Source organism: Lissotriton vulgaris, chromosome 5 (genome assembly GCF_964263255.1).
Source record: "Lissotriton vulgaris chromosome 5, aLisVul1.2, whole genome shotgun sequence".
NCBI classification, from domain to species: domain Eukaryota; kingdom Metazoa; phylum Chordata; class Amphibia; order Caudata; family Salamandridae; genus Lissotriton; species Lissotriton vulgaris.
The window spans coordinates 898,710,070-898,782,158 of record NC_141693.1 but is presented as its reverse complement, the minus strand read 5'-3'; positions in this window follow the sequence as shown (position 1 = coordinate 898,782,158).

Here is a 72,089-nt window from a genome sequence, read left to right as displayed (position 1 = left end):
ATACACTGCATATGACCAGGAGGCTCAGCCTCTAGCCAATGTCAAGTAAATACTAACCAGCTTATGAAAGTAATATTAAACATACATATAGCCGCTTCCTTTTCTCATGAGCTCATCCATAGCCAGCAAAATGGACAGGGTAGTCTTGTGACATTAATTGTTCCCCATTAATTGTTTGAGGGACAGGTGACAAAGATAAGAGGCATATGAGCCCACTTAATGCCACATCTAGTACACATGTACACTAGCTTCTTTTTATTTCAATACGAGACATCAAACCTTTATAATGTGGCTCTTGCATCCAATGAGAAAGTACGTTTGACAGGCCTCTGAAAAAGATTCTTTTTCAGATATCTGTATTTTGAAATTATTGCAGTTTCCCCCTCAAAGTTTTGGAGAGAACTAAATATAAAACGAATACCATAGCAAAGGTGTGAACAAACTATGGATTGAGGGATCAGGCTGGAGGTCGAAAGAACATTATTTATTATATATATGATGTCATACAGTTGAATTAATATATTTGCACACAGATATAACTTGGGGATCCATTTTGTGGCTTCATCAACTTTAAAAACGTACATTTTTATTGTACGCGTTATGATGATTAGGTGGTTAAAAAGATTAGGGACTTTTAAACTAAACTCTTCAACACATACTTTTGTGGGTAGGGGGTATAACTGAAGAACTGCAACCAGAGGAATCTCTTCCACTTTAACTAAACAAGTAAAAAGACTGTCTAATTCGTCAAAGTGCGAGGTAGCCCTCACTAGTACCTGGGTACTGTTAGCATATGACAGAAATTGAGGATTACTGCTCATGAAGGTTATCACCACAGGTGTTTCCTCAGGAGTGGATTTGTGTGTGTGTGTGTGTGTGGATGTTCTCTCTGCAGGACTGCACAGCCAGAATGTCAGGTAGCACTGAAGTGCGCTTAAGGTTTTGCATGGTTTTGGGTTCAAGCCACAAACAACAAAAAAAGAGAGTGCCTATAAACAGATGTGATGAAATGGTGTGTTGAAAAGAGATCGGAGATGCGGTATAGCAGAGTATGCTGGGGCAATGAAAAGTTAAATTGGGTCAGAGTTGCAAGTGATCAGTTTTGTGAGAAGTTGGTGGTGTGCATTGGTGTTTACGGCTTTGCTGCCTCTATAAATATATTTTTTCCAGAAACCGGTTTCACAGTTCATGAGGCGAAGTAATGTTTGTACGCATGTAAGCCATGGGGAGTGGGAAGTTACATTACAGAGTGTTGTACATGGTATTTCTCAACAGAAGTTGGAGAAAGGCTTTTGGAAGTATATGTTTTGGGGCAGTTGGTCTAAGGCACAATCTTATAGGTAGCATAAGCAATGTTTTTGTGGAGTGGCTAGTTGTGTTTAGTCTGCTAGGATGGATAGGTCTGATGGCATCGGTGGTGTGTGATCCATGGTCAACCCGGTTTGGTCCTTTTATGGGATAGTGGACATGGTGAGGGTGTTTGCTCAAATAATGATAAGAGTAGCAGGGCTTCATATATTGCTATCTGATGTGAAGTATGTTGTAGCAAGTGGTTGGTAGTCTGCTGGGTTTCAGTAGTGCCTGTACTGTTATAGGTCAGTGGATAGGACATTCTGTATGGGGCAACATAGGCAAGCCCAAGCCTTTGCAAAGAAAAATGTCATACGAATAGCACCATACAAGTCTGACTCTCAGAGACTTTGGAGGGGAGTTGAAGAAAATCAAGTTGTTCTCAGCCGCTCCCTCCGGCCCCCCATTTTAGCCCCAGGGAGTGCTAGAAAAATAATGTAAAAAAGGGTCAAACTGTGTATTTTTCAATGTAATTAAAAATAAGATACACGTTTTAAGTTCAATTAAAAAGGGGGAGCAGTGGAATGTTCCTATACTACAGAAACGTCTACAGGACCCAGGAGACATGTTTGTCCACAGCAGGTTAACTTTTTCATAGTCACTTGTCCTCTTCTCCATCTTTCTCGCACTATCTGCCCTTCAAGAGTCTAATACCTTCTCTTACACCCTCGAAAAACTGGCCCACGATTTTACTTATTTTGCTTTCCTTAGAAACTCTACGCCACTTTTCATCTTCCCATCTCTCTTCTGGGGCTAGGTTATGTGAGAAACGTAGTAATAAAACAGCATAATCACCATCAGGTCGCCAGTCCCCATACACCAAGTGGGAAACTAATTAGCACAGACAATGTGCAACAGCATAGCACAAAATGATGCGACAGTAGTGACCTATGCTTTTAAGTTAATCGGTTCATTTCCCCGACTAAACGGTGGTACAAACTGTGTGATCTAAATATGTTCCGAAGGTATGTCTAAAATTGTGCTGAGTACGTTTCCAAGGTAGGTATATCTGTTTATCTGTCACTGAAAACCAGTGACTGGTTGATGCAAAGCTTGATATTACATTAAAAAAAGATGCAACCGTATTACAATAATGTAAGTGTGAAATAGAAGACAAGTACAGTTTTCCTACCAAGTATATGCTTTTTCCTAAATTAGTGTTCTGAAATGACCCGATTGCAAAAGCAGTAAACAAAAAAGAATAAAATAAATACCACAGGGAAAAGTGAAAATAACTTTATGCACTGTATTTCATATATATCTATGCATCAGATAAAGGGTATTTGAGCTTAGAGTTATTCTAAGTAGCATCTGTTACAGACAAGAAGGATTCCTCACTGGTACATAGAGTGGCGACTTCTTTTGATAAACATTACTTTTAAGAGGTAATGTTTTGTGCTAATGGAAGAGAGGAAAGAGATCGCTTTCCATTGTGGTTCTAAATGTACCTCAAGAAGCCCTTAGTTATATTAGTCATCAATTTTAACATGTTACAGGTTTGCTAAGGTATCAGGCACACCCGCAATAGTTCATCAAGCGAACTGCTGGAGATGAAAGGGTTTCCTTACTATTTCCACTTCAGCTGTACCATCAAACTCCTCTGCCCACAACGTAAGAAAGCAGCCTTCAAGTTTGCCATCCATGTAAGTATTGCCTGGTTGCTCAGTCTAGGGCATGGGTGAAGTAAGAGTTGGTGCTGTGTATATTGACGATTGGGATGTGTAGATATTAGAGATATAATGGTTGTGGTGGAGTTTAAAATGTGCTTGTGGAGTGTGGGCTGTTTGGTGGTGTGTGTCGAAGCTGTGTGAGAAGAGAACTTTATGAGATAGGTGTGTGGGGAAAGGGTGTGCAAGCTTTGATTGGAGTTTAGTGTTAGATTTAAAGTAGGTGAAGTTAGTCAGGCTCAATAGCTGAAGCAGTATGTGCTCGAATTACAAAAAATTCGCAGGTATCCCACATAGTGTCCCAGCAACGTACAGTGATGATGGGTGGCTGGGAGTGCTCATACGAACTAGACTTCGCGTCACTGTGCGCAGGGAAGGAAATACTTTCTTTTCTTTAAATAACCCTCCCAGATCTGTAAAACTGATGAGGCGATATATATTGCCATATCACCCTGATGAAAGCCCCGGACCTGTTTAAGCCTGTGAGAGTAGGGCTGAAACATGTTGGTCAATGAAGGATCATAGGACCACTGAATCCTAAACACCCCTAGTTTTTTTAGTTTTATCGTCCCGACAACTCCACGCATAAAGTATCCTTGATACCTAAAGGATTACTGGGGAAGTTTTTACTGCGTGTTGGTGCAAAACTTGTTTACGCTGCTTTGGAAGGACTTAACGTCTGGCATTAGTGTCACTTTGCTGAGTTTGAGGATTACAATGCCACTTTCATTCTTATTTTACTGGTGCATGGTATCTGCGAGTCTCAGGTCCTCAAATTCCAGTGAGAGCATCATCGTCAGGCACTCCTCCTTATTGCTGCGGTGGCAGTTTGAATTGGCAACGCATGGGGTCCAAGAAAGGCAAGACACTTTTTGTCTATCAATTGTTTTGTCAGCTGAGACTTCACGACAGTGGGCGTCAGTAAACCGCTGTGTTGCAGTTTGTAAAAACAAGGTACAAGCTGTACATAGCGAGCACACTCCACGTGTGCACATTCCTCAAGATTACACGTTTTATGGTCAGTGCGCAATTTTACCTCCATCGTTAATACGCGCTGTACGCTCAAGGCACCTTCTGTGACATTGTGCATTTAGGGCTCCGACGTCGTCGATTCCTCGCTGCCTTGTGCTGCCCAAGGACGCTCTGCTGCACAAACGTGCCTTAGCCATCCGGCGCGGTGTGATCAGCGTGCTGCCATCTTAGGGTTGGCTACCACTTCATTGTATTTCATGTGCACGTCTTGTGTTCGGTTTTCTCCGCCAACCATGTTGGTTTTTTTTACAAATAAGATCAAAGAAATAAGAACTAAACCAGGGAGGTCGCTGAATCCAATTGGACTGCGCATCGGTGCCTCCTTTTTAGGGCTCGCGCCCTGCGTTGCGCTGCGCAGCAAGAGTCCTTTTGTCCAGGTTTTGCAAATGGACCTGGAAATTCCACACGCTTGTGCGTGTGATTTTCCATTTGCGGCCTGCTATTGGCTTTTCACTGCTTGCTGTTTTGTAAAGTAGACAGCAATAGGCCAGAGGCGGGCGCATAGCTCCGCCCCTGGCCTATTGGTGTCTATTACGCGCATTTCTGCCATATGCTTTCAATTATCGTGCACACACACGGACGAGACAATTGAAAACATATGGCAGAAATGCGCACGCACCACTCGTGGCTTTGTTTGTGCAATCAATACCGGCTTGCAGAGCAGTCCTCAGAGGCACCAGAATTGCGTCAACTTCATTGTCATCCATTTCAGGCAAACATCTCAATACAACACACGGTAAAAAGTCACTGAAAAGCGCCAATTTCACCGGCGAACTACAGGATAGACACGCAAATGGGCTATTTAAAATACTCCAAGCCACGCAGGAATGTGTAATATTGTCTCCGGACGCAGGCATAAAACACAGTGAATATGGACGTGACTTTCAGGTTTACAACTGCCCCTCGTGCAAACACACATTTTGCTCAAGCGCACACACTCACCACTAGCAAGGGGCACACACACACACACACACACACACACACACACACACACACACGCACACACGCACACGCACACTAAAATGATAGTACTGGACTGGTAATAATATTAGCAATGATGTAGCCTTCGATATATACACCCAGCAAAACTTCTGAACAGAGATATATTTTTTAACAAGGGTACTCCTACTAAATGATACTAGAAGCAACACAGAGGGCAGCAATCATTCTGTAAACACTACAAACACTAATAATGACAATAAAAGCGCTCTGACCATCTCCACGACTACCAATAATCAGAGCCAAGGAAGTACTATAAGTTTTCGGCCTCCGAGAATGAGCTGTGGGTGTGCTCTGGAGAGAGCACCCTGGGTGGAATGGTTGAAAAAGTCTCAGCCACTGGCAGTAGCTCCAGCCACATTCCAATCCATCGTTTTTCGCCCACTAGGCCACTTCAGGCAGAGACAGGCCTCATGCATAAGAACCCTGGTTCTGCTCTAACAGGAAGAAAACAAGTTACATACCTGTAACTTTGGTTCCCCAGTATTGGTAACTTTCATAGATTCCCATGCTTTGTATCATTCCCCGTCGTCGGAGTGGGAGCCTCGGTAAAATAAAAAATACCATAGTAATAGGTACAAAAGAGAAAACTAGGCCTAGGCCTCATCTCATTTTGTAGCCTATCAATCTTTTTTGTAAAAGAGACCAAACTTTCTGCAACAACCAATCAGAAGAGCCTCACCCCTTGGAACCTTCCTGAGAGAGCCTCAGAGCCTCAGATTTTCGTAGCCGTTGTGTAACAGCAATCATAACATGAAAAGAGGCCAAGCTTTCCCAGGGGAGGAGGATGGGCGCATGGGTATCTATGAAAGTTACCAATAATGGGGAACCAAAGTTACAGGTAAGTAACTTGTTTTCTTACCCCAGTATTGGAATTTTCATAGATTCCCATGCTTTGTATCAGAATAGCTAGCAGTAAGCCATAAAAGCACATTTTGTACATGAATAGCATTACTTGGCACATAGTTAGCCTCACATGTAACAAACCATAAATGTTACCATAGCCAGGAATACAGCAAGAGATACAAAATGTGCAATACAGGAAGGAGGGATTGTAGGGAAAGCTCACCTCTCATTGAAAAGATTTCTCAGGACTGCCTGTCCAACAGCTGCATCATTCTTCATAGAAGAATCCAGGCAGTAGTGCTTCGTGAAGGTGTGGGTACAGCTCCACGTAGCTGCCCTGCAGATGTCCTTGATAGGGACTCCTGAAAATAGTGCCACTGATGATGCCATAGATCTTGTTGAATGAGCACAAACTCGTCTTTCCAGCGGCTTGCCCGCTTCTTGATGGCAAAATTGGATAGCATTGGAAATCCAACGAGAGATACTGTGCTTTGACAGCGGAAATCACTTCCGCGGAGCACTATAAGAGACAAATAGTTGAGGAGACTTCATGAAAGGTATTGTGCGTTCCAGATAAAATTTCAGACATCTCTGAACATCCAAAGAATGCAAAGACCTCTCAGCCGGTGTAGAAGGTCGTGGGAAAAAAGATTTTAAAATGACCGGCTCATTCAGACGGAACCTTCGGGATGGATTTTGGATTTGTCCTCAGAATCAGAATGTCCTTTTTAAACTGTAGCAAAGGTTCTCCAACTGTAAACGCTTGGAGCTCACTTATCCTTCGAGCTGATTGCAAAGACAAGAGAAGAGCCAGCTTCCATGATAGAAATTTAAGGTCCGCCCTATGAATAGGCTCAAAAGGGTTTCTCATCAGATGAGCCAATACCAAATTAAGCTGCCATACTGGTGGAGGAGGCCGGACCAGAGGAAAAACCCTGAAAAGGCCTTTCAGGAATTGTTTCACAATCCTCGCAGACCATAGCGAAGGACCTGAAGATGTCCGTCTATATCTAGAGATGGCTGCCAAATGTACTTTGACCGATGAATGAGCCAAACCCGATTTAGCCAGAGAAAGAATATATGGCAAAATCTGATGCAGAGCAGAAGTGTATGGGTGAAGACTCTGTCTCTGACACCAGAGACAGAACCTTTTCCACTTAGCCCGATAGGTCTTATTAGTACTTGGGGCTCTGGCCTGAGACAAAATATCTTTACACTCCTTGGTGAGGTTCAGATCCTGAAATTCTCCGTCCTCAGGAGCCACGCTGTCAAGTGGAGTGAGCTCGGATCTGGATGGAGCACCTGACCATGAGACATCAAGAGAGACGGAACCGGCTGCAGACGAATCGGCCAATCCAGAGAAAGTAGAAGGAGTTCTGTGTACCAGAACTGTCGGGGTCACGCTGGTGCAATGAAGATCATCCGGCAAGGTTCCGCTTTGATCTTCCGGATTATTCTCGGGATCAGGGGTATTGGTGGAAAGGCGTAGAGAAATGCGCCGCACCAGGCAATCGAAAGCGCATTCCCCAAGGATCCCCGATGGTGATCCCTGCTTGCGTAGAGTTGGCATTTGGCATTCTCTGGAGTCGCAAACAGGTCTATGGCCGGGGTTCCCCAGCAAGCGAAGACTTCGTCGAGAATGGCTTGGTTCAATTCCCATTCGTGACTGATCGATCTTTGGTGATTCAACAAATCCGCTGTTTTATTGAGCAGCCATGCGAGGTGCTCTGCTATAAGAGCAATGTTGTGGAGAATCGACAAGTCCCAAATCTCTTGAGCTTCTTTGGAAAGTGTTCGGGATCTCGTCCTGCCTTGTTTAGATAGTGCATGGCTGTTGTGTTGTCCGTGCGGACCAGCACTGCACGATTCTGAATCTGTGGCAGAAAGGCCTGTAAGGCCAAGCGAATAGCCTTGAGTTCCAGGTTGATGTGGAACCTGCGCTGATCTGGATCCCAATGACCACTCACATGTAGTTCCTGCAGAACAGCTCCCAAACCTTCCAATGAGGCGTCCGTGGTGAGAACCATGGGAGACGGAGGAAGTGTGAAGGTCAAACCTTTTGAAATGTTGTCCTTTACCAGCCACCAGCTGCATGCTTCTTTCATTGCTGGTGTCACCGTTATCCTGTCGTCGAACGAGCCCTCCGCTTTGTGCCGCTGCTTGTGTAGCTGTTCCTGCAGCGGACGCATTCGAAGTCTGCAGTGCAGAATCAATGGTATGCAGGATGATATCGATCCTAGGAGGGACTTGTAAAAGACGGACAGACAGCGATTTCTTCTTTTGCAAGAGACGAGCTGACAGTAGAAGTTTGTTCTGACGCTCTTCCGTCGGAAAAGCTTTGTATTGATCCGTGTCCAGGATAGATCCTAGAAACTTTGCCGACCTGGATGGGTAAAGGATCGATTTTTCCTTGTTGAGTTCGAGGCCCAGGTGGCTGAAGAGTTGGATGCAACTTGAGGCTGCCCTGGAAGCTGCTGGAAAGGTCGGAGCTTTTATAAGCCAATCCTCTAGATAGGGAAATACTTCTAGAGATTGCTTTCTGAGAAACGCTGCTACTGGAGCAAACGGAAGCACCTTGAATTGAAAATGGCTCTTGCCTACTGTGAAGCGTAGGTATTGTCTGTGAGCTGAATGGATCGGAACATGGAAGTATGCGTCCTCCAGATCCAGTGTCGCCATGTAGTCCCCTTGATTCAGAAGACACACAATATCTTGCAGGGTGACCATCCTGAAGGAAAGTTTTATGAGATAGGTGTTGAGCTCCCGTAGATCTAATATTGGAAGCCATTTCTCTTCCGTTTTGCGAACCAGGAAGAACCTGGAATAAAAACCTTTCCCTTTTTGTGAGAGAGGGACCGGTTCTATTGCACCCTTGATGAAGAGTTGGTGGGCTTCAAGACGTAAGAGCCACAGATGTTTCGACTCGCTGGCGCCCGGAGCTCTGGTTGGAGGAAGCTGTTGAAACTCCAAGGTGTGGCCACACCGAATGATATTCAAGACCCACTGGTCTGATGTAATCATTTTCCAGTGTCTCAGGCAATGAGAGATCCTGCCCCCTACTGGTGTTGACGGAGGGGTAGGAACAGTAGAAAGAGCCAGGAGGCCGCTATTGACACTTAGCATTGTCTCTGTCCTGGCGACCTTGACGGCTTTTGCCTTGCTGCCAAGAGAAAGATGCAGATTGCCCTTGCCTCTGAGTATACTGTGGTCTGTAGGACTGCGATGACTGAGAATATGAGGAGTAACGTTGTTGGTATCCTCCTCTGTTAAAAATTTTTCCCCTTGCTCCTCGGAATGGCACTTTACGATATTGAAGAGTGCCTAAGGACTTGGCTGTGTCTGTGTTCTTTTTGATATCCTGTAAGGCCTCATCAATATGCTTTCCAAAAATCATGTCACAGTCATAAGGTATATCCAATATTTTGTTCTGTACCTCAGGGCGAAACCAGGTCGCCTGAAGCCAGCCTTGTCTCCTAAGAAAAGTCAAACCTGCAAGGGCTCTGAAAGCCGTCATCGCTATGTTCAATTATTTCTGCCGAAGACCGCTCTCCTTCATCCAAGATTTTCCATGCATCCATCTTAATAGGCTCCGGTAACTGGTCTATCAACGGAGCCATATCGCACCACATCTGGCGATTGTAGCGGCCTAAGATCGCCAACACATTGGAGGCTCGAACTAGGAGACTTGACATAGAGGAAAACCTCTTCCCCACATTGTCCAGGCGTCTACCCACTTTGTCCGGTGGGGAGGTCAGAGGAGCCACCGGGTTCTTACACTTCCTTTGGGCCGCCTGGGAGATCATGGAGTCCGGCCTTGGCTGGTCAACCAGACACGCAGGACTACCATCAGGCGCTCTGTACTTCTTTTCTAGTCGTGGTAAGACCGGGATGACAGTTGCTGGTGATAGCATATCTTTCACTCCCTCCGACCACACGTGGTCTATGATGGGAATAGAGCGGACTGATCTTTTGTATGACTCTTTGAAATCATACAGAAAACAGTCTGTTTGGACCATAGTAATTGGCAAACCAAACCGTTTGGAAGCTCGCTCCATGAGGTTATGGAAACCACCTATGTCTGCAGGTGGTGAATCCACTGGATCAGGTGAAGGTGAAGACTGACCTGGTAGCATAAAGTCGTCCCATTCTCTATTTGGATCAGGGTCCTCCGTCACATCCCCTCCATTGTCAGAGGAATCATCATCATCCTGAACTGTATGCACCTGAATCGATGGTTGATGAACCTCCTCAGGTTCTGGATTCCGTGGCCGAACCTCCGTTGTAGTGGGAGGTGGCACAGGAGGAGGAGGAGGTGTATGAATGGCTTCCATAGATTGTGAAGGAAACCGTTTCCTGTAGTCCATGAGCATCATCTGCAGGTCTGATATAAGGGAAGAAGGCATCGCCACCATACCTTGCTGGGATTGTTCCTGCAGTCTCTCTCTGGGAGGCGGTTGACACACCTCTTCATAATAGCAATCAGAATCTGAGTCCTGATATTTCACATTGAGCTGTGAAGGACTATAAGCATCTCCATAAGGACCAGCATTGTCTTCATCCTCTTCCTCCTCTGAATTGTCCTCATCAAAAAGTAAAGCAGGAGGTAGGGGCGTCACCCTACGCGGGGACGTCATCTCAGGCGTAATTTCCCGTTGTCTTATCACAATCCATACTCCACAGTCAACGGAACCGTCGTCGACGAGAGCACCGTCGACGGAGAACTAGTCATCGTCGACGAAGGTGTAAGCGTCGACGGTACAGTCGACGAGCTCGTCTTCAAAATCAAGGCTGTTGTCGTCATAGCCATCGTCGACGTAATCGTCGACACCACCGTCGGGCGTCATCCTCGTCGAGGATACCAATCTCGTCGACGAGGAAGGTAGTCCAATCGTCTACGTTGAAGCTGCCGTCGTCGACGCCACCATCAACGGTGCAGAACTGGCAGTATGATGGATTTGTCGTCGTCGATGTACCCGATGGGGTCACCATCGACGAGCGAGTTTTCTTCACAGATTTCGTGTCCTGAGGTACAGAAGCAGGTTTTTTAAAACCTTTAGGTTTCTCTGAAGGCGGAGAGGCCACAGCAGTCTCCTAGGGACCTTTCGGAGTAGAAATCCCCTCAGCACTTAATCCCACTTTCTCCTTTACACCTCGGTGAGGAGATTTTAGCAGACCAGAACCACTAGACCTATCAGAGATCTTTTGAGTGGATTTAGAAGGAGGTTCAGTAGAGGTTGAAGGGGATGACCTACCCCTTTTTATTGATCTCCTTTAAGAGGAAGCCGAAGAAGAATCCTCATCATCACTAGAACGACCTCCTTCCTCGATTTCATTTTTTGGAGCCAGGTCAAAATACGTCCTTCCCTGTCCCTCAAAGTTTTTGTAGAGAAGGTCCTGCAGATTTTACACTCTGTAGCCTTGTGGTCTGGGTACAAGCAATAAATGCAATCTGTATGCTTGTCATCTACATACAGACTCTTTTTAGAGCGAGCAAGTAGCACAAGCCTTGAATAAAGCTTTTTTTTCCTTATTAGACATTCTTCCAAGAAAATAGGTTGTTTTAAAGTAGTAGAAGAAAAACTGAGCAAAGCCCAGTGGAGACTCCCTCAGCACAAAGTGTGGTAGAAAATATGAGGCTCTCTCAGGAAGGTTCCAAGGGGTGAGGCTCTTCTGATTGGTTGTTGCAGAAAGTTTGGTCTATTTTACAAAAAGAGATTGATAGGCTACAAAATGAGATGAGGCCTAGGCCTAGTTTTCTCTTTTGTACCTATTACTATGGTATTTTTTATTTTACCGAGGCTCCCACTCCGACGACGGGGAATGATACAAAGCATGGGAATCTATGAAAGTTCCAATACTGGGGTAAGCCTTCTTTGCTCCAGCGAAAGGCATTACCACGTGCAACAGCAGAACTTATTTTTTTTTGTCACATCTCTCCTTCCTCACAAGTACACACCATCCCTCCATCCCTATGCCCAAATTTTTGTCACAAAGCCTATGGAGCGTGTAATATTTACAACTGGTAGATTCCCTTTATTAACATCCTGGCAATGACCCACAACTGGGAAGGACTGACTCAAGAAACAAAAGAAACAGAAACGTACAATCAGGTAAGTGACGGGCCAGCAGGTTCCAGCTCTGTTGCCCTAAACACAGCTCTTCCGACACAGTCAGCGTCCTGGGGCCTTTTCGACATTCACTGGGCACTGGTGCACAACAAACAGCGCAAGTGCTCGTTTGCACAGTTGTCTTTTTGGTGAAATGCAGAAATTCTTAGCTCTTACTCTATTCCATATTGCACAAATGTGTTTTTCACTGTTGCAAAAATTAGGTAAATAGTTTGCGAAACATTTGCATAGTTTGATTGCAAATGATTTTATGATCAGACAATTGTATAACTACCTTTTCGGAAGTTCAACTTAAATTTAAACTCCCGTCTCATGATTATTTTAAATACTTACAGAATCATAGTTTTTTAAACTCACTCTCTTCTAATGATCGACAAGGTCTTAAAAAGATTTTGGTAATAGACAGTCTTTATGTCAAAAGAAAAATTGGCTATTTCAACAATTTATTTACGACCTATCTTCCAGATGATCTCTCTTTGATTCAGCATAGATGGGCTGTGAAATTAGGAGTAAGCGATCTTTTAATAAAAGAATCAATTAAAACAGCTAACTCCATATTATTTTCTGGGCGATCACGAACTCAACACTACATGGCTATGTTCGATCTCTACTATACACCTGCTAAAGTTATGAAATGGGGGGTCACTGTTGGTATAACCTGTAATCGCTGTACTCTGATAGGAGCAGATGCAAAACATATGTTCTTTTCTTGTATTAAATTAGCTGGTATAATCTCAGAAATCCAGACATTTATTGAGAGAATTTCAGGGAGAACAATAATTCTTTCTCCTGAACTGATTTTATTTGGATTAGCATCAGACTCCATCGAAAGAGAACAACGACTCTTGATTTTTATTATGATGTCCGAATTTCGTGCATGTATTACTCAGGAGTGGATCAGTCCGGAATCACCTTCTTTTGCTATGTGGAGGGCTCGCCTATTAGCCAAATTTAATTTTGAACTTGCTATATATGCAACAAAAGGAAGAAAAAGGAAACAACTAGGGATGAAAATCTGAGCTCCGATACAACAATGGATCCATGGGGAAACAAACTAATCAACTGTATGATTCTATCTATGTCAAAATGTATTGTTTCCCTTTACTTATTTCTTTTTTTTTTTAGTATTGACCTTTCTATTGGAGAATCTGATTTCGTCTGTTTGACTTTGTATTTAATACTACTTAATGAAATAATCTGTTTTGTTTGCAACAAAAATCAATAAAAAAAAGCAAATGATTTCATGTTAAATAATTTGGTTTTAACAAAGGAAACTATATCATTAGTGAATATTCACTAGTAAAGAAATTAAGAAAACTCATTTTGCAGTATTTATGAGGCTTGAAGAGATTATGCTTTAACGTAATTCCTAATCAACGTAGTTTCCTTTTTCATGTTTTAAAAATAAATAAACTATAAATTTTCTGTTATTTTTAATAGGAACACACAAAACATCGAATCTATTCATTCTCTCAATGTTCGCCCTTGTGCGTAACTATTTTATGTAATGTGTAGCAGTGCCAATCGTGTTAGCTTCATTCCGTAATAGAAAAGCAGCAAATCTGTTTTCGTACCTGTATGAAATGTATATAAGATGGCTACTTGATGGATGATGCGAGTGCTGCCCATTACAAAGCCCCAATAGCCTATGAAATATGTTGCACAACTCCCACCTTCTTTTAGTTCTCACAACCCTTTCGTCCCTTTTCTCCTCATTAGTAATACAGATATTTCCAGAATTTCTCCTAATTTAAGCACTGCAAATAACTCCACATTAATACTTTAAGTTATTATTGCGGTTAAAGCTACTGTAAGAACTTCCTGTTACAGGCAGGGGGCAGCACTGATCCGCAGGGGAGCTGAGACAAGACCCGAATTACGGGACACCCATATTCAAACACACTCAAGGCAGGCAGGGATGGATCTGAGACACTCAGTATTTGGGTGTGATAAACCAACCATCAGACCGTATTATTACATTATTTGCAAAAGTAAATAGGCTAGGCCCAGCCCCCACTTACCTGTGACCGGCCCTCCGACCAGTCAAGCCCTTTCTGACCCGGCTCTCTTGCCTCGAGGCTCACACCTACTTTCAGTGTGTGAAGAGGTTCTGGTGCCAAGTCTAGGATGTACAAGATGCCACTGATTATGATTGATGTATAAATCAGCCTCAATGCTGCATGAATGTAGCACCCTCTGTTCGGCCTCACCCATGTACGCATGAGGCGGCATCAGTCCTCTGTCTATGTAGCAGCCTTAGTCATGTGTGCTTTAAGCAGCTTGAGCTGTGAGTACACATAGCAGCTTGAGTCATATATGCACATAGCAGTTTAACTCATGTGTGCACATAGTAGGTCCAGATATAATTGCGGTACATCGGGTATGCATGTAACAGCCTCACTCATGTATGCATTTAGCATTGGAAGTCATGATTGCAAGCAGAAACCTCAGTCTTCTATATTTGTTACTTCTTCAGTTATGTACCCACGTAGCAGCCAGCCTCATTGCTCAATGCATGTTAGAGCCTCTGCCACGTGTGGTTGTAGAAGCCTAAATGATATGTATGCATGTGTAGGTATTTAAATAGCGCAAACTTTGCAGTGAATTAACAGAGCACTCTATAAATACCATTATGTGAAGGGTCTGGAGATGATGTACAAGAATGCGTACATCAAGAGGGGATGACACAAATACATTGTAACACATTTTAGGTACAGGAAGATTAAGTGATTTGCCTACAACCATACGATTTTGAGTCTAGCACTGAGGCTGGGATTCAAACCGGAGGTTCCAGAAGCAAAAGGCAGCAATTTGCATTCCTAGGACACATCCCCTCATATATGCATGTCTACATCTCCTTTCATGTATGCATGTAGGCGCTCCTGTTCTGTGTGCATGAAGTAGTGTTAGTAGTGTGTACATGCGTTACCCTCTATTGTCTGTGCATGTTTGTATATAGGGACAAAGGCCAGCGAATACTAAAGTACTGGGGACACCTATTCTACTCTGCAAAACTGCACTGCATTCTACGCCAATCCACTCTACTCTTTAGCACTCCACTCTATACCACTTCACTCTACTTTAAAACAATCTACTATATGCCACTACACTTCATACTACACCACTCTAAGCCACTCTTTTACAATCTACACCACTCTACTCCACTGCAAAATAAGCAGTGCCACTCTATGCCACTATACTCTACACCACTTTTATCTACACCACATTGCTCTACATCACTTAATATACACATAATTCCACTGCACACCATACCACATATTTACACTACACAAATCCACTCAAGGCAATTCCATGTCACACAATTACAGAACTAACAATTCCAATCCCACCCACATAATTTCACTCAAACCACATACACCCACTCCATAACACAAGTGTCAAAGACATTGCCATATACAACACCAATAGCTCTAACTCAAAAAAATGCGAGACCTATTGCATTTTTAATGCTTGTTGTATTTATTAAGGTTTTGGTTAACCAGCACAGTTTTGTTGTTGATTCTCTACAGAGGCAGTCGTTGGACTGTTGTTCACGTTCTACCAGCTAGTGGTTCTGAGACAGGGTGTGAGTTCCTCCAATCACCACTCCGATGGAACTGAAACCATGGGGCTCGTTTGAATGAGGTAACATTCGTCAGTACTTGTTTTTAAAGACATTGAAGATCGCCTTCTACATAGTGACTTTAAATAACATCGGTTTTCTCCAGCACATTAAGGGTATCTATCCTTAAGTCATGTACATAAATTGTATTGACTGTCATGCTATTCGTGTGAGTATTCACTCACAGGTGTTCTCGTCTGCTAAAATAAAGCATCTTGCAGTTGATGCAGGACATGTTACTTTTTTTTTTTGCAAGGCCTTATGTTGGTTGGGTGTATTCTCCCTTACAAGAGGGTGTTCGTCTGGCACTCTATTGGTGGTTTTTGCATGTTTTTCAAGTTTTGGATCCCTTTTTATGGGATTGGAATGGGTTTTAGACCCATGTCCAAACTGCAAGCCCCTTTAGACTTATTTGTGGGTTGGCTTAAGGGTTTTTTTCACTTTCATGCTTGGAATGGGTCTTAGTCCCATTTCCACTCTGTAGTCACATGACTAACAGGAGGACGGTTTAAGGGGTAGCTCTTTCTTTTCTGTTAATGGGTTGTTGTTGCATTGAACGCATTGTTTACTCATGTACCTAATGTGTGTATAAGTCACCATGTGCTTCATGTTGGACATATTGTGCGTAAGCCACCTTGTGCTGCACTTTGGTCAGGTTGTGTAGTCTTCTTGTGCTGCACTTGGCTTTATGGGTGTTAGTTCCATACAACGGATGCCATTTATCGTATTCTAAATGTGCTCTACCCTTACATGAGGGAGGTTCTATAGGTCATTCTACCCGTTCTAGAGGGATGACTTAATGGGTTTCTGTCCCATTTACACAGTTTACATTATGGGTTATAGTCCCAATTTCGCATGTGAATTTTACATGAGGGGTGGTAGGTTGGGTTTTAGTCCCTTCCTATGGTTTGGTTCCTTACATGAGGAGTACTTTCTTGGGTGCAGTCCAGACCATAGTGTTAGAGTTCTGGGGAGCGTTATTCCCTTTACTCTCTTCACATGTCTTTTCATGTGGTGTCTCACTTTTTGTCTGTGAGCTGTACGTGCTCAACCTTACTTTTTGTTCATATTAAAAGGAGGAGGATGGTGATAGTTGGTTTATATCTTTTCACTCTTCTTTCCTCCTTTGTTTGGTCTGTATTCCCTCTTGTGATGTGGTTTTACCATTCATCACAGGGTTATTGATTATGGTCTTCATTTGTACATTGTTGTTTGCATTTTTTGTACGGTCTTATTAGTTTTCAATTTAAAAGGGAGAAGATAATGTATCTTCATGTTATGTTTATAATGTTCCCTTTTTAGGTTTCGCCTGGCGAACAGCTGCGCAAGCAGCGTTTCGCGCAGGCAAAATCTTATGTTAGAACAGTGTGGCCTTAGTTCGGCCGCTCTCTTCTATTGGCTAGCTCCATAAATGGAGGCTAGCCATTGGAAGAGAGACCTGTCCGTCATTTACTGTGGCGATTGGTGGGCGTTCCGCCGATTTTTTCCCTTTCCGCCCCTTTTAAAACGTCATGCGGCTGTTTTTTTTTTCCCCCCCCGTGATGTTTTCGTCTTTTTCGAAGTGCCTTTAGCCAGAGTGGTCTGCGAGATTTAAGTTGCCAGGAAGTTGTTGTTATTTGCGATCAGGTAAGCAGCATTTTGTTTATAATTTTATTTGCATGTGTACCCAGTCTCATGTCGTCTCCCTGTTTGTACGTGTACCCAGTCTCATGTCGTCTCCCTGTTTGTTTTAAGTCTTTGTGTGTGTCGTTGCTGTAGTCTCTACATGCCCCGTGACACTGCAAGAAATCGAGCGCTATGTTGATGTTTTTCTTTCCGTCATTGTGCTGCTCATTGTCAGTGTTGCTCCCTCCTGTTGTCTGTACTGCTGCTTCCCTCCCTTGCTTCCTCCCGTGGTCCATGCTGTTGCTTCCCTCATTCCTTTTTTCCCTCCCTCCCACCCTCCCGTTGTCCATGCTGCAGCTTCCCCCTCCCACCATCCTGTTGTCCATGCTGCAGCTTCCCACCTCCCACCCTTCCGTTGTCCATGTTGCAGCTTCCCTCTCAGTGTGGTGTTGGTTGCGAGCTGCAGACGGCAGGAGTCACCGCAGCAGGGTTGTACCTCTGTCCTTGCCTGGCTCTACTTCTGTGACTCTACATGGTCTGTGGACGCCTGAGCTTGTTTATGTTGTCGTGTTCGTGGCTGCAGTGAGTTTTACATAAGGAAACAAAACTACACACATGGCCACATTCATTTATTAGGCATGATTGAACTATGTGATATGCCCAGAATCACAGGTTGCTTATTGAACCAACGCCGAGACTCAAATGTAATCCCTTGTTCCAAAGTCTGTTCCCAACGCCACACACTCTCCCATTTGTCTCCTCTCAAGAAAAAAATGGCTTAGACATTAACAAAAGTAAAACTTTAACTTGGGGAGGAAGAGATGTCACTAAACGGAGAAAAGTTGTATGTCACTGGATGCAGTCAAGATGTGGCCACATTTTAGACATTGCAAGAAATCGAGCGCTATTCCATTCAGCGTTTTGTGCATCTCATTACCATTTTTTAAAAATTTCTTTTGGAAGTGCAAAGAAAGATGATTAATCGATTTATCCGCAAATCAACTTTCTAGCCCGCCATTGTTAATAATTGCTTGCACACCCGAGGATCAATAAATACTTGGATTCACTGTCAGCATCTGCTGCTTTGTTGAGTCGCCGGGCTGTCACGTGGACGCACGTCACAGGATGGAATGCCTGCCTGGGAGATTAGCATCTCCCCCTGACCCAGGATGGGAGGTGTCCACTCGCACATGACCCCCCTCAGGGCGTGAGGACAATGGGACCGTGGCAAAGCTGCTGCTGGGCTCTACCTTAGTAAACACCTACAGAAATCCGCCGGAAAAGGACAAACAAAACTGAAGAAACGATTCTCTGAAACGTGACAGAGAGCGAAATAAGAATATAGCTGACAATATAGACTGAACAGGTATAATATAATAATTTGCCTTTATATATTGGTCTGCTGTTTTTTATATAGCGCGAACTAGAGGTATTGGAGCGCTTTACATAAGGAAACAAAACATCACACATGGTCACATTCATTTATTAGGCATGATTGAACTATGTGATATGCCCAGAATCACAGGTTGCTTATTGAACCGACGCCGAGACTCAAATGTGGTTCCCTTGTTCCAAAGTCTGTCCGCAACGCCACACACTCTCCCATTTGTCTCCTCTCAAGAAAAAAATGGCTTAGACATTAACAAAAGTAAAACTTTAACTTGGGGAGGAAGAGATGTCACTAAACGGAGAAAAGTTGTATGTCACTGGATGCAGTCAAGATGTGGCCACATTTTAGACACTGCAAGAAATCAAGCGCTATGTTGATGTTTTTCTTTCCGTCGTTGTGATGCTCATTGTCAGTGTTGCTCCCTCCTGTTGTCTGTACTGCTGCTTCCCTCCCTTGCTCCCTCCCACCCTCCCGTGGTCTATGCTGCTGCTTCCCTCATTTCTTCTTTCCCTCCCTCCCACCCTCCCTTTGTCCATGCTGCAGCTTCCCCCTCCCACCATCCTTTTGTCCATGCTGCAGCTTCCCACCTCCCACCCTTCCGTTGGCCATGTTGCAGCTTCCCCCCTCCCACCATCCTGTTGTCCATGCATCCTGTTGTCCATGCTGCAGCTTCCCTCCTCCCACCGTCCCGTTGTCCATGCTACTGCTTAGCGTCCCTCCCACCCTTCCGTTGTCCATGCTGATGCTTCCCTCCCTTACACCCTACTGTAGTCCATGCTGCTGCTTAAATCCGCCCACCCTCCCGTTGTCTATGCTGCTGCTTCCCTCCCACATTCCAGTTGTCCATGCTGCTGCTTAAATCCCTCCACCCTCCTGTTGTCTATACTGCTGCTTCCCTCCCTCCAACCCGCCTGTTGTCCATGCTGCTGCTTTCCTCCCACCCTCCTGTTGTCCATGCTGCTTTTGTCCCTCGAGTTTTCCTTGCTGCTGCTTCCCTCCCTTCAGTTGTCTATGCTGCTGCTTTCCTCCCTCACACCCTCCAGTTGTTCATGCTGCTGCTTCCCTCCCTCATACACTCAAGTTGTCCATGCTGCTGAAAGTATACTTCCCCGCCCCCCTCCCGCTGTCCGTGTGCCCATTCCCACCCCCCCTCCTGCTGTCCGTGTGCCCGTTCCCGCCCCCTCCCGCTGTCCGTGTGCCCATTCCTGCCCCCCTCCCGCTGACCGTGTGCCTATTCCCGCCCCCCCCCTCCCGCTGTCCGTGTGCCCGTTCCCGCTCCCCCCTCCTGCTGTCCGTGTCTCCTGGATGTGCAGTGGATTGCAGTTCACAGCACTTGCCTGGCCCAGTATACTGTAGTGATGACTGTGTATGGTGGGTGACAGCTGGCTGTGTAATTGGACTATAGGGGACAGCTGTACTGTGGACGGCGGTTAAGTGTGCTGCTTATGACGATTGATTGTGCACTGTTGTAAGCTGGTTGAGAACAGTTACTGTAGGCAACTCCTAGTCGTACATTTTACAGGTGACAGCTGGCTGTGCAGTGTACTAGGAGTGACAGCTGATTGTGCACCATTAGTGACATCTGTCTGCACAGAGTGGTTGTCATCCAGCTGTGCATACTATGATATGGGTGACACATGGATGTACATAAAAGTAAAGTAACAACGGCTTGCATTGTACAGTGCATAGCAGGTTTCTGTGCAAAAATAGTAACAACTGGTTGTGCACCGCGTAGAAAAGTTAGCAAGAGCCGGCTGTAGTTTGCTGTAAGTCACACCTGGATTTGCGTGCATCATGTATGACAATTGGATTTGGTCAGTTTGCGACAGATAGCGAGCAGTTTACTGTATGTGATATGCATTCTGTTTTGTACTCTAGGTTGATGTGCGTAATGCCCCGTGGCTGTAAGCTGAGTGCTCAGTATGACACAGATGTCAGCGTGCTCAGAAAAGTATTGTGGTTAGCAGCTAGGTTTTTGTTTTCCAGCTGGTGGAGCTGATTTCGCACTGTGTATCGTGGGTGACGGGCCTGGGCATGCAGTGTGTTTTGGTATAAAGCTTCATGTGTAGGGTATGGTCGTTGAACTGCACATCATAGGCTACATAGGTGGGTGCTTGCAGTGTATTTTGGTGACATAGGTCTGCTCAGTATAGGTCACATAGCAGAGTGCTTACAATATGTGAACGAGCTAGGTTAAATATATATGTACAAAATAAGCATGCATTCTTTACAGTGTGCAGCTGCCTGCAAATGTGTACTCATTACAGAGCGTTGGTGCACAGTCCTCAACTTATTTTCTGTACTGTGTGTGTTGGGGCTCTGTGTGTTTTGGGGCTCTGTGTGTGTTGGGGCTCTGTGTGTGTTGGGGCTCTGTGTGTGTTGGGGCTCTGTGTGTGTGGCTAGCTTTTTTGTAGGTGGCTCTGTGTGTGGGTGGCTCTGTGTGTGGGTGGCTGTGTGTGTGTGGGTGGCTCTCTGGGTGGGTGTGTGTGGGTGCAAATGCAATAGGTCTCGCATTTGCGAGAGATTAAGCTATTGGCATTGTAAATGACAATGCCATTTATTTATCTGTTTTCAAAACCAACACATAAATAAAAAAAAATGTCATTTACAATGCCAATAGCTCTAACTTTTACAAAGGCGAAACTGTTGCATTGTAAATGCTTGTTACCTTGTTTCGAGCTGCTGAGCCAGTGTGAGTGGTCTGTGTGGAATGTTGGTGTGAGTGACATCAGTGGAATGCTTGGGGGCCTGGTGCGAGTGTTGACAGTTGGATGATAGGCTGAGCAGCTAGCAGGCTGCTCCTGGTGGGGTTGTTAACACAGATCTTATGGACTTAATAAACATACTTAAAAGATACTACTTGGCTATGTCACCTTTACGCATGGGACAACACAACTACAGTTACCCACTTCTTTACGCAGTGATTGTAATTTTTCTTTTTTGGGCCGAAAGATCTGCGCTATTTTGCATTGTTCTACATCACAGTACGGTCAATTGAGCACTTGTTTATTAAAATGTTAAAAAAAATAAAAGAAAATTAAAAAGAGTACACTGGGCAAAGAATGGTAAGGTGTGCCTACAAAATATATATGCAGAGTAGTTATGGTGAGTAATGTATATATGGAGCATGAGCGTATGCATAGCAGGTATACATTTTTTATTTATCATGGGTAACCTGCTCCTTTTGACAACACAAAAATGCACTTTGGAAGTGTGTTCGGGTTACAGCTCGTTGAGCGACTGTGTCCTGGATATGGTGTGAGAGGGAATGAAGGGAGAGCCTGGGTTTAATAAAATGTCCTGGCACTTCCAGGTGCAAACAACCCTGCCTTAGACACACAGTGCTCTCATGAAGCACAATCCCTATTCTCCATATAGGAAAGGGAGTGTCCTGGTCACCTGACACGAAGTCTGGCTTGTGGGCGACAGGGGCTTGGAAAATCCTGGAAACTGGCAGTGGCGAAGAGAGTGAGAATATACCTTGAAGGCACCACCCAATTACTCATAAAGCTAATGTGCAAGATACAGAAAATGTTTTGCAAACATCCTGCCATTGCGTTTAGTAGCACAACAAGCCAATAGCTATTTGGGTTAGTCTTCACACGCTTTTTAAGTCGAACCTGAAAGGAGCGCACATGCTGCTGTTGCTTGGCGACCTATTCAATCTTTTTAAAAAAAAAAAAAAAGAAATTCATCTTAAAAGTGGCTTCCAGACCGCCCCTTACTTACCATTTCTCATCATGATCACTCTTCTTAACTACCTTCTAATTCAGCAGTGCAGTTCCTGTGTCAGTTCCATTCTTTATGTGACGCATGGACGAAGGACAGATTGATTTCTATTAATTAGTGTCTGCAATTGAGCTGCTATTTTTAAAAGCTGAAGATTTCAGCCATTCTTGAAAGACACTATTTTTTCCATAAAGGATTCTAATCGTCTGTTGGTCATTTGTTTACTTTTAGGGACAAGTAGGCTCAAAGTGTTTTCATATTTAGCTATTTCTGTAAGGATGGTCATTTGCATTGTTATTATTTTGGATTGATCAATTAAGGAATCGGAGATTCTTCTCAAAGTGTCACTAAACTGAACCACTGCTGTGAAGATCGGCTATGATTGGGGTGTATTATCTCTATCACTTCCAAATCCTTATCTGTTTTTGACTGATGGTATTCATTTAGTACCTCTTTCGGCTTCTAGCCTTTTCTATTTTTTTAAGAATACTTGATCAATCAAGGGAGCTTTTAATTTTGAACCAAGAACCTTGGTTGAGGTCATAAATTAACGCACAGTCTTCTCTGCCATAAAATGATTCAGCGTTGGAAATTGTGTCTTGTTCACTTTTTGGTCAATTATTCAGTTGTGCCACTGTAATGTTTGTATCATTAGAATAGCTTGAAATACTTGCCATTATTAATGTAATTTGATTCCTTTGTCAAAATGTGATTACTCAAATAGTCACTGTCTTCAGTTGCAGCTTTGGCTATAGAAAAAAATCTACTGTTGTGCTCTGATTCATTATTCTTTTTAGGTCGAAACCTACCATAGAGCATTGCTGTCTGGTTAACTAAAGACATCTCGGGGACATACAGAAACCTCCCTGGGAATACGTTCTGCCCGTTTCTTACCATTGGCTTTGGGGTTTGTAGCTCACATATTCTGGCTTTCTATTTGCTGGTTTTATTTGTTTTAGGCTGTCCGGGTACAGTTTGTCCATAACAAGGAGCAAAGCCTTTTCACACTACCGCTCCTTGTATTCTTCCACGAGTGCTCTATCAACAGGCCTGTAAATCTTGTTCATATCTTGTCACTTTGCTGTGCATTCAAAGACTGAGGTCAAAGGTCAGGTTCTGTCTTCTGAGGGAGCTTGGTGTTTATCTTTCTTGGACTTCAAAGTGAAAGGATAAAGGTGACAATCTTGCTGGATATTGGGGCAGAGTAAACGGTTTTGCTCTAGCACATTACAACATTTAAACGAACTATGAAAGTATTTCAGAATATATCAGAATCAGCAAAGCACAAATAAAGCACGTTTCTGTTAATTCTTAAGTGTGTTGGAAACAAATGCTTTAATATGATCAAAACAAAATCAATACACTGGGTGATGCCATTTCCACACAATATTTTTTGTGTGCTGTATAGTTTTATTAGTAAACGTATAGGTCTGTAGACAGCCAAAAGAAAGGGTTTTAATACATAGGAAGTGTTGGCACTCAGCAAATGTACGTTACTGTGTGTATGTGTAGATTGGTGGATATGGTACTGACCAGAAAGGGGAGACCCTTGTAACCCCTCAATGTGTGTAGGGAAGACCCTACAGCAAAACAGTAAAGCTAAATCCTGGGCACACATACTGTCAGGATTCACCGAGTAGCCACTGTAGCTTCCTCAAGACTGTTGGTCAGCTCCCTGTCCTGGCCCCGTTCTGCACGATCTAATGTGTGGTTTCCTTGTTCCTCTGGCAGACTGAGAGATTCCAGAGGTAATCCGAGTCATTGAACTAAAGAACTGCTAAGACTGTATATAGTTCCCCTCCCTAAGATGGCCGCTCAATGTTCCATTTACTGTACTCGATAGATGCGCCCTCTAGTGGACTTCTGGAAGGCGCGCGCTCCTAACTGCGCACTTCAACGAAGATTCCGTTCGAGAAGCTTGTTCTTGTCGCTGCTCCGCGTCAACAATTCATGACGGGAGAATAACAGCAATTATCAAAGACGTTCTAAGTATCATAGTACTAGAGTTGTCAGAGACTTTCATGAGTGAAAACCTTGTCGAGCGCTCTCACTGCTCAGAGAGGCACCTCGGTCAGACGAAGCTCCCAGCTGCTGTCCAGAGCTGTGACAGCTGTCATCCAAATATCCTACGGTTCTTCAGGAGAAGGCGAGTGTCGAGGAGGACTTCATCTGACACGACGTAGTTGAGTATTCAGCTGAAGAGATTCTTGAACTCTACAAGTAAGGCGTTACATCTTCTCGTCAAGTCAGCAAATATCCAAACTGTATTGCTTCCACTCGCATTTCCCCTCAGGACATTCCCCCTTGCGTTTCTCCTTGCCTTTCCTTCCCCTTGTACCTTCCTTATCCTTTTTGCGTGCTTCAGAGATTCAGTGAACTTTTGCTCGCCCTTCTGACCTGAGGATATCTCTGCACAGAACCCCAAGACAAAGTCTGACGAAGAACTTCACAGGTACAATTCAGGTTGATAGAGAGAGTGAGTGCAAGTGTAGAAATATTCGGGGTAGAAATACTAATGATCGTATATGTCTTCACTGCAGGAAGTTCAGTCAGATAACATTCCTAAATATAGAAGAGAGGCAAATACCTGGGCAGAAACTGGTAGGACAAGTTTCATTTATCATTTACGAATAGTCAGCACAGTGTAAGAAGGTTTGTGGTATATTCTCTTTCTCTCCCCCTTCTGTGTATTAGGCACCTACAGAAACGACGGCGAGATGAATAGCAGTCGCTGGAAGTAGGGTGCCAGTCGAAGTACAGGTATTCTCTTCTCTGTCCACTTCCCCTTTCCCTGCTGCTGGTGGTCTTGCTCTTGAAGCGAGGGTACCGGTGGAAGGGTGATCGGAACAGTCATCAGTACTGCCCCTGCGAAGCGTTGGAGCACCTGGATACCTGACACATACATGATAAAACAAGTTTATACAAGAGTTGACAAAAACATGTGTAGAGCGTTCTTGAGTTTATGCTGTATATTCTTTTATTGTGGTGAAAACGCAACCAGCCAACACATGTTTCGTCAGGGAAAAGTAGTCCCACAACTTCTTCAGGGCTGTAGAGAGTTGCGAGAACGCAGCGTAGTCCCAGTGCCGGTGATAATTCCAACCCGGCTGGGTACGAGTATATGTAGCGGGATTTCAGGTACGAAGGGATAAAGCGTCTGTAAAAATTTCTCAGTAGTACCACGTATTCGGAAAGCCGGTGATAATTCCAACCCGGGAGTCCTAGAGCGTCAACAGTGGTGAAATACGAATAATATGTGATGATCTCTGTTCAAGTTATTGGAACCACAGGGGTCACGAGTAAGAGATTGCAAAGATCCAATTCACTATTGATTATAGGTATTAGGATTAATAATCACCCAGCGTTATGTATATTGGTCAAAATGAGGATAATGTAGGTGCTGATCAAATTTGAGTGTTCCCCATCACTTTTAGAGTATCAAGAGGCAAGGCGTCGTGGGGGCACCAAATCCGTTGTTGGTGTGTGAACGTATATGTCTGTGCAAATGTAATGGTCATTTCAATTGAAAATGTGTTGACTTATGGCAGACCACAACATGCATGCTTCACTTTGCGCCACTCTACTCTGCACCACTTCACGCCACTGCACTCTACACCACTCCACTGTACACCATGCCACTGCACTAGCCACAGCTCCACTCTATGCCTCTCCACTCTATGCCTCTCCACTCTATGCCTCTCCACTCTATGCCTCTCCACTCTATGCCTCTCCACTCTACGTCAAAGTATTCAATGCCAATGCACTCTATTCTACACTCTTGCACTCTATGCCAATCCACTGTACGCCACTCTAATCTACACTGCACCACACACCACTTTATGCCATTACTCTATGCCACTCTACCCTGCACCACTTCACTCTACTCTGAAACAATCTACTCTACGCCACTAGATTCTAATAAGTACCATTCTCATCTACGCCACTGCATTCTACTATGCTGCATTGCACGCCGTTGAATCCTATGCCACTACACCTACGCCACTATACTCTGCAACACTCTACGCCAATGCACTCTGCCATTGCACTCCATGCCACTCTACATCATTGCGCTCAATGCCCTTGTATTCTACTATGCAACTATCTATGCCCCTGCACTATACACCACTCCACTCTATTACCTTCCAATGCACAACATCCTATGCCACGCCACAACACTCCACTCCACTGTTCGCCATTCCACCTTAAGGCAACCACACCACTCTCCTCTGGGTCACAAACATTTAGCCATGCTGAACAGCAGCCACACTGGTGTACAACATGGCTAAAACACTTTGGCAAAGACAACAGCTCTTCAATAAGAGCGACCGATTGGGTTTGACAATGCTTTTTTTTCTTAAGCAGCTTCATCTTTAGAGAAAGTATGATGTTGACTGTTTATAGCTTTCAAAGCCATACATTAATTACAGGTTCTCTCCAGTTCTAAAGTTATAACAGATACTTCAATGGTAGACATTTTATTTCCTATTTCTAAGGCATCTGAAGTTTTTATAATCAGGTTTGCATTACTTTGATAGGCATAGTGAAACAGATTTATCTACTTTCGGTGGGAGCTAATGACAGTATGCTAAATATATAATTGGTCTTTACTAAAGGATAGTCAGTGACAGAAGAAAGAAAATTAAACTTCAGTGAGTCGACGGGATCCCTTCTAGATGGCTGCACTGAACTGGATAGAATCTCTCAGTGCACAGACATAGATGTGCAAATCTGCGATTGTTCTAGAGTATTTGTTGTCTGCTGTATTTTACACCCACTCAGGTTTGGTACATCTTGCACACCAGCCATTAAGTAAACAAATATAAAACAATTGTCCAAAAATGTTCCGTTGGGGTTTCACAAGGAAATGGCTCCTGGCAAGAAAATTGTTAACTTGTACCGTTTTTTCCTCATGGCCGTGCTCCGAATGGGGAAAAAACAAGGCCTGTCTCCATAATTTTATACACAGAAAAGTTCAATATCTAACTGCCAAGTGTCAGTCCAGTACTGACCAGGAACAAGCAACCTAGGCTGTAGTCCAAAATTCCATGAATTAAGAGATAATACTGGCACGATATACATCTGCCCTAGATAAAACTAATTTACTATCATGTCATTTTGTCCAACCTTTCTCTACTGAATATTTTAAAGAGGCCCCACATTGTTTGGGGTGGGGTGGGGTAAGCAATACTCCTGAAACAGTCAATTTATACATTATAGGCTACATTTCCATATTATCTACAACAGACTTCAGGGAACTAACAGGTCCCTGCTATCTTAGAATCCTGAAGGGGGCGAAGATGGAAGGTGAAGTGAGAAGCAGGGACAGCAGATATTACCCAACATTCATCATGTGGGTCTTCGATGTCTCCTCCGCCCAATGCTCATTTCCCTCTACGCGGATGATGTCACCCTCTACATTAAAGAACTTTAACAAAATCTTAATCCGCTACTGCGGAGTTCGTAAAACTCGGGGGGCAATCGGGCATTCATATTAACTGGTCCACATGCATATCTTCCCGTTGACCAGCTCTGTCACTCCTTTTGAAACAGACTTTCCTATTGCATGGTGTGATGCAGATGCTGAATATTTGGGAATCTGAGTTGCAACTGACTGGGATGAGCTAATGAGACTTAATTATGGGTGTACAATGGAACATTTCACAGGCTGTATTAATCGATGGATTACCCTCCCCTTGACCATGGCTAGCCATATATGCCATATTAAAATGACAATTCTCCCCAAGTTTTTATATTTATTCCTCAACATCCCTATGACCCTGGACGACATTTCTTTGCCTCCCTCTGATAGTAACTGATCCGCCTGGTGTGGGGCGGCAATTAACCATGTATACAATGGGACACACTCACGCGACCTTACACACACGGCAGCTTCGACGTGCCTAACTTTAAATTCTACTACATAAGCGCACAGGCACACTATGCCCATTTTTTGTTCCATCCATCTCGCTATACACCAAATGTCGCCACAGAACACTGGATTGCAGATCCTATCCCACTTGATGGCATACTCCTCTCTAAAGTTGAGCCCTGAGGACGCAAACCGACCTCTGTAGATTGTACGTTACAAGCCTGGACCCGCATACTTGCCTGCACGAAAGCGCCCTGCCTTTACTCCCCCCTCTTTCCACTCACCTATCAACCAGAGATGCCACTATTGCAAGAAGGACTATTTAAGAAAGTTGCGCTTACACAAAACATCCAAAACTGGGGATACTTAGATCTCAATGGTAAATTCTGCACTCTCCTTCAACTGTGCTCTAATCCCCCCACCCTCTACCATGGAAACTTTTTTATACGCACGCCTTCGACACAGAATCCAAGCCTGTAACCCTGCATACCCATCCAAGCCCCAGACATTCGCCACTCTGCATCAAGTCTTGCGTGCGTCCACTGCCTCACATTTGGTATCCACGCTCTACCACGCTTTATATATGAATACAGATTACGCTCCCTGTGTAGCCTGAGCTAAATGTGTGGCAGAATTAGGACAAGACATTACAAATACACGATGACTTTTCTGCTGTCAGCACACGGAGCAGGTCTCCTCCAATAGCAGACTCCGAATAATACACTATATAGATTCTTACACCGTAGATATTACACTCCAAGTAAGCTACATAACTTTAGCCTACGCAACTCAAGCAAATGTGACAGATGTAACGCAGACCACACAGACTTCCGGCACCTTGCTTGGGAATGCCCAGAGGTGCATAACTATTGGCAACAGGTCCTGTCGGCAATGGACTATATGATATCCATGCCCATTTTGCGGTCCCCACTTTTAGCCCTACTAGGCTACACTGAACAAGTCCCTGCTAAGCATCGGAAATTAGTGTCCTTTTGTCTTGTTCTGGCTAAACATAGAGTTGCCTGCAGATGGGGTAGAGGGCGAGCGCCCAAATTGAAGGAGTGGCTGGGAGACATGATACTATGGCAAGATCAACTCTGCACTTATGCTGAACTACTCCCTCACTCCTCACGTCCCCGTGATATCTGGGGCCCACTACAGACGTATTTGCTGGAACATCCCATTAACACTATGGATACGCCCTGAAGCCAAGACTCATTTACCTATGCCTATGTCAGCAGGTATAAGAAGTGGTCCCTCCCTATAGGCCCTCTGACGGGCTATACACACCTTATGGATATGCACTGTACCCTGATGTTCCAAATTTGCTGCATTCTGCATTGTTTACTAGGTTTTTTTTCACCATTATGATAATTAATGCCTTCTCGGGTTATTGCTGTATGTCCGCTAAATATGCCTTTAATGAATAATTCAATAAATAAAGTTTTTAAAAAAAGTTATTACAAAACATGCAAAAACCTATCAACAATAGCCTGGAAGACAAACATATGAAATGTCAAGTGAGGCTGTACCATTCTTAGGACCAGTGAATTGAGAGGAATGGAGATAGAATGGGAATCAAGGAATCAAGGAGAACTAGACCTCTTTTCACAGTTTCCTTTTTATCCCCCTTGTTGACAAGATAGTTTTCTGGTTACCACGCTGGTCTCAGAGTTGTGGGTGTTGGTATGTGTGTTTGAAACTGCATATACACAACTCCTTCATAAAAAAACAGGGGTAAATTTAAAGACCAGCCAAACAAGTGAATAGAGATGTGGCAATAGGGAAAACTGAGAAAAACAATGGATGGAAACTACAAAAAGCAGGCTGATAAGGAGTACGCACGTAGAACTGATGGCATGGTGGGCACAGCACATATAGTTAGAGAGTGGGAGAGGTTGGAATTGCTGTGAAGTGTTGTGAGTAGAGGCAGAACTGTTAGTTTGATTTGATTAGAACTGCAGGAAGATAAGGGATCATAACCTGCAGGAAAATGGGTGAAGTAGAAACTGGAAAAGAGGGAAATAAGCTTAGCCTTAAATGAAGCAGTATCAGAACTTGCAGGAAGGGCGATGGGGTGGACCAAGGGACACTCCCTCCGACTAGGAGAAACCTGAAGACACCCACTCTGGACCCCTTGCAGCCGGCTAACTACCGCCCCATTTCGCTACTGCCTGCGCTTGCGAAAGAATGTGAAAAGGTGGTCTTCCGGCAGCTCGAGGCTTTTGTGGAATCATCGGGCGTACTCCATCCGGCGCAATCAGTCTTCAGATCCTCCTACAGTTCGGAGACCGCTCTGGTGGAGATGGCGGAGGCTATCAGGGAGTGTCTGGATGGTGGCAGCAGGGCTGCCCTCATCCTACTCGACCTCTCAGCCGCCTTCGACAAGGTGCCCCACCAGAGGCTCCTGGATAGATTGACGGCGGTGGGCATTTCCGGTGTGGCCTGGAAATGGATAGCATCCTTCTTGGACTCCCGCTCACAACAGGTGTGCATGGACTCTTGCTCCTCGACGGTCAGGAACTTGGGGACGGGGGTTCCTCAGGGATCGACCCTGAGCCCCCTCCTCTTTAATATCTACCTGACGTCACTTGTCCATCTGGCGGAGGAGATGGGAGCCAAGGTGATTGCATACGCTGACGATACGCAGCTGCTCTTCACCTGGAATGATGCTATCCTGGACACCGATAGGGCCCAACGGTGCCTAGCCGCGGTTTTCCGCTGGCTGGCCAAGGCCTCCTTAAATGCAACGAGGACAAATCTGAGATCCTTCTCCATGGACAATTCCTGGAGGAATTTTGTTCCTGTGTGTGGCCTCCGGGCTTTCCTCGCCCGGTGCCCAAATCAGGCCCTGCTAAGAATCTGGGTATTTAGTTCGGGGAGGATCTCAGCTTCTCGGACCACATAAAGAAGCTGACGGGCGTTTGTTTTGGGACCCTCAAAATGCTTAGGAAATATTTCCCCCTGCTCCCCAGGGCAGCAAAAGAAATGGTTACCCGCGCCATGATTGTGTCTAGATTAGACTATGCGAATACTTTGTTCATTGGGCTTCCAGCCTACCTGCTGCATACGCTACAAATTATTCAAAATGCGGCAGCTAGGCTTCTCTTTAATGCACCTACGCGCACTAGTGCGCGTCCACTCCTGCGGGAGCTGCATTGGCTTCCGGTGGCCCAGAGGGTTCAGTTCAAAGCTATGACGCTGGCCCATAGAGCACTGCATGGACTGGGCCCCGCGTATCTTCAGAAACGCTTTGCATTCTACGTGCCTAACCGGCACCTGCGTTCAGCGGCAGAACGCAGAATGGCTGTTCCTCGCTTCTGTAGAATCTGAATGGGAGGCAAATCCATTTCGGTTAAAGCGGCTGAGGCTTGGAACCTACTGCCTGTGGGTCTACGACACATTTCTGAGTTCATGACCTTCAAGAAGCAGCTCAAAACACACGTTTAATTCGGTGATCTAACTTTGTTCCCTCATTTTGCTCTTTTCCGCGCCAGGACACTCTAGAGCAGGGGTCTTCAAACTGTGGGGCGCGACCCCCAGGGGGGCCGTGGAGCGGTGCAAAGGGGGTCGCGCCTTCACAGTGTCACTTCTGCCCTGGCCTCCAGGGTTTCAGCCCCCCTCCTCCCCCATCCTGTGTCTCAGCCCGGGCTGCTGCAGTGCAGCTCGTGCTCCTGGGGCCTCGGCTGGGCAGTGTCTGGAGTCTCATCTCCGGCCCGAGTTTTTCACAGGTCTTTCAAGACCATTAGCATATTTACATGCCTTTGTTAACTGATTACCAAAGCTTAGTTTTTTTATGGCTCCAGTACCCCCTGGGCCCCCACTCTGCCTATTCCTTACATTTGTATTTTTACACTTACTGCTGTAGTGTGAGAATGCATTTAATAAAAAGAAATATAAAGTTGGATTGCCAAAAGAAACATGCTTGCTATGTGTTTTTTAAAGATCCTGCAGAGACCTGCTCTTGACACTAAATTGAGTTATAAATAAAAAAGTATGTATTAATTAGTGATGTGACTTTTCTGTCTTTATTTTCTTTAATTATTAGTCATGGATCGTTGAGGCATCCCTAGAACACAATTAAAAGTGCTTTTTATTTATATTTGCTGTTCTAAGTATTCACAGATAAGTGAAAAAAAATACAGCTGCAGGTGACTGCTTATTTCTGGGCCATCAAAATAATGAGCTGGTAACCCTAATCATTAGACTGGAAGTTTGTTGCAGGATCAGCACATTATTTATTTCCTCCACCCTCGAACCCTGAATAATGCCATTATAGCAATAGTTTAACTTCTATCTGAAACCCTACGCTTCAAGTTTTTGGGAGTGCACGCTGCTTTCAAAATACTCACTTCTCATTCTCGCCTTCACTTTCACGTTCACCCTGCACTCCCAGCGATCACAATGCACTCACACTGATCACAATTCACTCACACTGATCACCATGCGCTCACAACATTCACCCGCTCACCCTGCTCTCACAGTGATCACTCTGCACTAAAAATTCGCTTGCATTGTTCACTCTGTACCTCACCCTGCAGTCACACGAGCACACTTCTCACCCTGCACTCATGTGACACTCCACTCACCTGTCCCCCTTACTACTCAATCTGTAGCTCACTCAAACAAGGCCATCACTAACCATGTACTAATTCGTCCCACTCTGCATTTACAGCCGAACCCAAATTCATATGGTCACCTCACTCACCCTGCAGTCACTCCTTTTACCATACTCTCACACTGTTGCATTGCTCACTGTGTAGTCACATGGGCACTCTTGTCACCCACACAGTGCGGAAGGTTAAAGTGCCTGGTACAAAGAAGATGTACCAAGATGTACCATGCACATCACAGAACTGAGTGTGAGTAAACTGAGTAGCGCTATAAAAAAATGAAATGTTTGTCAGACAGGTGCTATAGAGAGATGAGGTGTGTTGTTGGTGAGTGGTAGGGAGGGAATTCATGGAGAATGTGGAAAGACTGTTGCACTGTGTGCGACCAGTGCTTGGACAAGATGTTCAGGTCTAGTGGATCCCCTGCTTCTGCCTACTATTTACATTTGTAGTGCGCTACTGTTACCAAAAGATGTCCTGGGGCTTATAACCATCTGCCTGTAATGTGAGAGACGGATCCGGGGTTGGGAGAGGAGAGAAGAGAGGGATGGAAGGAAGGGGGTGAGAGGAAAGGGGCATGGGTAAACTGCTTAACTCTGCACAAGACCACCACGGTTTGAATGCACCCTTGCTGCGCCCGGCCATGGCCAGGTGAGCTTCTTATGTGGCAGCGCATATTCCTGCGGATTGGGAGGCCCTTCACAGAGGTTGACTAGACATCTTTCTGATGTTAATTGCTGCATTTTGGTTATAAACTGGTACTGATGGGGTGAAATCTTTCCTCAGTATTAAAATTCTAAATAATAAAGCAATGCTACCCCAAAATACGCAGCATCACAGAACATTATTTACATTTTCTACTGACACAATTCAGTGAAGCCTGTCGCATAATTTGGTCCTCACCTTCCTCATAACCTAGACGTTTAGAAATGTTTTTCAGGAGGGGGTCCTTACGCTTGAAAATGTTGACAGGGGGGGGTCTCGACATCCAAAAGTTTGAAGACCTCTGCTCTAGAGTAACAGTGCGCGTTACAAAAACCATTATAACATAACATAACTAGGCCAGGTGCTGGGTCTCCACTATCCATTTGTTAAGTTGTTTTGTGTCCACTCAACTAGGAGATGAAGGATGTCTATCAGTTCACCTGTTTAGACAGAGTTATTGGGGATTAGAAGCAATATACACTACAGAGAGCAACTTTCCCCATACGGTTAGGGCCCTCAGCAAAAATAATTCGGACTTACTGAGTATAAAGCTTAAAGCCACAAGTCCCTCTCTGACTGGAATGATTAGTGTTGATGTAGGCCTGGTTTAGGGCTGGATTGAGTCTGTCTGTCAATCATTGGCTCCGGAAAGAGGCACCAAACAACTTCAGTCAAAAGTGCCAAGCCCTTTAAAAAAAATGCAAAATTAGCCTGTAAACGTAAAGAGAGGCCATGTAGGACAAATTACTGTCCAGTAGCCAAAGCAGATTATAAATCAGAGCTAGGGAAGTATTATAAAGAAATTAAAAATAGCTCAAAAACTATTTCGAAGCCAGAATCCTAAAAGGCAGGCAATCACTCTAGAGAAATGTTCTAAATTGTGAAATCCTTCACCGTGCCTGAAGCCGGTTCCAATATGAAACCGCCCTCTGAGGAATGGTGTGAGACGCTCGCCTCATTCTTTCAGGAAAAAATAGATTCTATTCAGGCCAGCCTCCCTCCACTTGAGGAGTGTCATGATGCAGCAGGTCCTGGCTTCTAGGTGGTTAATTATCAGGGAATACTCAATGACATTCTACCCTCTACTATGGAAGCATGTTCCCTGAACCTTTTCGACCCCATCTCTTAGGAGGACTCTTTAAGGGCCCTAAAATGCCTTAAATCTGGTTCTCCATTGGACCCGGCTTCTGCTTCCATTCTGGTACTGGGAGCGGAGGCAATAAATCCACCCATGAACCAGCTATGAAACGCCTCCCTCTCATCTGCCACGGTCCCCACTAAATGGGAACAGGCTATGGTAATTCCAATGCTTAAAAAGGCCCAGGCTGCGGGGAGGAGCCAAGATGGCGACCTGAGCGGACGCTCGATTCCCGGCTCCACAAGCTTGTGCGTTCTGCACCCACATCCTGTTCACGAATCCGTGCTTGAGCCGCTGCGGACTGTAGCCGCGACCGCACTGATGCTCTGGGTGTTCCTCCGGAGTCCCTGCCTGCCGGATTCCCGGAGATAGCGCCGTGCCGTGTACCGGTCTCCACACCCGCGCTCCGAGACCGGCGCCGCTCCCTGCCACCGCGGACCCTCAGGACGGCCGCCGCCAGCTGCAACCCTGGGAGCGTGGTTTTCCCTGTTTCTTGGAGCCGTCACAGGGGGTTTGGGACGGAATTTTAGCGCTGCACCCGAGAGCCCCGTTTCGGGTGGCCGACATGTTGGGGAGCAGTGTTTGGTGCAGTTCTCGTTCCCCTGGCCGACGCTGAGGCTGACCTGCGGCGGCCATTGGGCGGGTCGCCCCATGGCTTGTCCCCGGCTCGCTGCGAGGTGGTAGTGTTTCCTCGGTGCAGCACTCCTGAACCGCTTGATCCACACGACTGGACCCTAAGCTCCCTGGGGCTGAGTTAGCTTATTTCCTGGTGTGCAACCCCCCTGGACGACCGAAATGGCGGCTGCCCCTTCCACAGTGGCGAAGGTTATCTCGCCCCCTGATATCGTCTCCCTGCTCGACGGCGAACTGGCAGCTCCATTGCAACCCCCACCGCGCGCAGAGAGACAGCCTCGCGCTCAGAAGGAGCTGACCTGCCGGGACATCGTTGCTGCGCTCGTCGAGCTTAGGGCGGAATGGCGATCACTCTCCGGTCAGCTTGGGGATCGGATAGACGAAGCAGCGCAACAGTTGAAGCGGGTCTGTGTGGCTGATCCTTGGCACGGTATGGATTCGACCCTTTCAGTTGTAACAGGGGAGATTGAAGAGCCGGCTGCTGAAGGTGAGGAGGAGATTGTTTCCCGAGGCTGCGATTCCAGCACAGGGCAGTTCGGTGGCTTTGTTGGGGATACATTGTTGCAGTCTTCTACGGACCTTGAGACTTTGTTTCTGGAGCTGACGTTGTGCTCCCGACCTTCGCTGTTGCTACAAATGTGTCCCCCTGCGCCTGACGCCTCCCGAGTACCCTCCCTCCGGCTATGGACTGGATTTCGAATTTGGTGTTTGGGGGTACTTTTTCTGATTGCCTGCTGCTCGGCTACTGATTATGGACGTCCATTTTGTCCCTACCTTCCTCTTCTTCATCGATGGTGGCCATTTTGCTTTCAGGTACTAAATGGATCTGGCCCCTCTTGGACGCCGAGTCTGGGGGGACTGTCGCGCTCTGGCCAAGGCTGATAAACTGTGTATTGTGACCGGGACTGAAGGGCTGGCGGGGATTCGGATTGGAACACTTATGATGCATTATTGTGTATGTGGCGCCGTCCATTTTATATTTGTGAGCCTTCCCTTTCTTCTTTGTCTCCATCTTGTTCCTTTGCTGTAGAGGGGGTCGACACTCGTAGCGGGTGGTGTACTGAAGGGCGTCCGAGATCGGGCCAGGGTTAGGCAGCTTCTATGCTGTATTGCTCTCTTACCTGATGGGGGTTGGGTTCAGAACACTATGTGGAGGGAATGTATGGATCACACGCAGAGTGCAACATGTTTTTTCCAGCTGGTTTGATGTTCTTAGATATTGCTTAGCTCTCGCCCTCAAAGCATCCTTTGTGACATTGCACTCTTGTTTACGGCATAGTCGGCGCTACAACCGGCTATCCTGGTACCTAGTGAGCCGTCGGCTCTGTTGCATTCTCTTGGGTGCCTGACTTGCCAACAACATTCATTGGGACAGGGGGGTTGCTTGTGAAGGGTGGCGTCCATTTTACTTTTCTTTGTCCTTGCATTGCCTGGGGCGGCCATCTTAGTCTTTGTTCCAACTGGGGCGGGCTCCGGGCGGGTACCATGGTGTAGTGGTCACTTGCGACTTACATAGAGCTAGGGGGCTCCGGGTGTCAACCTGTACTGGCCTATTTGATGGGATCTAGAATTGCGGCGCCTTTTTGGCGCGTATCTACGCTACAGCTCCTCACATTTATTTTGCTCTTTTTGTCTATCCTGGCACCTTCGACTGTGAGATGGAGCTGCTCATATCCTGTTGTCTATTTTACACATGGGGTGGTGACTCATGGGTTCATTTCACGTCCTGGGTGTACCTGTTTTTGTACCCCCTTTGATTTTACAGCCTTTTACTTTTTTGATTCCAATGGCGTAGGAACTGCTAATGGCTGGGTGTCCGGGAGATCTGTTATTGTGTTGGCTCCTCCCCACCTTCTCTAGTGGGAGATCTGGGACAGTTTCTTTCCTTGCTCCCTCTATCACTGGTGAATGTTTTTCTTTGCCTCTTCTTTCCCTTCTCTCTCTCTACTTTCTTTTCTTCCTAAATTTCGGGTTTTTGGGGCGACAGACACTCTGCTGGGGGGGGGGGCAGGCCGTAGCCTCTGCATGTGTGTAGGGTGGGGGGTTACATTTCATTTTTGTTAGTTTCTATGGTGCCTATGTATGATCTCTTTTATAATTTTCTCTTTTTCTGTTCTGGGTCTGTGACAGGGGTTTAGTAGGAAGTGGGTAGCGCTGTGGATGGTACGTAAATGCGATCTGTTTCCTCTGTTGATTCGTGCAATATTACTAAGTTGACGGGGTGGTCTTCACTACTGTTGGTTTTTCTTGATGCTGCCTGCCTATGTTGTGAAGTTAATGTACGGACTCAGTTCTCCTTGATTCTATTTTTCACTGATTTATCTTTAGAAAAAAACAATTAAAAAAAAAAATGTTTAACCTTCAATGCTCCTTCTCCCTGCCGGCATGAGTCCGTTCAGTGTAACTGCTGTTAATTGTAGCTGTATTGCCTGATGGCGCTGGGGAACCGTAATGCCTGCTCCTGTGCTTAAAAGTGTCGTGGCCGGCCTGACGGTTGTAGGCCCGTATTTGTCTCATTTTTCATGCACAATAAAGGTTTTCAAAAAATTAAAAAAAAAAAAAAAAAGGCCCAGGCTAATCCCTCTGACCCTGCCAACTACAGGCCTATCTCTCTGCTGCAGGCCTTCTTGAATATCCTCGAGAAACGTGTGAACCAGCAGCTATCATCCTTTCTTGAAAAGAATTGCCTAATTCACCCTAGCCAGTCAGGCTATCGCCCTAACCACAGCACGAAAACCGCTCTCCTAGAAGTGGTGGATTCCATTCGTCTGAATAAGGAGGCAGGCGAGAGTGCGTTGCTGATCCTGCTAGATCTATCGGCCGCTTTCAATACGTCTCGCACCAGATGCTCCTGACTCGGCTCCACGCGACTGGCATTAGAGGTTTGGCCTGGAAATGGCTGGCATCTTTTCTTGAGGGGAGGGGGCAGGCGGTCTGGTGTCGTCCCGATTCAGCTTCTTCTCGCTCACTGAAGATTGGGGTCCCTCAGCGTTCGGCTATGAGTCAGACCCTGTTTAACATCTACCTCACACCCCTGACCGCGATGGTTGACTCACTGGGGCCAAAATTGTGTCCTACGCAGATGCCACGCAGTTGCTGTTTACGTGGAAGGAAAACGAGCCTTGTCCTGGAATACTAATTAGTTCTGGTCTCTCTGCTGTTTTCAGGTGACTGGCTGCGAACAGGTTGAAATGCAATGCAGGAAAGATGGCGCTACTCTTCTTTGGCAAGGACGCGGAGACTCTGCTGCAGGTCTTTTGGCCGCTGATATTCCTGCCCCCACTGCTAAACATCTGGTGGTGAAAAACCTGGGGTTTAAATTTGATAACCAACTGTCATTCCGTGCCCAAGTCAATGCAGTAGTAGGCACCGGTTTTGCGTGGTTGCGTCTTCTGCAGATATTTCTATTCTTTCTGTCTAGAGCTGCCAGACAACAGGTGATTCAAGTTCTGATCATATCTAGGCTGGATTACGGGAATGGTCTCAATCTGGGCATGCCTAGCTATTTGCTGGACAGGCTTCAACTTGTCCAGAATGCAGCAGCTAGTACCATCTTTGAACTCCCTGGAACGTGCATGTGTCCCAGCTTACGAGGAGCCGCCATTGGCTCCCAGTAAGGAAAACAATCATTTTAAAGACTCTGCTCATTACCCAGAAAGCCCTATATGGGACAAGACTAGGGTATCTCAAATGTCGGATCCCTGTCTATGCCCCGCCAAGAAATCTCCATTCTTCCAACCTACTGCTGGCAAATATCCCCAGTTTTAAAAAGTCTAGATCTGGGGGTAAGGCTCTCTCCTGCCTAGGACCTTCCCTCTGGAACAAAACGCCCCTTCATCTGAGAAAAATTGAATCCACACCTCTGTCCGAAAAAAGCGGAAAACTTGGCTCTATTCATGTCCTTAACATTCCTTCCCTGCTACTACCCCCTCAGTAAGTATTAAGTGTTGGAAGAAACTAAGCAATTAGACTAGGTCTGCTTGTAGATGGAAGACATGGTAGACCTTTTACCAAGTCTGCTTTCAGAGTTAAAATGCAGCTAGGCTTAAAATAAAAAATGTCAAATATAAAAACATAGTTGTAGTAGGTGTTAAATTATCTCCATTGTATAGTTACAATAGTTTTTCACATTTAGAATATGAAAATCTGAAACTCCAAATTAATATTTTCTTTAGGTCTTACTGGTAAGCAAGTAGTGTAAAAGTGTAGTAGACAGGTAGTTTAGAGTACTTTATACTCCATCAACATACCAACATTTTTAGGTTTCGCTGGGGAGCGGAGCCGATTAGGCTCCGCCTCCAGAGAAATCTAATGAGTATAGTAAGCACTATGGAACACGCCCCCCCGTCCGATTGGCTAGCTCCATAAATGGAGCCTAGCCATTGGACGAGGGGCCTGTCCATCAATGCCGGACCAGACACGGGGGCGTTCCCGAGATTCTTTGGCTTTTGCTGACGTCACGCGACGCCGGGAACGCCCCCGTGTCTGGTCCGGCCGGCCGTGCTTGCTGCTGTCCTCCCTCCTCCCGCCGTCCCCACGTTTCCCTCCTCCCTCCCGACGTCCGTGTCCTTTCCCGCCCCCCTCGTCCTCTCCCGCCCGCCCCCCTCGTCCTCTCCCGCCCCCCCCGTGTATGGACTTGTGGGCCGATCGAGTGCCCACCTCGATTGATTGTTATCTTTAAAGAGCCGGTGCCCACCCGGCATTTGCCCGATAAAATCAGCCCCCGCCTGCCTGCCTAAGGAGAAGGGCCGCTGCGCTGCCCGCAGCGACCCGGAAGTGGTTGGCCGGAAGTGCCCGCCCCCGCAGCCCGGGGGGAAGAAAGAAGAAGCCTGGCGGCCGGTTTGCAGGGCTCCCGTGATGCGAGGGAGCCCTGCTGCATCTAGGAGAGCCCAGGAGGAGAGGAACCCCGCCCGCGGCCCCAAAGCGACCGCCGGAGGAGTGCTGCAGGGAGCAAGGCTCCCGTGTGAGGAGGTTAGCCCCGCCCGCCAGAAGACAGCCGGTGAGTGCGGGTGCTTTCAAAGGGGGGGGGCTGTACTTGTAAATGCTTGTGCGCATAGCCCGGCGCCCCGGGCGTGGTGGTGAGGCCCGCTCTGCTGACACCGCCTCTTGGTTACAGCGCGGCGCCCTCCCCCCTGGCATCTCCAATGTGACCGGTCCCAAGCCCCGAAGTGCAGTCAGCAGAGGGCAGCCTGGCATGAAGGCCTCCGCACGTCTAGTTTAATTCATCCTGCCTCGCCCTCCTTGTTCCCACAAGTCTTCCCTTCTGACCCTCTGATACTGCCCGTCTCCTCCCGAGACCCGCCTCGTCTTCATTGCCTCACGCCTCCGGGGTGCCCCCAGCCCACCTCAGTTCCACCCACCCGTCCTCTGTTCCACCACCTCTGCCTTGATTACAATCACCCTCCCTCTGCTCCTGCCTTGGTTCCACCCACATGGTTTCACCACCCTTCTTTGCTGTGGTCTCGATTCCACCTACACTGCCGGGGTTGCACCCACCTTTCCTTGTTTTTTACTGCACTCTTCTAATTCCGACTTTTTTTAAAGTTATCTTTGTCTCTCACTGGGTGCCGTAGACATACCCCCACCCACTTCTATTTTGTATGTTATCCCCACTATTTTAATCCAGCTGCTTTTTTTTGTTAAACCGCACCTCCCCCAATTATTACTTCCCTCTGGATTTACCATAAGTTTTCTTTGTTTACGTCCATGGGCAGGTAATTTCATCCACCACTCTCAGGCCTATGCTGGGATCACCGGCTAAATAAAAAGGTCTTGCTTACCCAGGCATGTCCAAAATCCCTTGTCTTACAACACGTTTCCCTTTCACCCCCAAGAGACACCTAATTTGTCCAAAAACCTCTTTAACTACATAAGATACATGACTTAAGAGAAGGCCATTCATTGGTGAACCACAATGGTTTAGATTTGCACATGACCCCTCTGCTCTCTGGAATGACTTAAAGCTCTAATTTGCTTCATTCCCTGCCGCTCCTGTGTTCACCCTCAACAGATCCTCTGTTCAGTTTGTTTCCAGAGTGTGGAGTCCTACTTTCCTTTGACCCTACGATGCTGCTGTGGGCCTTCCTGGCTGCTCTGGTCGCCCTTCTGTTCCTCCAACGTATCTGGTGGCCCTATCTGCCCGCAGACCTGGCCTTCTACATGCGGCTGATGCGCTGCATGCGCATCTCCCTCGGGGCAAGGAGGCCATTGTTTGGGGAGTTCGGTGGGAGGTGTTAGTCCCTAGGATGGGGTTGAGAGGCTTTTCTGTGGAACGCTTACAAAGCGCTTCTGTCTTTTAAGCACTGTAAATCGACTTTACTAGTACCCCCTCTTTATCGCACTCGCCGACTCTGAAAGGATGAAAGGCAGAGTTCTCCTCACCTGGATTTAAATTACTGCTGCAGTCGGCGCGAGCCTTATACAGTAGCATCTTTTGGAATATGATTATCCCTTCTGTTCTGTGCGTTAATGTGCATCACTTTACTGCCCTGCAGCTACATAGAAATACACTAATGCATTTCTGAGATTTATATAGCGTGGGCGCATGTGTGCTGCACAGAGTAATAAGTAACCATTGAAGAAAGTACCTTCAAACAACGTGTGGTGCTCGTTTGCCCCACCCCCGTCCCACGCATCGAGATGCCTCAAGGCGCCAGCAGGATAAATTAAGCTTTCAGATACCAGTTCATTTTTGTACACTCTGCTCAAAAGTTTTACTGCCCTGCAGCTACATAGAAATACACTAATGCATTCCTGAGATTTATATAGCGTGGGCGCATGTGTGCTGCACAGAGTAATAAGTAACCATTGAAGAAAGTACCTTCAAACAACGTGTGGTGCTCGTTTGCCCCACCCCCGTCCCACGCATCGAGATGCCTCAAGGCGCCAGCAGGATAAATTAAGCTTTCAGATACCAGTTCATTTTTGTACACTCTGCTCAAAAGTTTTAATACCCCTTGCGTTCATAGTTTCGTTTTTGTAGGAGTGGGCAGATATCCGGGGGTGCAGGGGGCTTCCAAGAAACAAACATTTGGCTGTTGGGAAGGAATAGCGTGCTGTACAAACAAGGTTTGATTTGAATGCGTCACGTTATGCACGCTTAGGGTGTAGTTTAAGATACCCAGAGGTTATTTTTTGGGGTACCAGTTATACCAATGTTTACTGGATGCCTGATCCTATACCCAAGCAACCATCATCTGCTACCTTAGGCCAATCCGTTGTCTAGGTGGATGACTACAGCTCCTAGAATGCACCAGGCCGACAAATGACGCCCGGGGCTGGGTTCTTGGTGTTCTGAGTAGCATTTCTTCCTTGAAACGAACAGACCCTTGCTCTAAAGGAAGTAGTTTGTGCTCTCAATGAGCAGGCACAGAATTGCCTTCTCTACAAATATCTTTGTTTCTGTACAGTGTTTATAATACATCACTTCAGGCGTTGCCTAAAGGCTGTAAATGTTAGCTGTTACTTGTACCCAAATAAGTGATACTTAATTGACAGATCTAAGAAGGATGAAAGGACGAGTCTCCCTTATAGAGGGTATGCAGAATTGACATACGTTCAATATATATATATATATATTTTTTGGGGGTGTATTAAATACAACATTGAGTTGGGGAAGTTGTCTGTGTGTGTCTGTTTTTATTGTTTCTGTGATTTCTGGAGATGCTATGCACAGTGCGGGGCTCCTGCATCCGGACTGCACTTGTACTCCGCAGCATGCAGCACCCATGACTCTTCCCTGTGATCTCACCAAGCGCTGTGTGGGTTTGGCCATCACTCGGTAACTTTAGGAGGTGGAAGATCATTGGCCTTGTTAGTAAAACCCGGATAAGAGCATTTGCAGCTTCCGGTTTTAAAGCCCAGTTTTGGGCCAATATTCTACCTTTGATCCCGAGCAATGTCTCTCCCCTACAGCTACATTCTGCGAGATATGGTCCTCCCAGGATGACGCAGTCAAGACCTCGGATGTGGGTAATAAAGTTTAGTTTGGTGTTCATTTTCACTTCCAACGGCGTGAGCTACTGACTGAGTTCTGCTTGTTCACTTTACTGAATTGTGTGCTCCTGGGCAAACGCCATATGACTGACTAAATCAGTCCGACCCCCTCCTTCTTCCCAAACCAGTAGCCCTTGGGACAGGGGACCAGGCGACAAGGATTTGTTGGCGCAGTCTGTTTGTCACCAGTTGTCCTGGCAGATTTCTGCTAATTTAGCACATGTTCTGGGTTTAACAGGGGTAAAGTAAAACGGGGGATACGCTTTTTTATGGGTTCCAAGGCAGTACTTTGTGTTGGCTATTATTAATAAGCAGTTTTAGTTTGCTTGATACTATGTTTAAAAAATGTTTCATTTAATTTATTCATTTGTACCACATTCTCTGTTTCTATATTGATGAGCTCTGTCATTTAACTCATCGGATCTTTTTATTTATTCAACAAATAGTGCTACCCTGCTCGGACACTCTTAGCTACTGGTCATATACACTGACAAAGCCAATGGGCCTGGCTTTGTGGTAAAGTGAATGGTATTTGTGACTAGCAGCAACAACGCTTTCTTTGCCCAAGACTCTGTAAAGAAGCTATTATAGGACAGTGATTTTTTTTCGAGGAGCTCGCAGTATATAGTGTGTATAAAAAAAATTATATGTTTTTTTAAAGTCCTTGCACAGTGAGGGGGTCTGTTGGTGTGTGTGTGTGTGGGGGGGGGGGGTCTGTTGGTGTGTGTGTGTGGGGGGGGGGCTGTTGGTGTGTGTGTGTGTGGGTCTGTTGGTGTGTGTGTGTGTGTGTGTTTTTGTGTGGCATTTGCCAGAGATTAAACTATTGGCATTGTAAATGACAATGCCATTTATTTATCTGTTTTCAAAACCAACACATAAATACAAATTTTGTCATTTACAATGCCAATAGCTCAAACTTTTCAAAAGGCGAAACCATTGCATTGTAAATGCTTGTTTAATGAAATGTTTAGCAATAATTGCTAACCCTTTGACACACTTGGTAACCCAAGGGCAAGTGCCCACTAAATCATGGCCAGCTGCGTCTGTTGTCCCATGCTTGACTTTTATTGATGGATAGGTTGCTAATTCCCTCTGCATGTTGCCCAAGAAAGCGGGCAGAGCCGGTTTGAGAAACCATTTAGGAAGATTGTCCATTGTACCAATCATGGTTGGAGGAACCTTTTGCTTCTCTGGTTGGGGTCTAAGAACTAGTATGGCTTATCTGAAATATAATATTCGGTCGAGGCTTACCTGGTGTCGGACGAACAAGGAAAGGGCAGAGGGTCAGCATTGCTGGTGCAGCTTGCAGCTGTGTTGTGGGCGGGCGCAGATAGGCTTTCTTTGGTGCCCATCACCTATAAATGACAGTTCAACCTTGACAAAAAAGGGGTGTAGCCAAAAAGGTATTTAGGCAGCACTAAACACTTGTAAAAGATGTGGCCAACCAAAAGGAAAGTGGAGCCCAGAAGCTCCCAAGGCACTGCAACTACTGGAACAATGAACAAGGAATGAAACTAATAAAGACAAATCCCAAATGAGAATGAATAACCTATAAAATTAAACAGTAGCAGGAGCCAAACTCCTGGTCCCACATAAGCCAGGCACCTAGTAGGATACATTGAGAGATCAGGAAGGATTTCAATTTAAAATTTGAATGCGAAGAGCATTCCAGCGAGTTGAGGTGTACAGAGGCTCGGGTTCTTAAAGGTATCCATGCTCACATTGGCTTCAAATGGCTTTGAGCAGTGACAAAAAGCGGTTTGTTGCCAAAAGATAGCCAGGCAATACTAAATAAACGTAGCTATTTGTTTTCCATTCTGTAGTAAACAGATCTGGAAAACGTACACAGCTTTGACAGTCACCTACCATCCCGCTAATTCATTTAATTTCCTAACTATTTCTTCTGAATCACCTCTCAAGACCACTGCAATGCATCACTGTTAGTTGCTGAATAATTCTTAAAGTCCATGATGCAAACCCCCTCGTTACAAGAAATACTTCAATATTCTAAACGTTCTTTTACTAGGCTACATAAAAGCTGGAGCAATAAGGAATTCAATCACTTAAAAAGCTGGTCGGGGACGAGCATAAGCTTTTTTTTTGCAACACACAAATCTAATTTTAGATAAAGCAATACACCCTATTAATGACCTAGGGTAGTTTTACTGGTGTTCAATGGATTCTGGAAGTTTTATTAATATAGGTACAACTTTTTTTGCTAAACAGCTTTATAATCTTAGCTAATAAATGCTACCAAGTATTTAAATTAATTTGCATCTACCTATATTGGGACACTCCCAAGTGTTCAAATGTGTGGTCAAGAGCAGATATAATAAGGATGTATTCTAGATTACCAACAAAAAAAACCCTGAGTAACATCCCATGTCTTTCATCATATTTTACAGGAGATATTGTTACTAATGGGTTATTGCACATAAAGAGAGCATCCGTAGCATACATGGACTGGCTCACTAAATACTACCCCATTTCCACCACGTCTTAGTCTCAATAGGTAGTAGCCAAGCAAGTCGGAAACCAGAGTGAAAATTCCCAAGTATAGCGGACAGTCTTGTAGCGTTCCCTTGTGCATAATCACTATGCCAAAATGGTATTATTCATACAGAACCAAGCTTGCATGCCACTATGTAGCAGGAGTATCAATTTGATAAAAAGTGGTCCTAAATCCATGTAAAACCGCAGTTAAAACATTCCAATCCAATGTGTTGAATTTTAAGTGTGCATAGAGGCAGGATATTATGTGTGGGGCCTGATTATGTGACATATCCCTACCTCAAACGAAACTCATTTGTGCTTCCCTCACTAAGGTCTCTGTAATCCAACACCAACATCTTTTTTCCCAAGAATTTTACTCTCAACCTTGATCAAAGTCACATTCCACTGGGGTTCCCCCTTCTGCGGGGAGAGTCATAATTGTGGCTTCAAGGAAACATTGCTGTAGTTGGCCTTTAGCATACGCCTTATTTAACGCATCCAGTGGTAGTAATATAAGTAAATCTGTATAAGTTTTATACAACTAAATAGGTAACACATCAAATTCTTACCCATATTTAATTGACCTATTGCCCATCGCGTGTCCCCAGCACCTATTAGCCTGTTCAGCATCGATCACCCGGTTATACATATGTGAATCACCAGTACAGGGGTATGCACTTCATTTAAGCAGGAAAACATCTATGTGAGATCACGGCTACTCTGTTGTATGTACAGCTTGTTATATTATTCAGTAAATGTATTGTTAACAGATACTTAGTCTGTAAGTGTTATGTCATCTTTATCAAAAATAGCCAACAAAGTCTTGAAACCTCTCTTCATTCATTAGCCATGCTAGCACTCTTCTCTCCAACTTCATGTTGCTTAATCAGATGTATTATCTTATTTACTCAATTTCTCAGAAGTCTCAGTAAAATCTATTTGACTTATGATCAGTTTCAGGGTTCACCTCATTTTGAGCCAATGCACATTTACTAAATATCGCCTGATAGCATATGCAGTAGTGGCCATGCATTTTCTCCCAATAGTAACTTTAAACGCCCCCTACCACATTCCTATTGATTCAGTCGGCACCTTGTTCATTGCTGGACAAAACAAAATGTATTGCTTGCCCTTTGGGGTGTTTACATGGAGCATCCTATAATGCTTTTATTTAAAATGTCCATGTCCGTATTTGAACCACACAGGATCCAGTTTGTCCAGAGGCAGGCATAATCTGATATAGGTACATTCCACTCCCTAGAAACTATCCACATGGGATGTGCGTGGGAGAAGGAAATTCACTATTCGGAAGCACGTGTGGACAAATAAAGTGAATATTCCTGGCTATACTTGTTCTAGCTTTATCAGGGCCACACTCAGCGATGTGGATGGTCTGCCTAGCAATCTGCCAGTGGCTCATGAACAGCAAAGCAGGCTATCTTGTATGCAGTTGAAATATTCCATAAATATACCATTCGTAATATCAATCAATCATCATAGGGCCCAGGGATTTCGGCAAGTTGTGAAAAAATGTGTTGGTATCAATGCTCGGTGCACATTTAATGAATAGTACAAATCCACCATAAAGAGAGAACAGCAGTTTTACATATTTCCTGTTAGGGCCTTCAGCACAGGTTCCATCCTGAAAAGGACAGCTAAAGCAATAATGCTAACTGAGTTCACCACATTTAGTGTTAAGTTCTGCATACATGTGGTAAGTTTCCTGTAACATTCCAATTTTTTGGCTTACCTTCTATTTAGGCAACGCCAGATTCTGTGCATTGTAACCACTCAATGGAACCCCCCAACATTCCATGCGCTTATCTCGTAACAAGCAATTGTGCTTCAGTTCTCAAATTCAACCATTCCCTTGTGAGATTTAAACATTCAACATGACATATATTGGTGCCAACACTATGCTCACTTACAATCATTCAGTTTCTATTAGAGATGCCTTTGTGGCGAATTCGTACCAGGTCACAACTAGATTCGAGGACTGCATCTTTCCACTTAAACGGGAATTCTAATATCAATATGTATAACTTTCCTTTATCAGTTCTGAGACCATCTTGTTCTCAACCAGTATCACTACCAGAGGCAGAAGCAGATATCAGGAATAAGGTAACCTAATAACTATAAATAGCTAAACCCAAATACCTGCACAGAACAATCTGGAATTGCACAGCATATAGCACATTGCCGTCTCATCACTGTAATTTGTAACTATGAAACTGGCATGCCCCATTACAATTAAAATCAATAAAACTAGACAGGCTCTCAAAACAATGGCGAGTCATACAAAGTTCACTTGATCCAAGCTTTTCGACATATTTCAGTGCTTCGTTTGGATGGTCAAAGAAATGTCTCCTAACATTAAATATATTCAACGTCGAGCAAGGGGGAAGTATTGTGTAGAGTGTTTTTTCGTAGTTTTGAATTAACTGTCTAATGATGTGCATTTTCTTTGGGTAGAAATCCCCCAGGGCCCGAATCAAGGCCTAGCTCCCAGCCGCGGTGCGTCCATTGGGGCGTAGGGGCGTAGCCCCACTAACCCACATGGACCCGCGGCTGTGCAAGGAAGTTATAAATATTTCATTTTATTAATCCTCATGTCCAGGCCGTCAGGAATCCGGGCAGCACCCGGCGCGTATCCGGGAGTCGGGGAGTGCTCGGGCCTCGGGGAGTGCTCTGCGGCAGGGGGGCTGGACTGCTGTGCAGCTTGAGTTGAGTGACAGTCCACGTCACTCAGCTGCAGCAGCAGAGGTGTCCCGAGTCTCGAGTGCGCAAGTGACGCTTGGGCTGAAACTAGCCCAAGCATGCGCATTGTTATTCTCCTGCTAGCGAGTGGCCAGGCCGCCAGGGGGGTGCTGGGTTTAACCAGGCGACAGCTCCCGGCGATAGAAAGGGCGACAGGGCGAGCACGCAGTGTGCCCCCCTACGCCAGGATTGGCCAGTCAAGGCGCATTTACGTATGTGCGTCCTTGTGTATAGTCCTGATACACAAAAGCGAAATGAAAGCACACAGCCACGCATCTTTCTCGTTTTAGCGGCCCAGAAGCTCAGCAGCTGAAAGCCGTGCTCAAAGGCGGCTGCACGGTTCGTTCGTGTTTATATTTGATGTGTGGAGACGTGAAAGCCATAAAGCTCCGAACACATGTGCATTGACTCAGCTGCAAACGCCCGTCTGTTTGCGGAAACGGTTTGGATGCTCAGTTGAAACGCTTTTGAATTCAGCCGCCGAAGACAGGTGTAAAATCGTGTCGACAGGTAAGCCAGGCACACTCACTCCCCCTCAAATCAACGCCAGGCTCTAATTAAGGAGACAGGTCGACATGTATATTGTATACCGAAAATACCTCAGGCACACGCAAGAGAACATGTTTGTCTGTCCGTGTATGAAACACTCGAGAAGGCGGGAGGAATGCAGAGTAGTGCAGCCAGAGGTCAGCCAACTTTCGCACAGCGCCTCTGTCCCTCCAACCCCCAACATGCAGCGGCTTTTCGGTGCGCAACCCCAGAGTTTGTTCTTTCAGATGTGGCATTGTATATGTGAGCAGTTTTTACCCCGCCCGACATACGAGTTTATGAGGGTGCAGAAATGCTGACCACAGACCAAATGTACATACAGCTTGCCTCCAAGTGATGCGGAGAGAGAATTAATGACGTGGCACAGGGGAGCTGCACGAGGATGTCTCACTTTCGAGAGGGCTCAACTAACTGATTGGAAAATAGATCATGTTCATTGTCCTTTGTCTCTTTCACTTACCATCCGGCCTTCTGTCGTGCTGTGTATTTGTTACCACACTTTCTTCAGGAAAGTAGTGCAGGGGAGAGGGAAGGGTTATTGGTGAAGTGGCACACAGGGAGCTTTGGCAACACCGAGGGTGGGCGTGGCAGACAAAGGAAGGGTGGGGAAAAAGGGAGGAAGGGTAGGGAAAACGGGAGGAAGGGTGGGGAAAACGGGAAGGGGGATCAGGACACACACAGGGTGGGTTGTTTACACACTGGATGAATATGTTACATACCATGTGTTACACACACGGGTGAGGTGGAAAGTTTACGTACAGGGAAATGGTTCACACACGGTGTGGATGGGTTACACGGATTATGAGTGAGTTATGCTGAAGGTGGGTGGGTTACATCTCGGGTATCTCAAAGTTCAGAGTTTGGGTTAAACAGGGTGGGTATGTTGCCCTCATGGGATATGGGTTGCACATAGTTTATGCTCTTGGGCACAGGATGGCTTAAAGATAAGGTAAATGATATACATTCATGTTGGGCGAGCTTACACATACTTAGAGGATGGTTTAGAGGGTGGTTTACTTAGAGAGTGAGCAGATTACGTAGTGAGTGGCTGAATTACGACAAGACCTACAGTGTTGCGCCGATAATTGACGTGGGTGTCACACACATGATTAGTAGGGTACAAACATGTTGGACTAGGTGCACAGCAAGCATGGTGGATGGGTTACCTGGGAGTTATAGACAGCGGTTGAGTTAACTAAAGGGCACATTGGTTGCACACAGGATGGGTGATTGCATTCTTTTTTGGTGGATTAGGAAGGGAATGGATGCTTCTCTTGCAGGGTTAGTGGATCAAAAACAGTCTGAAATGGGTAATGAAAAAGGTTGCGGGACTACACACGAGTGTACCAGGTACACACATAGCGTGTGGGTTACACAAAGTATGAGTAGGCTGCCCCGTCTCTTTCTGTCTCACTCGCTGAAACGGTGCTTCGATCCCTGGTGAAATGGATCCAAAAAAGAAAGAACAACTTTTGTTGTGATGCCTGTTGTACAGTCTGTAATGTTATGCTGTATTTCTTGTGTTCTGCATTATATAGTGGTGTTTTATTGGCCTGTTGTTCTAAGGCAGTGTTTCCCAAACTGTGTTCCGCGGACCCCCAGGGGTCCCTGACACTTTGACAGGGGGTCCACAGGCAGCAGTTTAAAAAGCACTGCAAGTGTATGATTTGCAGTTTTCCAGCAACAATAAAAGTGTCAAGATGACACCAGTGATTAACGTACCTGCTGAAGAGAGGTGAGAGTTTTGTCCTGTAGCAGCTTTGAGATATCTAATGTGGCACAGAGGGTTAATATGCCTATTACAAAGAAAGTGCACCATGCATTTTAAGTAAGAGTATTTTATGTGCATCGGCGAGTGGGTTACTGCTTTTGTCACAAAGATTATTTTGTTACTGTGCAGTACATAAGTGACAACCATAATCTAGCACAGTGACCTATAAACTGTCCTTAAAGACCTGCTTGCAAACTGCATGGTACAAGTTAGTAACGTATTTCTTTTTCCTGTCTTTCATTATCCAGATGCTGCTAAAAAGGTTTATTAGGGTGGAAATACATTTTTATTGTTATAGTCAATGCAAACCACTGTCTTGTGTTCTGAATCCCGAGTTTTTTGTGCTTCTCCAGACCAAACACTCTTTTAAAATGCCTACAAGTATAAATGACATGTGAATCCTACACCTTGTAGTCCCCTTTGCCTTATGCAACATTTTCTATACACTGATTTACACTTATGACTACTTGTCTCTATATGTGTGTGATGTAAAGTGCTCTGGCGCCCTTCAATGGTATGAGAGATGCTATGAAACAAATTAAATACATGTGACAGAGGGGCTTTGTAGAGATGAGAGGCACTGTTGAGGGGTGATTATAAGGGAATCTTTGATGAACCCCAACAAAGATTGTCGTATCCTGGTGCATAGTAATATCTTCATTTACAATTCGTTAAAAGCTAATGCAATTCAATATATAATGATAACTGTGTTGTAGACTGCACCATTGTTTCCTACATTTCTTGGGGGGAGAGCCTTCCAAATCCCCCTTTGTAGTGGTCAGGCACATTCACTGTACTTGGGGTGCACCATATGGAGACTGGTCTGAAAACATTTGCAAGGGCTGCTTTGGGTTTCCAGTCTGGCCCTGGCTGGAGCAGGAGCCTCATACTATGAAATAAAACCAACCATTTAAAAGTTATTCACAGAGATGCAGCACCAACCTTACCATTAAAAATATTGTTTTTTGCAAAATCTTTCAATATAAAATGCTAAGGGGGATATTTACAAAAGAAGTGACGGAGAGTGTGTTTAGCCTCCGTGGCTTACTGACACGCTCCGCCACTTCAGAAAAGCAGGGCTGGACCATATTTACAAGAATATGGTGCAGCCTTACATTTCAGCCTGTTCTGGTGCTACTCTTAGCAGTGTGCGCCAACACAGGCACCTTTGCACCACAGTGCATTTCTGTCTGCAAGCAGGGGAAGATAGTTTATGTTTAAGGATGGTGCCCCTTCCTGCACATAAACAATCTTAAAATGCATTTTTTTGTCACTTGTATGTGTGCTGCTTAATGCAGCACACATGGAAGTTACAAAATGCCATTTTTTTTAAAGACTGTTTAGGTGGAGGAAGGGTGACCTTCCTTAACATAAACAATCGAAGGTGTTTTGCATTTTCCATGTGTGCTGCACAAGGCACCACACATGGAAAAAGCAAAAAACTAGGAGAAATAAAGCATTTCTCCTCGTTTTGCTAAGTTAAGACCTGGTTTTCCCTGGTCTTAATTTTGGCACTGCCTCCTATTTACGCTGCCCTTGTAAATAGGAGGCAGCATCAAAATCACTGGGCTTTGCGATGGAACGCCCACCGCAAAACCCACTACCCACCCCTTTCATGCTAAGCATTGCGCGAAAGGGGGCCGTATTTACAAGGCAGCGTTAAGCCATGTTGAGTGGCTTACCTCTGCCTTGTAAATAAGGCAAAGCCCCTTTCGACACGCGAGCATCGCAAGAAGTGATGTCTCCATGGTGATAGGGACTTGTAAATATGCCCCTTAAATCCTTAGTAATTTGGGTATTTGTTTTGTGTGCACACTTGTGTTTATTTTTTTCGAATTACTGTTTTAATGTTTGAAATTTAAATTGCTTGGGGGTCCCTGGCTCCCAGTGGGGACTCAGTGGGGTCCTCAGGAGTGGAATGTTTGGGAACCACTGTTCTAAGGTATTGCTTGTGTGCCATTTTGATTTGTTGCCATCACTGCATTATCACTCCATCCATTATACTACTAACCCTACCAATTCACTCTCATATCACACTATCTCCACTAACACCCCACTTCACAGCTGCACTAAAAACTTCCATCAATGCATTAGTAATGATACCCCCCACCACCAGGCTACCAACTTTGAGCTCCTTTATCACCCTCACCACTACCCGTCCTGCTAAGTGTTGTGCATCACAGGTTGGTGTAACACATTTTAGCGCCTGCACTACCTCACTAAAATGTTGTGACAGGTTGAAGAGCCCTGTGTGAATTGTTCGAGGTGCAGCAGCTCAGCGCTGTCGTACAGTCATCACTTACTAATCTCTGCTGTTTGTGGTATCTGAGGTAGTTGCAAGAGTGTGAGCTCGGCCCAGGACCAAGGTTGCCATGAATACCAAGTCATCGGAGTATGTGCCAGCTTCTTTACTTTATGTCTGGCACACAGATATAATAACAGGGATACAGTAACAGAGGCAAGCCAGGTTCTCATGTCAGAGGTACAGTAACAGAGGCAAGACAGGTTCTCATGTGGCAGAAGGCAATGTTAGTCTCTGTAATTGTGGTGTTCAGAAAAAATGCACATCCATCCTTGGCCTCTCTGCAGAGAGCCAAGAGTAGCTGTCACACGTGTGCTAATTGTAATCAATTTCTTATTTTTAGCTCTTTCCATGCACTGTAATCTTGCAAAAAGTGTCACTTTTAAGTGTTATACATTTGGTCGTTGAATGTCACAGGAACAGCGCAATTTAGTACCCAGCCTTACACGTCACAGAAACGCAATATTTATGTGCATTTAACACTATATACTTTGTGTGCCCTAACTTTATCAACATGGAGTGAAGCTTGTAGAAATAAAGATCAGAACACCTTAATTGTAATCCCGGACTATGCATACTAAACTGAGTAAGCTCTTCTACATCAAACTTCTTACTAGTTTATGTGGAACAGATTAAGTAGCACTTTCACTGCAGGGTCTTTCAGTTCTAATATTACATTTTAAATATGTGGAATTGAATGTCAGTTACACAGCGGAATAGCGTGGGTTGGTTGCCAGCGCCAGGGGCAGGGCAAGTATTCTTTCACTTTTCGTGAAAAAATTTGCGCCTCTAAAAATGCCCCTAAGAATTTTACGCAAGCCGCCAGGGCAACTGCCTCTGTGCGCCCCCTACCCACCCACTCACGCTGCACCACACGTACATATCCAAATTGACTTTACCCTCAGAACAGGAAACTACACCAAGATATAGGTTTCATAAATTAGTACAGAGAATATAGGTTTTTAATACCACTTACATATGTTTTCGCATTGATAACCTTTCATACGATTGAGTGTCTAATGTGTTATTTTGCTAACTTCTAATTCCCATATTAATTTAAACCATCTGTCTTCCTGGCAAAGATCTTTATAAGGCAGAATTTTACCAGCACTGTTTGCTCCTCCTTTCTTATCCGTCTCAGTGCAGTGCTGAATGAACAATGTGCTTCTGCATTTACCAAAGCAGGCCTTCTACCTTCTAGTTTGTAGCTACTTACACCCTCACATGGTTTCTGTGACCTCAAAACTAACATTTCATACCTCGTTGCATTGTGTGTATTAGTCAGACAGTATACAGTAGAGAGTGTGCATGCATAACACAGGATGTCCTTCTTATACGTAGACTCTGGTCAGTATGCAGGTCAAGGTTTAAACCTTTTTATATGTGTGACCTGTGATCAGTTCACAGTCAAGCAATGTACACTTTCATAAATATGTCTTGTGGTCAGGGTACTGTTCTAGGGCTGGATGTTTTGATAGATGTAATGTGTTGCAAATGTGCAGATCTGTTACTGGAAAAGCTCAAACACGTGGCCTGTGGTCAGTGCCAGTAAAGGAGTAAAACCTTTTTATTTGTGTGACTTATGCTCAATGTGTGGGTCTCAGATTGGACCTTTTCATATCTGTCACTTGTAGTCAGTCTGCAGGTCTCAGACTGGACCTATCATACATGTGACTTCAGGACCATGTGCAGTCCAAAGACTTGATCATTTCACATATGTGGCTTATAGTTTGCATGTAGGACAAACAATGGACGGTTTGATATACATGATTTATGGTCTGTGTGCAGGCCTAAGACTAGACCCTTCATGGCACATTCCCACCATAACTATGGCCTCAGCGCCTATTGTGAATGCTGCCGTCTTTGCTGTTCTCTGTTGATTTGGAATTTAGTGGAGTTTCTTGTTCTCTTGAGGAGAGTAGTCTTACTGGATAGTGGTTGGCATGATGGACCCGATTAACGTATTGCCCAGTGATTGACTATGTTGGAGGAGGTGGTGGCTAAATCCTCCTACTGGTGTCTGTGTTCACCACCCTCCCTGTCTGGCTTTGCTATTCCTTGCTCCATGCAGTTGTTTCTGAATTTGTAAAGGCTGTTTCCCAACTGCTGTGCAACTTCTGCTACTCTTAGAGCTGAGATTTTCATGAAAGTCTTATAGTCGGAATTCAGCAGCGTAATAGGACGGAATGTATGAAGCTCTGTGGTTATACTGAATAAGCAGCTACCTATGTTATGCCATCTATTAATGTAATAACTGCACTTTCACAATTGCTTTATTAACCTTCCTGATTTCTCAAATTTGCTTGAAAATGCACGATTTTTCTTCTTTTTTTTCAAAATTTTCTTGGGGGGGGTTATCCCCCCAAACCCCCCTTTTGGGGTTCGAGCTCGCTCGCTGCGCTCGCTCGCTACGGTGCTGTATGCAAATCACTTTGCGCCCCACCACTTTCAAATGTCACCCACCGCCCCTGCTAGCTCCAGTAACACAATAGGCCCCAAAAGGCAATGCATAGACTTCAACTTTTGCTGTAAAAAAATTGCCTAATTTGGCAATTGGGTTGCCATGGTTGGATACGTTCCTGTCAAGGGCACTAGGCCCAGCCGCACAAGTGGGGTAGCGTTTTTAATCAGGCCAAGTGTGCGAACGCTGGGTGGCAGGAATTTTGTGGATTCCTGCAGATTCCGGAAGTTTACGTCACAGAAATGCAAGGAAAATAAGTAATTTTAGGCATAGTTTGAGTTTTGCAGTGCATTATGGGTAAGACAAGTTGTGGGATCCACACAACTTACACCACTCTAAATACCCCAGGTGTCTAGTTATAAGAAATGTTGGGCTTTGGTTAGTTTCCCTAGGTGTCGGCTGGGTCCAATTACTGCACCTAGCGCTTTCTTACAATATGCTTAGGATCCTTGCAATAGATACCGGTTTTCTCGGGATACATGTAGGAACACAAAATAGAAGAACATTGGTTATTACCATTTGGATTTTTCTGCTTTTGAGGCTTCCGAATGCAAGCCAGTGTCAAGAAATCAAACATTTTACAAAATGTCATTCAAGTCACAATAGTATGGGTAATCACAAATTCAGATATTAACAAATAACGGTTACTCAACTCAGTATTTTGGGTAAATTTCAGAAGTATGGAGGAGCCACGGCGGCGACTAAGATGGCCGCCTAGGCGCTCGGCTCCGCCGCTCGCCCTCGCCTTCCCTATCATCCTGACGCCCATCCTGCATTTCAACCGCACCCCCATATAGCTGAGATGGTGCGGTGCCTGGCCGTGTAACTCCGGGCTGGCGGCCGCCCCGGATGGCTGAGAAACGTCGTCGCGAAGATCGCGGCCTGAGCCGGTCATAAGCCGGGACCCCGAGTGTTGGCACGGCCGGTGAGGAGGTGATCAACAGCAGCCATGGCCGGACAAAGAGGACCGGTGAATCTGGACGAAAATCACAGCTCCCTGATTTGAAGGGCGGACACAGGCTGTGCACGGTGCAATAACCCGGATCCTTGCCGCATTCATTTTGCTGACTCCCTCTGTAGTGGCTGTCCCGGAGATCGAAGATAAGCCCTCCGCCTGTGACGGACATTCTTTGCGGGCTGTCCGGGGGTGACCTGGGCCTCGGAGTGATCGCTCATCAGCTATACCAGGCGTCTAGATGTGTTCCTTCTCCTGGATACTGCCCGTATAGGGTGGGCGCTAAAGCACGATTGAAAGCTTTTTGGTGTGCTCCGCCGTAACCCACCCGTACACCACAAGCACACAAACGTATCCCGTCTACCTGATCCGATGTACTCTATTCCATCCGAGGGGTCCCCAGAGACAACAAGCTCGGCTTATACCGGCAGCGCAGCAATGGAGCTCACGCTGAGAGATGTCCTTTTGGCTATCCACGACTTTCGCTCCTCCCTGACCCACCGAGGACTGACTGTACACGACTCACTGGCGGCCATTGCTCCTGAAATGAGTCCTGGAGGAGCAGATGAGGATACTCTCGACCTGGCGCATGGCTATGCCCACTCCTTTGACATCGGAGACTCCCAGGGGCACACAATGTTGGATGATGTGACTAATGAACTCATCGGCCGGGTTTGCGCGATTCCTGATCTCTATATTTTCACGTATAGTGTGCCACTTATCACACAACAACGCCATGTACTTCCGATGATGGAAAGCGTACCCTGGAGTAGAGGTGACGATACTGTGTTGCTTCCTTTGCTGAGCGCCTGGGTGGCTCTTACAAGGCAGAATTGCTCACCAGGCTTATCTGCTTCTGGAACTATTGGGTCGGGGAGTTTGTTTACTTCTGTTCGAACTGGCCAGGGATGAGCGCTGACTGATTCTTGTACTGTGTAAATGGTCTCGGTGGAGATGCAGGACTCAGCTGCTGTGATTTTGGGGGTGTTGAAATGGACGTACAATGATGCCCGCTTCCCATCCTGGTGGGCTTCCACTTATTTTTGTGATGCGATGGAGTGGGGGGGGGGGGGGGGGAGTGGGATTGGGGGCCGGAGCGAAGGCCCTCCTCCTTTTCCCATATTCAGGGTCTTTTGCTGGGGCGACAGGCATGCCTATGGGGGGGGGGGGGTAGGCCATAGCCTTCCGCTGGTATGCAGGGTGGGGGGTTGGGGGCTGGGGCTTGATTTTCGTTTCTTTTTGTTTCTATGGCCTTTTTCTTTTTCTTTCTCTTGTATCTCTTTCTTATTTCTTATATATCTTGGGTCAGACGGGGGGGTCAGGGTTTTGTTCTTTCTGGGACGAATTTTGCGCTTTGTGCTCATGTTTTTTCGCATTGTTAATTGATTCTATGGATAAGATATCGATTTTAATACATAGTCCCTGAATGATAACATATCCTGCTTTTCCTTCCCACCCATACTTCTATTTGAGGGCGAATATCCTGTTTACGACTTGTTCCACGTAAGACTTGCTTTATTGTATGTCACTGGATCCTTCCATTTATGCTATAGAATGAACCCTCTCACATCCTGCTATACCATGGACAAGCTAGACTGCAACTCCTGAGGTGATATACCGATTGGGCGGGCACTGACTGGGGCGAAATGCAATTCCGCGCTTGTGTATCCTGTTTGCAATGTCTTACGCCAGTATCTCGATTATTGCTGTTCCACTAGTGGATATCCTGTTATGTGGCTCGCCCTCTCAGCTACCTGGTCTGACTAAAGGACACTTCAACAAAATCATAAAATGAAACCCACGTTATCCTTTTCCTGAAGTTCCATGCCAATACACCGTAGTGTTGTTATTTCTGACTTTTTCGGCAGCGCAAGGTGGCCTGAAATGTTGTTCATTGTCATAGCGGCCGGCCCGCAGTGGTTGTAGGCAGACGCTGTGTACTATGCTTAGGATAAATAAAGGTTTTCTGCATACTCATTTTTCATTCTTTATATTTTACCATATAAATTGCTGTATAGTCGGTATATTATGAAAAATTACTTTAAGGGGCCATCAGTTGTGAGCTCTGGGAATTAAGTGTTTTGGAGAACCTACAAACCCTATATATCCCTGTGACCAGAATGGTGTCAGGAGTAACTGTATGTTGCTTTTGTAAATCGGCTATTGCGACAAGAAGTTACAGGTGAAAAAGCTGTCACAAATGGCTGGTTTTCCTACATTTTGCATTATTTGTTATTTCAACTGTTAATTTCTTTGGAAACATTCTGAGGGGGCCTACATAATAACCCACCTGCTCAATTCGAAATTATGAGTACATTCCAGAAATATATAACTTTCCAGGATCAAGACCACCATTTAGAAAAATGAAAAACACAGGGGAAAAAATTGCTTGCACCTAAACACTGGGAAGATGGTGAACCTAGCACTGCAAACCTTTTGTTGATGAGGAGCGTCGACAACTTCAGCGCCAGTGTCTTTACACTCTAGCTCCCACAGCGAGACAGCTACCCATCCCACTGACGCCCTCTAGGACTGGGACCAGTGGGAGAGAAATATTTTCTAAAGTAATCTTAGAAAATACTTAAAGAATGGGTAGAGGTTAACCAAAAAATACCCCCAGGACAGGGGGGGGGTTTCAAGAAGGGGCACTCTATAATAGACCGCAGTTTCTCCCTTTGGTCCATCGCGGGAACGTAAGTGGAGTGGGGGGGGGGGGGTACGCTGCTCAGCTGCTTTATTAATTTTCAGGCAGCTTTTCATCTGGTTGACCGCAACCGGTTGTGGGAGATGTTGATAAACATTGATATCCCTAAAGACTTTTTCTTCATTATACAAAACCTCCATAGGAATAATTGGGCACAGGTTATTCTGGATACAGATGGGACATTGTCGAAGAAGATACCAATCGAAAACGGGTTAAGAGAAGGGTGTGTCTTGGACTCCGTGATCTTCTCCCTGTTTATAGCCGACTTACCCGTTATTTTAAAGAAGGTACGGGGCGCTAGCCCTAAATTAGATGGAAAACACATAGCTTGCCTACTCTATGCAGACCACCTGGTAATTTTAGATCGAACAGAGATAGGTCTGCAGAGGAAGCTGGCTGTGTTTAATGAATATTGTAGTCAGAAATAACTTGTCAACCTAGACAGAACCAAGGTCCTGAGCTTTGGGAATAAAAGGAAGAACTTCAGTTGGTTTCTGAGCTCCACTAAAGTGGAAGAAGTGAAGGAGTATAAATATTTAGACATATGGTTTGAAAGATCCCTAAAATGGGAAACTCTTTTGAATGCATTAAGAAAACGAGTGCAGGCCTCAGTCAGTGGGGTGAAAAAATGTAATAGTAATTATGGAGAAAGGTCAGATAGACCGGTCTGGAAAGCTTAAATGGCCATGATACCGCCTCAGTTCAAATATGGAGCCAAAATATTGTATTTGAGTCGCAAAAGAAGGCAGGATATTGAAGAGGGGAAATGTATAAAAAATGTACTATCTATACCTACATCATCTACGATATAGGTGGGAAGAATATAATAAACAACATCGCTGAATAGTACAAAAGGGAAATTATACAGAGGGATCTGAAATGGGCATTGGGGGGAGGAAATTGTTAGACACAGTATGCAGGGAACTAGGCGTTAAACTGAACCCTCAGGACTTACAAATTGATGTTGTAAGATGAGAATTGAAGGTACTAGGGAAGGAAACATCTCTAGATCCTGGATTGCTAGTACCTGGAGGGGAATATCTGTTGGTTTTATGACTAAATCATGGAAATCTGATCTACAGCTTACGTATATAGATATACTACCCAACCGCTACCTAGGAAATGAAGTTTTAAGATTACAAAAAGGAATTAATCCGTGCCATATGACTGATGGGATAATATCGGTTATGATGGATCCCGAAAGAAATTGCACCTGCAATTTAGACACGCCATGCAATATTTTGCACTGATTAGATTGTCTTAAGGTCCTTGACACACGGAAATTGTTTTTACGACCAATATTTTTTAAATATGGGATAAAGACCCGTGCACAGGCAGCAGAATTGCTAACGGAAATTACTTATTTGGACATAGCATGTGCACAGGGGAGATTTATGCTTTAAGATAAAAAGCTTTTAGTGTTTATAAAATTGGCATTTTATGATTTTTATATAAGGACAATAGGAAATAGATTAGGAAATGAAATAATTTATTATGGCATTATAATTTTATGGTGTATAAATAATTAATGATATTGTATTATGGAAAGATGAAAATGTTCTTATTATTTTATGTTTAAGGACCGAAGTTCTAAAAAACATTACCTTTGAAATTGAATTAACTGGGCCCAGTCAAGCAGACTACTCACTACCCACGGTTACGGATAGTAGCTTGAGACATTCTTCCGTTCATTTTCACCTTGCAGTTCTGCTTGGTTTCTCCAACGTACTCTCCTTTTGCTCTATTAGGGATGTTGTACCATCATAGCTAGGGGGACTGAACCCACAATCTTGTCTTGGGGTTCCCACTCACCTTTGGCCAATGCTTCCCTTTTCTTACCTTAGTGTATCGGTAAGAGAAGGGAAGCATTAGCCAAAGGTGAGTGGAAACGATAAGACAAGATTGCGGGTTCAGTCCCCCTAGCTATTCAATCCTTTCTAATTTGGTGTTTTCCCTATTAGAAAGGATTGAAATTAAAAAAATCTTTTTTGATTTTTTTTTGGGGAAAAGAAAAATACGCTTTCCTGCTCAGGACTCGCCTTCCCTATTTTTCCCACAAACCCTCCCCCCAAAAATATATTAGATATATTTTGGTGGTTTTCTCAGTTCCCTCCAGAGAAATGTGCCAACTCCGGATACCTTAAAATGAAAATAAAAATGTAATTTGGTGTGGATACCTTTTATGAGAAAGAAAAATGTGGAAAGTTTAAACACAAGCTACCCCTAACATCTAAAAATAGGCTTCACACCAGGGGGAAAGCCCCAGCAGTCCAGAGGTTAATTGGAACACAAAGCCACATAAAACAAGAGGACACAATACTATTCAAATGGTTTACGACAAAAACGGCTTATTAAAGAGTCATTTTATAAAACAACTTAAATAAGGATGGAAGGAAAAAGGGAAGAAAGAGGTTGGGAAATCTCGCGTCATTACTTTTACAAAGCAACCTACAATCAAATAGGAAGAAGGACTACACAATCTAAACAGGATATGATGCCAGGAGGGGCTGAACCGAAAACATTTTATAAAAGTAAACAGAGAGAAGGTGCTTGGCACAGACTAAGAAGGTTGAAGCTGGTATGCATGGGTGAAGCATGAAAATTTAAGAGGAGAAGAATCCAGTCAGTAATCCTGGAGCTCAAATAAATCTCTTGGTCGTCATTGGTGAGGGATCCTTGGTTTCTGGTCAAGAAATCTTGGCACGCTGACTGGACACTTCTTCTTAGTCTCTGTTCTCAACTTGCATACAGTCCTTATCTATTCCAGCATCTCAGTTCTCTGACCCGTTATGGGAAGTTCTTAATTTCGGTTAATTCTAGGCAGTCTTGGCTAGCCATAATCTTTGTGACAAGTATGAGCCCGAAAGGCAAGGGAACTGGAAGCTTCCTCTCAGGAGCAACCGAAAACGAGAGCACATTAGCAAGGGAGGCTACCCAGCTTAACTACCTGTCAACCCAATGGGTATCTTCTCCCAGGGAACAATGGGTTAAAATGGGGAACTCCATAGCTTCAAAGGAATGCTCAGTCTCTTTTCCTGATTTCAGCAATACCGGCCTATCGGACCTACTGAAAGAGATGGATGGAATGTCCTGAAAAGAGCTATGCAATATATATTTGCTATCTGGGATCTCCCTCCAAAACTATATCAGGTACCATACAGGAAGTTCCCAAAACAAAGTGAAGCCAATGTGGCAGTAGCCATATGCACCGATCTCACTCTCCATGTGTATTCTACACACAGACAATGCAAGCTCACACACACTAACATGTCCTTCGGACATGCAACACCCATTCCTCTTACGGAAAAATAAAGGACCTGGTTATAGGAATCAACTTAAATTCAGAGCTGCAAGAGGACAGCAATCTTCTCTCCGAAATCAGGCACTACAAAAAGGTCCAGTCTGCACTAAAACCATTTAGCTGGCACAACTGTCGGGCCTCTACAGCCCATGAAGATAGCAGCAGTCACTTTCCTAAGATTGGGAATTCGACTTGGTGTGCCCTCCTGACCACACAACCCCACTCCAGGCCTCATTCAACTTCACAGACAAGAATTAGCATACATGGACGATCCAATGTGTGCCAAGGTGTGTGTCTGAGAGAGGGTGCAGGGTTCCAAAAAGTCTACAGCTTGCCATAGGAACTTCTAGGCCGGGGTAGGTAAATGCTCTCAAGAGACATGCAGGAGATGATTCTCTTTCCCAACAGTGGATTACACAGAATTGCTGCTCAGCGATGCTTCTTTTCCCCTGCTACCACCTGTCTGTGGAGAACAATGCTGACGGCAGAGTCCGGCAGTTGGAGCATGCAATCCCCTACTCAGGTTCTCCCACTGCCCTCAGGTCTGCGTAAACCTGGGAGAAGCATAAGAAGGTAGATGAGACTGCCAACAAATTCAAATTCAAATTATCTTTATTCGGTACTTAAAAAGACACCATTAAAGAACATGAAAGTGCATACATACAATGTTTAAAAAGCATTTTAAAAATGACTTATTAAAAGCAATAAAAATAGGACTAAAAAAGGGGAAAAGAGAGCAATGGTTCATTGGGGATCTTATTCGGACATTGATTCAGTCTATGTAGATATGATGTGGGCAGATGTTTCCCTGGAGTTCCTTAGTCTCATGGCAGCCTTAATAAAACTTATTACACATAACAAAGTATATGGGTCTGAGGCTTTTTGCAGAAAAAGGAGGGCTGCTTTAGCATGTCTCAGTCTTTTGTTTTTCAAAATCTTTACTAAAAACTTCCTTCTAGGCTCTAGATAAAAAGGACATAATAAAACAAAGTGAAGGGTATCCTGCGGAGACCTAGTGTCGGAGCCGCAGGTACCCTTCAACTCTACCGAGCGTGTGAATCCTGCGGGAACGGCCAATAAATGGTGAAGGAGATTCAGTCGGAACCTAGTCATGTAAAATCTTTCCTGCGCATTGTACATTACCGCTAGGTATGGTTCCATTCCAGGTATTGTTGTTTTTAGTAAACCGTGGGCCACAACGGATATTTTCCTATTTTCAGCGTGGGCCCTTCTGGGTGTTGCCCAAACACTAAAAGGTTTTTTGGCCATGGTTTTGTTCTGGGTGGTCATCGACTCTGGCTCAGAGAACAGATTCAAGCAGCCAATTGCTTCCATGGTATCCTTTACATATTTGAGCCAAGGAATCTGACCTCCTCTGTCCCGGCTCAGGCAGTCCTTGATGATCTGTCTACTGAGGCCAGCCTCTGAGTTAGTCCAAATCTTAATCCAGGCCAGGATGGGTCGAACCATAATTCTGTCCTCGATATATGGCTCGCCCAATTCCAAGTGTGTTATGTGTGAAGGGGTGCTCTGAGGAACCTTTAATAGTTTTTTAAAAAATGTATTTTCCTCGGCTTGTATCTGGTGTACTTGATTAGTTTTACAGCCCCAGACTTCTGCCCCGTATGACACCTTGGCGCAGGAAACCGCTCTGTAAAGATTCAGTATCTGTTCCGGCGACCATCTGCCTAACCTCCTCCCATATGCCATTAGAGCGCCCGTTGAGGCCACCAGTTTAGATGCATGTTTTTTCAGCCAGATTTCTGAATTCCAGTTTCTCATCAAAAAGTATGCCTAGATAAGAGAAGGACTTAACTCTTCCTAGTTTGTGTGAACCTATGCTGTGTAAAAAGGCCTTTTTTGAGTTTATACCTGTGGACATAACGAAGGACTTGTCCAGGTTTGCAGAGATCCAATGAATTCATAAAATTGACGAAACCATCAATTAACTTTTGTAAACCCAGTGGGGTGCGGGCTAGCAACACTGCGTCGTCCGCATACAAGAGGACGGGTACCGGACGCTGGCCAATTTTGAGGGAGTCCACTCCCAGCTTGATAAGTTCTCGGTCCAAATTGTTAATATACAGTGAAAATAAAAAAGGAGCTAAAATGCAGCCCTGCCGCACACCGCTTGTACAAGGAAACGGCTCTGTCTTCATTCCATCTTTGTTATAGCGAACTGAAGCTGTGGTCTCCCAGTGTAATGCCTTCAAGGTGTCCACTAGCCCTTTATCCACCCCCAAGGAGGTCATCAGGGCCCATAGCTTCTGTCTGTTGAGACAATCAAAGGCCGCTGAGAGATCCATAAACCCCATATGGATAGTCCCCTTCGCGGCAATAGTATATTTAGCAGTGAGGAGATACAAATTTAAACATTGGTCTGTTGTAGATCTCCCTTCTCTAAACCCATATTGTACGTCTGTTAAAACAGGATTGTCCTCTGCCCAAATTTGTAGAAGATTTAAAATCACTAGTCCCAAAACTTTAGCCGTTACGTCTATTAATGAAATGGGACGGTAGCATTGGGGATCGTCCCGGCTGCCCTTTTTATAAATTGGGATGATGATGGCCGAGGACCAAGAACGAGGCAGTCCTGCCACTACTGCCTCATTCAAGACCCTAGTGAGAATGGGTGCCCATAAGTCAGTGTTGCTCAAATAAAGGTCAGGGGGGATGCCGTCAGGGCCTGGCGCTTTCTTTTTTAAGAGCCCTTGGATTGCTGATTTTACTTCTCCCAACGAAAAATCTAAGCTTACGGATGCTGCTGTTTTTGCGCCTTCTTCATGCAATGCCATCCCAGTGTGATTGTAAAGACCACGATAGTGATTGTACCATTGTTCGGGGAGAATAGCATTCACTAGGTCTGGCCCCCTTGGGTCTTTAAAACATGGGTCATTAATAACTCTCCAGAATGCCGTCATGTTGCCCCTCTCTGTTGCTTCCCTTAGATCCTTCCATGTTTGGTTTTGTAAGGTTCTTTTGCGCATTTTCAGGGTTTTTTTTTATAGTTGGATCTGCTACCTGCTATTTTGGCTTTGTCTTTGGGTGATCAGTGAGGCATTTTTTAAGATCTTTCAGTGCCTTGGTGCAATCATGATCAAACCAGCGTGGGGTCTGGGGCCGTGAAGTTCCTGTTGGGGGGGCGGATTTCAATAGGGTATTCACAAGTTGGGCAATTTCTTCAAAGGCCCTAACCACAGTTTGGCCGCCCTTATTTTCATCCAGGCACACATTTGTTTTTGGCCATTCGTTACCAGGTTGAAGTAAAATGTGTCTCCATTGATCTTGGCCCATTTGAGTCTTCTCCCTTGTGCTGTTGCCTGTTCTATGGCATCGGGTACACCCTCTGCTGTTCTAAGGTTCATACATTTGAGATCCAATGCCAGCGGGCTATGATCACTAAAGGGACTATGTACAATTTCAAAGTTTATGATCCATTTTCTAAGTGTAGGGGACATCATGACAAAGTCTATATAGGAGTGGCAACCCCTTCCTTTATACGTTGGATTAGGTTCCCTCATGTTGCCTATCGTTATCAGATCCATCATGAAGGATAGGTTATGCCTATTTATAAAATTCTCCATATCCCTGCCCTCAGTGGAATGAGCAAAATGTGGACCTTTTTCCTCCGGGCACCGTGACCTATCCTTGTTTATTGGTCTTAATTTTTCACAAAGATGACAGTTAAAGTCTCTAACTAGGATGGTATACGGTGACCCCTTGGCTTGATTAATTGAGGACATATTTTTAAAACGGCCATCCAGTTCTTTCATAGTGTTATTTCTACCACATGAACCCACTGCATTGTACCAGTTTATCAGTGTGATTTTTAATCCCTTATGGCAAAAGCCAATTGCTTGCATATTTGTTGAGTCCCAGCTCAGGTTTGACCAGGACCCCTGAATGTGAAGATCTACATATGTAATAAGTCTACCAATGGCTCTTCCCGATGGCGCCCTTACTGCGGGGACCACAAAACTTTTGAACCCTTCCAATGTATATTGGTCGGGTTCAACAGCCCAGGTCTCCTGGAGGCAAATGATGTGGAAGCTGGTTATAAAATCTCTCCACTCCTTTACGTTGTATTTGGCTGCCACCCCTGCAATGTTCCAGGATATATGACTCTTATGCCATACTGAGACTCAACCTTATTTGCGCAAGCCGCCAAAGGACTACTGACTATTACCTCCCCCGCTGCCACTGGGTTATCCAACTTATCTGGTGAGGATCCTCCCCTTGACTCGGCTACCTGCCCAATCCTTAGTGTATCATTCGGGTCAGCTGCTGTGGATTCATGGGTGGGTACCATCAGGGCGCTACCTGTCTCTGCTAAGGCGGTAAGTGACAAGCACCCTGCTTGTTGGGATCTTTTCTCTAAACTGCCCCCGATAGGCTGAAGTTGGCACTTTAGATTCCACTCGAGTCAGTCGACATTGTCCAAGGCACAAAACCTGTTCCAGTGTGCATGCATTGCAGCTACGGGATCGTAGAGGGGGAATGCCTGCCAGGGAGTCTGACAGTTATCTGCTCTATTTCTATTTAGCTGCACAGGGCACAGAATCCTGTTCACCCGACCCCTATTTAATTGTGTTAATCTATGTGAAGGGGGCAAGGGGTAAAAATAGGATAGAGGTAAGGGGTATATGTTAGTTTGTGGTCCCAACGATGGAGAGTTGCATATGTGGGTTACTACACAGGTGTCCTTGAAGTTTATTGCGATAACATCCCCAGCAATAGTTTTCGCACCATTTCCTATTTATTGCCCCCTTCTGACAGACAATATTTCCCCAGACATGTGTAAAGGTAATGGCTTGTTGGATCTTAGCCATTGTACACATTTGTTCCTCAACTCCACTTCATTTTCTCTTTTGCCTTCCTTTAGAGGCGGCACACCTGTGAACACGACTACATAGGGTAGTGCTTCCGGTGGTAGATTAATTGACTGGAATCGCACTCCCGTTTTGACCCTTGCTGCAACTATTGGGGTGGTAGTCTTTGCTTGGGTGGAGGTCTCCATTTAGATATTACCTCCAGTGTCCTTGCCTGGTGGTAGGGAGCTCTTCCCTTGAATGTTACTTGTCTGCGGGACGGTACCATTAGCGCAAGAAGGTAGGGGAACATGTGTCTTGGCTGGAGTTTTACTTAATGGGGCAGCGTTTTTTTTTGTTTGATAGGATTTTTATCAGGCGCTACCTTACCATTATTTATGATCTTTTCGACCCCTGGCCTACCCGAGTCCTGATTGCATGGTGCTAAGGTTGATACTTGTGTCACTGCTTTGGTTGGTCCCATCACTCTGTTATTTATTACAGACGTTAATCTATCCAGTTTGGACATTAGGGGCTTAAGGTGCGCACTTCTAGTCTCTTCCAATCCTGCCTTAAGGTCTGACACCATATTGGCTACCCAGCAGGGTATGCCCGATGTGGTGTTGGCCACTGGGGTTACCAGGTTATGGTTGGGCTTTGAATTGTCTCTCTCCCCCTTTTTAGTGTTCTGCTTTACAGCGCAGTTCTTTCTGTATCTCGGGACAGTTTTAACTGGATTTCTGGTTTGGGGGATAGCCAGAGGTGTCCCCTCTCGATTAACAGAATCGGGGTCTCTAGTTGTGTTTTTGGGTGTATTTGTGGTTGGCTGTGCACATGGAAGCTCTACATAAGAGGATGTTAAACGAAAAGCTCATGTCCGGTTCATCTGATAATGTTATCACGGACCCATCCTCCGTATCATGAATAGCTACTGTGGACGCTATCGAAAGTCGCCTTTCGGTGTTCTCAATGGCGGTTGCCACAACCCCAATAGTCTGTTGTAACATTTTGTCTATCGCCGTTAAGGTTGGTAAGGGCTGCGGCTGTGGCAAATCGACTTTCTGTCTAGTGTTGGATCTCAGCGTAGGCCTTCTATTTATTTTTGTCCGCCTCCTCATGATTTGACAGTCAATCGGCGGAGAGCGCGGGTCACACCCTTCTAATATATAAACCTGGTAGCCACAGATAGAATGTAAACAGTAGTAATAGGGGGCAAGGTGCAATACCACGACCGTATCACAATAAACGTAATGATATCCCAAACAGTACCTTAGATGTAACGAGTCGTGGCCGCACAGCAGAGATTAGTGATATGGCCCAGCCCAGCCTTGTCTGGCCTTGGAGGGCCGTAGAGGGCCCAGGCTTCGCCCGGCGCTCCCGCGACGCGGGTGAGGCTGGTCAGTTTTATGCGCCAACAGGCGCGCTCTCTGGTCCCGCGGTCTCTTCCTGGTCACGGGGCAGCTGGGAAGGGTAGTTTTTCAACCCTCTCGGTCCCCCCCTTTCGGCGGCTGCTCCAAGAACAACGGCGGAGGGAGACCGGCGTGGTACACCCGCAGGGGCTCCGCCTCCAGCAGCACCACGCCCGACAGCCTGGAAGGTGTTGAGGTGAATTGGATGTTTGTATCAAGCAGTGTATCATGCTGCCACTTCCCTTGGGTCTTTGGAGCCCAGGTGTGGCTGGGAAACACAGAGGCAGGAAGAGGTTTCTCTGGTGAATCAACAACAAAGGTAAATAGCTACTGTTTCCCACTGTTAGACCACGGTTGTGAGAAGCCATATTTTTAACCAGTCATTTACGCTAAAGACTTTCTATGTCAGCCAAACAGAATATGCAAGAGGCTCATAATTCATTAGGAGCAACAAATCTGCCTTTAATGTGTATCTCATATCAAATTTAATAAAGAAGCGTATTCTTCCTCTGTACTTCGAACTGCAGTAGTGCTCTCGACAAAAGTGAGGGAATACAAAAGCAATACATGCTCTTGGTTGGTGATATTTTACAGCTAGTGATAGGCAATACACAACTGCTTCTATTCAAGGATAGTGATGTAAACCTTGTAAAGCAACTGCTCGATGTGAAAGTCTTTAGAATTCTAACTGTTCAAAAGACTGTATCAACAATGAAAACTTTTTTTTTTTACAAAAATTACCAACTCAAAACTATACAACAAAGTCTCCATAATTTAGTTAAAGATTCCCAATTCCTTAAGGCACAACAAGTTATTACTTTATTTACCATAAAACCCTATACATTCAAACAGGTAAGGGGTAACTATCAAAAAGGTTGATTTCCTTAATATGTATCAAAAATCTGACTTCACCACTGAATTCGATTTTTAATAACTATTAAAAGTAGTTGTTTAATTATTTTTGTAGCTGGTCCCTTTCCGCAAGATACAGTATTCATATGTTAATCTTCACCCTGGTTTTCTACAATAACACCTAGGCCTGCCACAGTGAAAACAGCTTTTTCAGGCACATGGGATCAACATGTCACACTTTTTAATACCATGCACCCTACATTTTGGGTTAAATGGTTTACATAGGAGTGATTTACTACCATTTAAAAGGTAGGTTTCTACGTGTCAAAAACCGTTTATTTTGACAGGTTGCAGTACCATGTTTACACTGCAACAGTCAGGCTACACCGGGTAGGCCAGAAGCCATGTTTGCATTGCCACTGCAGCAGATGACAATAGGTGTTGCATCCACTACTGGCATTTAACTTCCAGGTTGTGAGTACCCTTTGGCGACCATGTACTAGGGACTACTAGGCTAATTAACTATACCAATTAGGAGTACGCCAATGTAATCATGTTGAAAGAGGGGCATGAACAATTTACTACTGGTTAGCAAGAGTAAAGCACTCAGAGTTCTAAGGCCAGCAAACAAAAATATGGTCCAGCAAAGGTGAGAAATCTGGGGAGACCATGCAAAAATGTGGGCCAGACCCGTTAACACCAATTCGTTAGCATCTGGTTTGTAGTTGCGCCTGTACAACCCACAATGGTTTCTGCTCACAAGGGATGGCTGCTCTGCAATTTCCCTTCCATGCTTCTTTTAACCTTTCGTGCTGATGTCTGCCATGGCGGACATCTACCCGCAGTTTACTGCTTGTTGAAAACATAGTGTCTGTAAAAGACAGGTGCGAGTATGTGAAGATAAGGCTGCATTGTCTGAAAGGTCAGCTAAATATAGGGAGTAATTCCTACTTCCTCCTTTGTTCAACATAAACATTCAATCGCTTCAACTACTAGTGTAGAATTGTGGGATACCTAGTTATGTGGGCAATATCCTGATCGTTCTTCTCACAATGGCTGGTCAAATAACGACCAACAGAACGTTAATCACGATACAAAAAGGGATGCTTGACAATTGGGAGAGTGTAAAATATGGTCTGCAATAAAGCATAAAAACTAAAATAGGTAACATTAATACCCTGACAGAACCCAAATGCAAAACACTTAGGGGCTCATTACGATGTCTGGCGGAAAGCCTCCGCCTGACTGTCAGAATCTTCGTGACCGCGTCGGAGCCCTTCTGAACGACTTGGTCGGTTTTCTGTCCGACCGCCAGATTACGATGTTTGTGGTCGGAATGTAAACCGGCCAGTCATTCTGAATCTGTTCCGAGCGACTCTGAGTATTCCTGTTGGATGGAACCACTGCGTAACCCCAATGGACCGCGTTTCTGCTGTTAGGATTACGATGGTGGTTTCCAACAGTCTTTCCACATCAGCCTGTCCAATACGGAAAGGGTGTTGGAAACTGACTTTGGGGGCTCCTAGCAGAGCCCCCCCAGCCCCTGCACCGAACAAGGGGCGTAACAAACGCCCCCGCAGGCCCCGCAGTGCAGGGGGGCCCCAATCTCTTCATTAAATGAAGGGGGCCCTGGCCCCCCCCTCAGCTCTTCAGTGAGAGCTGTGAGAGGCTTGCGCTAAAGCAAGCCTCTCTCCCTCCAAAGCAGGTGCACGCTGTCTGCAGCCTGCTCGGAGCTCCTTGCCCCATCCCTCTGAATGAAGAGAAACAAAGTAACAACTGACATTGTTTCTCTTCAGTCAGAGGTGCCAGGATTGGGGGTGCAGCCAGTTCCGCAGCGAGACAAGACTAAATTCAGGAAGAGGTCCGGTACACCTCAGTTTTGGAGGGGAGTAGAGAGCAGCAGCAATGAGGGGGTAGCTTGGAGGGTGGTGGTGGGGGGGGGAGGGGGCGCGGGTCGAACTTCGAGTTGTATCCCTCCTCCTACATATTTATTAAAACCCTGGTGGCTGCAGATACCCACCCATCCCACTGCTCCCACGAGGGACTTGGGGACGACCCCATCTGGGGCAGGGCTCCGTGCCCCTGCAATCTGCCTAAGTGTCTGCACACAGGCCCTGGGACACAGAATACACTCCCCGAGTCCGGCACAGTGAGCCGCCCCCGCACTTGCCTCGACAGCAGAGCTTTCCGTCATTCATCACAAGCAGCAGCACTACCTCGCTTGTGTCAGACATCAGTTATCCATTCCTCAGCTGACTGCATCCTCTCTCGCTGCCGACAGCAGAGCTATCCCTCGCTTGGCCACAGACAGCAGAACTATGTCTTTCTCCACTGATATACCCTAGTGAGGCACTTTCATGTACTCATGAACTGAGGACACAGGGAGACACATACCGAGCACACAGG